At 40.3% G+C, this 72,089-nt stretch overlaps 1 protein-coding gene and 1 pseudogene across 2 annotated transcripts; one reads left to right on the plus strand and one right to left on the minus strand.

Moving 5' to 3' along the window:
- Positions 1–17,487: 17,487 nt before the first annotated feature.
- Positions 17,488–48,635, minus strand: Ca13 (carbonic anhydrase 13). Of its 2 annotated transcripts, XM_028766313.1 has the most exons (7): positions 48,527–48,629; positions 44,904–45,101; positions 40,395–40,513; positions 36,073–36,168; positions 34,504–34,566; positions 33,685–33,840; positions 17,488–18,792 (listed from the first exon to the last, which is right to left on the minus strand). In XM_028766313.1, the coding sequence occupies exons 1-7, from the start codon at positions 48,561–48,563 to the stop codon at positions 18,673–18,675; spliced, it is 789 nt and encodes a 262-aa protein (XP_028622146.1). In that variant the 5' UTR covers positions 48,564–48,629; the 3' UTR covers positions 17,488–18,672. The 2 variants fall into 2 exon arrangements, with proteins under 2 accessions (XP_028622146.1, XP_028622152.1); XM_028766319.1 differs by lacking the exon at positions 40,395–40,513 and having other exon boundaries at positions 48,527–48,635.
- A 7,878-nt stretch (positions 48,636–56,513) lies between these two features.
- LOC114620633 lies at positions 56,514–70,415 on the plus strand (annotated as a pseudogene).
- Positions 70,416–72,089: the final 1,674 nt, after the last annotated feature.

Genomic DNA, 72,089 nt, shown 5'->3' on the forward strand with positions numbered 1-72,089 from the left:
TCTAGATTTCAACTTAGTCCACATCTGCCTGAGACTTGACCTATACCTGCCCTGAGAAGATCACATGTTCTGCCAAATAATTTTGAGATGTTCTGCCAAGATCCTATGTAACTAAAATTCCTCTGAAAAATCCCCCAACCATTGGAAACCCCCACTTTGCAGTGTTTTTTTTTTTTTTGAGATATATAAACCATTCTTTCTCCTATGTCCGATGTTTTTTTAGGTTTTCCTAAACCCCACTTTAGGAAGACAGTCCTATCTGACAGAAAATAAAGCTTGCCTAATTTGACTAAAATTTCTGAATAATGCTCTTGACTCTCATTCAGTAGGATGAATACATGCAGTGGTTCTTCACGGTGAAGAAAAAGAAATGTGCTTCCTCTCCCTCACCACTGGTGGGATAGCCATATGGAAAAGAATCACCCAGGGTTCACATCTCATATTCTTGTGGCTAGTAGGCAAACAGTTCTATCCATATGCTTCTGCATAGTGACATGGCATTGACAGAGACATTCATTATAAGGAAGGAGCCCACGTAATTTGTTGTCTACCTAGGACATACAAAAGCATCTACCTTGTAGCAAATAGAAGGGCAATCTACTGGGGGTGGGGATGGAGAAGAAAGTTGGGCCTCAGGGTGCCTGAGTGACAACCAGACAGACCTACATACTGCCTGAATAAAGAAACACTATTAGGTACATATGGGGAGATCCCTTGGGACCAAGGCTGCAGGATTTTCACGGGTTTCAAAGACTTTACTAAAATGATAACCATGAAATCTGCCTACAGAACCTTTACATCTATAAATCTCCACTTAGTCACAGGCTGTGATTACTCTGGTGGTGATTTTCACAGTGGGGGCTTTTCATTTATATTCTGCCTGGCTGAGAACAGAATGCACCCACCTGAATCAGAAGCAGGTTTCCTAGAAGAAAACTCGCTTTGAAACGGAAGAGGAAACAGTGATGAATCTGCCTGCATTGAGACTTTTTATCAACCACTTTATTCTCTTTGTTATGGCTATTCTTAGTTGTCAACTTAACTACATCTAGAATTAACTGGAATCTAGAAATGGACAGCATACCAGTGAGGGTTTTTTGTTTTGTTTTGTTTTGCTTTGCTTTGCTTTGCTTTGCTTTGCTTTGCTTTGCTTTGCTTTGCTTTGCTTTGCTTTGCTTTGCTTTGCTTTGCTTTGTTTGCTTTGCTTTGTTTTGTTTCAGCTTGGTTTGAAGTGGGTGGATCCACTTCTAGTCCAGAACTTTGAGGTAGCAGTACTTATGCCTTTAATCTGGAGATTGACTTAGGAAGCCATATCTTTAATCTGGGCCACACCTTCTTCTGGAAGCCTATATAAGGACATGGAAGATGGAACCTTTGCTTTTTGCCAGCTTGCTCTCACCTAGCTAGAAAATCCTTTCCTTTACTGGCATTAGAGCTCTGCTTCTTCAGAATTCCAGTGTCTGCTTAAAACTATCTGAAGCATCCAGGCTCACTGACTGAGGAACTTCTGGATTCTTGGACTTGCCTTTCATATGCAGCTAGTGCTGCATTAGCATGACCATAGCCTGTAACACACTATAATTCAGCGGTCCTCAACCTTTTATGCTGCATCACTTTAATGCAGTTCCTTATGTTGTAGTGGCCCCAACCATGAATTTATTTTTGTTGCTACTTCATAAATGAAATTTTGTTAGTGTTATGAATTGTAATATAAATATATATGTTTTTCAGTGGTCTAAAATAGCCCCAATGAAAAGGTCATTCAGCCCTCAAAGGGGTAGCAAACCACAGGTTAAGAACCACTGATCTAATAAATTCCCCCTTGCTCTCTTTTGTTAGGCTCATTCTATATGTTTTGTTTCCCTAGAGAACCCTGACTAATGGATTTCTGTATTACACTTTGGATTATTATTTATTCGTTCAATAGACACATTAAAAAATACCAACCACTTTCAGTCCTTGTGGACCATCATGAAATTTCATGCCCCATTATACAAAATTGTAAAATCCTACATAAGAGCAAAAATGAGCTAATAATTAGACATTAATGTATATATTATGGGTAAGAGTGGAGCTAAGAAAACTCTCCATGAAATCAAAATGACCTTCCAACTGGAAAGCTTTGAGTGGACATGTTCATCTGCTCAGTTAAGGAAATGCTAACTAAAGGGAACACTGATTTTGAAAAACATCATAAATAATTAAGAAGCTTGCAGAGGTGGAAACAAGCTTCCTAAAACTGCCATTTTCTCTGGAGAGTTCTGATTTTATCAACTGACCAACACTTTATTGTCTATCTTATGTAAGCAGTCTTAATTTGTTCATTGCCAAGAAAATATTTGCCAGTTACACAAATCTGGATATCCAGAGTTTGACAGCTGTTGTTAGAAATAATGCCTCATGAAAAAAAAAGGGGAGGGGGTAGTTAGTTAGCTTCCAACTCAACATGTATTTGGGTGCACAGCAGTCCTTCACACTAATGTCACATTTGTTATACTGCAGATTAAAAAGAGAGCAGTCACAGGTTGAGATTGAAGACAATTCGGTTTTTACTACAAAAAAAAATGAGAGCAGTGAATTTATTGAGATGTACTTTAGAGAAGGAAAAATTGAGTTGATGGAGATGACAATAAGTTTACTAAAAGAGGAAATGGGTCAAATAGTGACTGCCAAGGTTCCAAAACTAAATTCTCATTGATTGTCCAAGAAATTTTAAGGCAGCTTACAGGGTTGTAAGAAGACCATGGATGGCTGGTAAATCTCTTGCGGTGTTGTGTTCTTTTCTGTACTAATGGGTTCCTACACAGAATAATCTCTTGAGAGGGAACGAGTACTGATAGATATAAGAAGCTCAGAGAAAGCTTGGAATGAGTACATACCCTCATCTTCAATCAATAAGACCAATTACTGGCCTGTATGAAGAAATGGAGAAAACAAAAGAACAGATACTTCTAAGTTTTAATTCATGAAGCTGTGAAGATTTTTGACAAAGAAAACTAATCATAATTGACCTTTGTAAAGTCATGCTTTAGTTTTGATTTGATAACTACTGTCACTGGCCCTTGGAAGCCAATTTTGACCTTTCAAAAATATATCTTGATTAATGGCTAGAAAATATAAAATAGTAAGACAACTAAAGTTTCATGGTTACTTTAAAATGTTTCGTTAAAATAGTGCATAGTGAGTTGATGCTTAGCATCATCTTGGTTATTATGATGCCCACAGAATAAACGCATCAGCTATCACTGTGAAAAGCTATCCCAGTAAAAGGAAGTTTGTCCTTTTACAGTTTGTGAATTCTGTAAGTAAAATTGCTTAGAATGCATGTTAAATAATTGCAGCATGTTGGAATTAGGGTCACTATTTCCCTTTTTCTGCAGATTTTAATTTTCCAATTCATAGACCAATAGGAGCTGTTTTTATAGTTGGTTCTTGCATAAAGTCTTTAGAAAATATTCATGAAATAGATTCTTAGCAATGATTTAGTATATATCAAGTAACTGATTATTTCTTCCAGAAAGATACAAACATTGGCTTTGGCTTAGTGCAGTGCATGTAAAGTTGTATTACAGGGCACACTGTTTGCTTCCAAGGTTTAGGTTTGGGGATCAAAGAGTTCTGAGCCTGGAAGAATTGCACTTCTTTCTTACTTACTCTGTGAAGCAAAGGTCACAGTCATAATTTATGTTCTTTATACTCTATTACAAAATAGTGATAAATCACTGTTAAATTGATAGTGTTTGTATGTGTACTTGTTTATTTATATGTATGGGTGTTTGGTCTGCTTGTATTTCTGTGCTCCACATGCATGCATGGTGTTCTCAGACTCCAGAAGATGTCTGATCCCTTGGCACTGGAATTATCAATCATTAAAAGCCATCCTTTGGTTGTTGGGAATTGGACCCAGTATCCTTTGAAAGAGCAATTAGTGCCCTGAACCCCTGACCCACCTCCCAGTCCCTGTTAAAACCTATCCATCTTAACACCTAGCTATATAACTTTGGAATGCATGAGCTAAAGTGACTTAGTTCTCATTTTAATAATGTTTCATGGTTTTTTTGTCTTTGTTTTCTTAACTAAATACAGAGTTAGAATAAATTGGAAAAAGCAATCAATGATTTACATTTTCCAGCTATACTTTATTTTCTGAAGATCTTCATAGTTATTCATTTAGAATAATGTAAATACTATCTCACTTTGGTCATGAGAGTAAACAATATATTAGATATTTATTAATAATATATAATATATTTTGAATATTTATAAATATAACATAAAAAGAACACCTGTAAACAAAATAATATACAGACATGCTGTTTGTTGCTACAGTCTCAATTTCTACTGAGAAATCAGCAGTCTTGGCCAACTTTTTTTTTTTATCAATCATTCCATTTGTTTACATCTCAAATAATATCCCACTTCCTGGTTACCCCTTCACAAGCCCCCCAGTCCACAACCTCACTCTCCTCCCTTCCCTTTGCCTCTATGAGAGTGTTGGGGGGGGGGGGGGGGGTCGGCCGGCCCCCCCCTCCAGCTGGGACATCAATCCTCCACAGGACCAAGTGCCTCCCCTCCCATTGATGTCAAACAAGGCCATCTTCTGTTACCTATGTATCTAGAGCCATGGATCCCTCCCTGTACACTCCTTGGTTGGTGGTCTAGTCCCTGAGAGCACTGGATGGTCTGGCCAACTGATGTTCTTCCTATGGGGTTGCAATTCTTCTCAGCTCCTCCAGTCCTTCCGCCAGCTCCTCCACCAGGGACCCTGAGCTCAGTCTGATGGTTGTTAGCCAACTTTATTAACCAGAAGCACACATATCAAACCAAGAACACAGCAAACAATATTTTGGCATTAGTATAAAATAATGTTGACCTCACTAACCCCCTAAATGAGTCTCAGGGTTTATCCTGGAAGTCAGCAAACAACTCAGAACTATTGGTCCATGACATTTCCTTCATTGTCCAGAGGGTGGCACTAGGTTTGACCCTGAGATAGGTGGCCTTGGCCAGAGCAATGCTCCTCAGTGATTTATCTTGGAGTAATTTCATAATCTCCAAGGTAGCATTTCTTTAGCAAGCAAATTGCTTGTGTTTTTAATGGAACAATCTGGAGCACCTGCTATTTCACTGAGGGAAAATACATAGTAAACTATGCTAGTCTTAAATGTAATGGGAGTATTTACTTTCATCCATGTGTTTATTCACTAGCATTCAACAACTACTATTCTACTTCACCTTCCTCCCTCCCTTCTCCCCTCCCTCCCCTTGTCCCTCCTTCTCTCCCTCCCTTCACTCATCCCTCCTTCCTTCCCTTCATACACTCATCCTTCCCTTCCTTCCTTTCTTTCTGCCTTAACTCCCTCTCCTCTCCTCTCCCCCTCCCCACACCCCATCTCTCCCCTTGGCTGGCTGGAAACTCCTCATGTAGACCAGGCTGTCTTCAAACATACAATGATTCTCTGCCTCTTTTTATTATCTTCTGGGATTCTTTTGGTGCTTTAGGAGTGATATATAATGACAGATTATTACAACAGTCCATGCTGTTTACTGAGTTAAGTTCAAAGGCATCTAAGAAAGAGCAAGACAAGATTCAATAAAGGGATCTCCTTCCCTGAGCTGTGTCTTTGATGTGCCCGCCTCGTCAGCAAGGATGACGCAACAACAGGATCCTTCCTCACGCACTTTATTGGGGAACACACCATTGATTGTAAAGCGAAAGACCCCAAGCCCAGAATGGGTGCTGCTTAAATAGTTATCATGACTGTGTATAAATGTCTAATTGGTGCTTCTTGCAGAACTTCATTTACATACTGCTTGGGAGGGTGAGGAGCTGCTTCTGAAAGATACGCAGGCTCACAGCAGGTGTTTACGACCCTGAATGCAGTTGTTTTCCACCTCAAACATCGGTGCCAAGCGCCATCTTCTAATGGCAGCTCCTTACATCTCCCCCTATTTTATTTTTTAAGAGCAGGCACTGGCCAATGTCCCTGTCTTAGGCTAGTTGATGTGCCTCCATAGCCAGCATCAACAGGACAAAATTCTAATAAGGAAGGGCGAGTTCTCTGTCTTAGGCTACGAGGGTTGTACCCATGCCTGGCATTCTCTGTGTAAGAGAATGTGCACCCAGGTCATAGCCACTCGTTATTCCCGTCATGGGGTTGACTCACTACCTATAATCCTAGATGATGTGCCCCTGGCTTATGGCCTCAACCTACTCCCGTCATTGGGATCAATGGCAGCTGGCCTGAGAAAAATTATGGCAGCTCGACTCATTCTCTCTTGTGCAATGGGACTGAGCCCCAAGAGGTGCAAGAACTGAAGTTCGAGGCTGCTATTCCTTCTTTTGTTTTGTTAAGATGGAGCTGACCTTGGCCTGTGTGGCGCGGTACCAATCATGACTCAAACTCAAGCCCGATCAAGCAAATTCCATCTTGGGGGAATAAGCGATCAAGGACTGATAGTTAAATACAGTCTTCCCTACCCTACCAGGTGTAATGGAAACAAGTCCTCTGGGTGCAAGGGCTAAGGGAGACAGATAGAGATGTAAACACCTGTCCCGGTGTAATGGAGTCATCTCTCAGGGGTGCAAGGGCTGTTTGCCTCAATATTCAGGTACCAGAGCTACACAGACAAGGACCAGCCAGGCTAAGATTCCTCACCGACCCAGTGCAATGGGCTGAGCCCTTGGGGTGCAATGGCTGAGGGATCTGTTTGCTGGCTATTCCTTTAACATGGATAACCAAATTTCGGGAGATGTACCTTGTTCGAGGGCTAGCAATGCTTGAGTAATTAGTACTTTGTCTCTTCGTTGACAAAATTTAAGTCTGCAAAGCAACCATAGACACAATACCAGTCCGCAACAAACTGCAGCCCCAAAGAGAACTACCCCTATCTATTCCTTAAAGTAGGAAAATGTAGAAGTTAGCCAAGAAGTGAAATCTCCCATAGTGATAGGATTGATGTGGGTTCCATTCAGTACTGTAATCTCTATCAACAGACGATTCTGCAACCGCTCCGCTTGCTGAGACCAATTGTCTTTTAAAAAATTAGACAACAGGTTACCATCTTTAAAAGCAGCATTATCATACCTCAATGGGGTAATGTACATATGTTTAGTATGACTAACACAACTTAGCTGTACAATATCTACAATCTCTTCCAATTTGTTTTGAAGAAGGTCCACTCTCTGATTAACCAGAAGAATACCAGAAGTGAGATGAGCATTCATTTGATGTTGTGTAACCAGAGCATCTGCAGCTCTTTCTACTAAAGCATCAACAGTTTGAGCTGTATTTACTTGATTGGCTATTGTTATGTCTGTAGTCACAGCGGCCGCTGCTGACACTGCTATAGCAGTCACAATTGCAGCTGTAATACCAAAATCTCTTTTTTGTCTAAATAAAGAGGCTATAGGAAAATCTTTTGGATTTGCTTCCACAGGAATTGGCACAAAAGTAGGTATATGTACTATTAAGGCCAAAGATAAAGAACCATTCCAGCATTCAGCTAAGTAGCAGGTAGTATTACTTGCACTACAATTCAGAAAACTTGTATTATTCTCAAACTCAGCCAATATAAAGAAAAATGGAGGTGAAACACATACGGGGGCAGCTGGGGCAGATGAACTCACCAGCTCGCCATTTACCTTAATCTTATCCAGATAAGGATAGCTATTATTAGAACGGGTGGCTGAGACATTTTGTATCACATGATATAGACCTTGTATAGTGACAAATGCAGAAAGGCTAGTACTGGCTCTAGATATATTTGTTAGTATCCATTGATAAAAGGGCCATATATTTCGTTTTTCTGTTCGAATACCAGTCTTGTTGATAGCAGTCCATTTTATAGGAGGTGAAAGGGCAAATCCTGAAGCAATCTCCATGTCAGGAGATTCTTTAGATTGACATAGCGTAAAAACTGGAGGAAAAGATAGGTCAGGGGGACACCAAGGTAAAACTCTCTTGTATGTAGCATTATTAGTGGGCCATTGTGATGTCTAAGGTGCGGTAACATTACTCCGAAGCAACATGGTAGTTATATTTAATAAGGCCCTGTCAGTATTAGGAATATCTCTTGAACTTTCCATCTTACCAGCTGACACTTGCTTTAGTGCTTCAACCAAAACTCCGGTACCAACCTTGCTAAATGAGACAGGATCCACCCAGTTTGTTAACGTGGTGTTCTTGAGCACGATACACGGAGTATGAGCTTTAGCCTTAGAAGTAAAGCAGAGAGTAAAATTCAATGGAAATGCAGTGGCATTGTATAAAACAGGCTCTTGTCCCATAGGCATAGCACATGGGACTTCCATAAAACACTGAGTAGAAGTAAACAATGGCAACACAGTAGAATTAGCATGAACGGGCATAGGTACGGGCCAAGATCTAACTATTGCCCATAACTGAATACTTAGCACTTCTTCATAAGTCATCATGACTAAAAGTGTCCACCACAGCTTTTTCATTCTTCTTAGAAAACGTCCTTGGTTCCGCAACAACTCTGGTTAATCTTGCTGGCACCCAGACAGGTTTTTCTTCAATCTGTGGGAAAACACAAACAGCTCCCCTGGATCTGGTAAGCACTAGATCTGGGCCTCTCCATGAGTCTGTCAATACATCTTTCCATTTCACTGTTTCTCGTGTATCTTCTACAGGATTACTATGCCTGTCAGCAGCAATCAGCCCTTTTCATCCAGTTTTAAAAAGTTAAGTGTAAATAGAGTTAGAGACAGGGCTGCTTTAGGAGCCAGTGATGATTCCATAATTCCTCCTTTTTGTTTTTGTAGATACATTTTCAAAGTTAGATTGGCTCTTTCAATGATGCCTTGACCTTGAGGATTGTATGGCAATCCAGTACGATGCTGCACTTGCATGCGCACACAAAATTGTACAAAAGTTTTAGCTGTATACGCAGGCCCATTATCTGTCTTTAGCAGACGCGGTTTACCCCACGCTGCCCAAGCTTCTAAACAGTGGGCAATAACATGAGAAACCTTTTCTCCAGCCATAGGTATAGCATGGATAATACCAGAGCAAGTATCTATAGATACATGAATATATTGTAATTTCCCAAAATGTTTAATATGTGTCACATCCATCTGCCAGACATCTAAAGGTCTAAGCCCTCTTGGGTTTACTCCAATGCATGGAGGGTGGTTAAATTCCACACATTTTTGACAGTTCAATGTAATATCTCGAGCCGCAGCTCTTGGGATACCAAATTTAAGTCTGAGAGTGGAGGCTGGAACATGAAACAGTTTATGAAATTCCTGAGCAGCTGTAAGATTAGTTTGCAAAACAGTGAACGCTTGGCGAGTAGCTGCATCAGCTAAAACATTACCTAGCACCATGGGACCTGGTAATAAGGTATGGGCTCTAATATGTTGAATAAAAAATTTTGAATTCTTAGATAAAATACACTGTTGTATTTGTTTCAAAATGGGGGCCACAGGACTGGTTGATTTTATTGTGCCTGCAACCTCTAAAATATAAATTGCATTCACCACATAGTGGGAATCAGAAATGATATTTATAGGACCAGGGAAAGCCTTGAAGACTTCTAAAACCACTTGACACTCTACCAATTGCGGAGTGTCTGGAGCAAATTTAAACTTTACTGGGCTAGCAAAATCAGCCACATAACATCCAATGTCTGACTTTGATCTATCTGTATAGATGTCTATAGCCTTTGGAATGGGGGCGTTGGCAGTTACTTTAGGAAAAATTATAGGATGTTTTGACACAAACTGTAATAACGGATGGTGCGGGTAGTGATTATCTATATGACCTGGAAAAACACATTTCAGTATAGCCCACATATCTATCGCTGTGCAAAGCACTTGAACTTGTTGGGTTGTATATGGAACTATAAGCGTATCAGGGTATTGCCCAAAGTGTGTCAAAGAAGCCTGTAATCCTTTTAATGCCAATTCTGCTACAGCTTTAGGATAATGATCTAAGGTTTTATTTGGTGATGCATGAGGATGAATCCAGAGCAATGGTCCCTGCTGTCACAACACTGTTGTAGGCAATGTGACTGTTTCAAAATACATAAGAAAATAGGTTCATTAGGCTGAACCCTCACTAATTGAGCTTGCTGTATGGCTTCTTTTACTTTCTGCAGAGCTACTATGGCAGCAGAGGTTAGCTTTCTAGGTGAGGAGATATGACTGTCTCCTTCTAATATAGCAAATAAAGGTTTTAATTCAGCTGAAGGAATTTTGAGATAGGGACGTATCCAATTAATATCTCCCAAAAGTTTTTGAAAGTCATTTAATGTTTTAAGGTGGTCCCTACGAATGGTAATTTTCTGTGGGGAAACAAATTGAGAATGTATATTAGTTCCCAAGAATGCTCCTATGTTGCCTTTCTGTACCTTTTCTGGTGCGATAAATAAACCTTTACTCTCAAATACTTTTATTAAATCAGCATAGGCAAGGCACAAGTCTTCATCCTTAGATCCACAAAGCAATACATCATCTATATAATGGCAGATTCTCAATTTAGGATACTTATCTCTAATAATTCTTAAGGCTTTTCCCACATATAACTGACATATAGTGGGACTATTAGCCATCCCTTGAGGCAAGACTTTCCAATGATATCTATAACCTGGCTCCTCATGGTTAATGGATGGCAATGTAAAAGCAAATCTTTGTCTATCTTCAACTACTAAAGGTATTGAAAAGAAACAATCTTTAATATCTACAATTATCAAGTTCCGTTCTTTAGGTAAAGCTGACAAAAGTGGTAAACCACGCTGAATGGATCCCATAACTTGTATTTGACTATTAATAGCCCTTAAATCATGTAGAAGTCTCTATTTTCCAGACTTCTTTTTAATAACAAAAATTGGAGTATTCCAAGGAGATTGAGTGGGCTCTAAATGTCCAAGGGCTAGCTGTATATCAACTAGAGCTTTAGCAGCAGTTAATTTTTCAGAGGTTAAAGGCCATTGAGGAACCCACACGTTGTCCTCTGATTTCCACGGTATGGGTATTGCATCCTCTAGGAAAAACACAGCCCTTTTGTGTGGGTCTGACCTTTGGTCTCAATATGAAACCTTCCCAGGCCAAGCCCAGGAATATATCCCATGTCTTTCATCATTTTCTGACTCTGAGCAGAGTATTCATTGGTTAGTCTTAATTCCATGCCCTTTAGGATGTCTCTTCCCCAGAGGTTCACTGGTAATGGTAAAACATAAGGCTGAAATCTACCTTTTCTTCTCTCATGATCTCTCCACACTAACTCTTTTGTACTTATGCTAGGAGTGGCTTCATACTCCAATCCTTGTAGTGAATGAGAAGCTTCATAATCCTGCTTCTACTCTTAGCTTTAGGACAGAAGCTCTGCCAGAGAGACAAGCTTAAAGATGAAAAGTTATTTAAACATTTTACCTCAGAGTAATTTTTTATTTTTTCTAAAAAAAAAGATTCAGGTTTCCATTTACCACTCTCACTTACTTCTCTGTACTGCCCTACTAGGACCCCTACCACTCTAAAGTCAGGGAGCAAAGTACCACTGCCCTGCTCACTATGAGCCAAGCTAGCATGCTAGTGTCCTTATCTGCTAAGCCCACAACTCTTTGGCAGCGCTTAGCTTTTCAGAAGAAAGTATGCTAATGACGACCTTGGCAGGCTGAGCAGGCAGAGGAGCCTGGGCAGCTTCAAGATAAGCTGGAGGAACTGAGGCCTCCCTTCTCACCTGTAGCCCTCTCCAATCTCTGCTCCTGTAACATTTCTAAGGCCATTTGTCTCTCTTCAACTACCTTACAGCATTTCTGATCTTCTAAACAGTTTCTCACTAACTTTTGCAAAGTTCCCTGTTCCTGAGCAAAGTCTCTGTCAAGCTTATCCCAGCAGGATACTGTAAGATTTCCTGATACCGCGAACCAGGGTGCAATGGTATCGCATTTATTCAAAAATGTTAACAGAGTTGAGCTTTTTATCTTAAAACTTTTTGATAAAAGCAGCTCCTGAAGAGCCAAAAAAAAATTGGGTGTGACTGAGCAGCGCCCATAACTAAATTCCTCCCAAAGATTCACTTTCGGTTCGCTACACCACGAACTTGTCTGCTCTCTCTTTATCTACAGAGAAGAGCAAAATAGCCACGTCCTGAGGACTTAATTATCCCAGTTCACCTGGGAACTTTATCTCCTCTTTTGTCGAGGACCTTGACTTTATCTAAAAGTTCAAACTCTTGTAGAGGCAGGTAGATGTTATGTTGTGCACGCTCTGCCTCCGGATCCTTATGTTTTTCTTTTTTCCTTTTTAGAGCTCTTTTCCCTTCATGCCCCTAATTTTTCCTCTATTTCATTTTGGGCATGGGCCCCTGACTCATCTCCTTTTTCTGTTTCTGACATGCTGTCTTGATGCTCAGCCAGTGCACACTGCCCTTCACATACTGCCTTCTCACAGCATTGGTCTTGAATACATGCTTTAACTAGTTTCCATAGTGGCTTTGTCCCTGCTTTTAGCTTTCTTTTTTCTGCTTCTCTCTCAATATCTCTCCCTAATTTCTCCCAACTGTCAATGGTTAGTGACCCCGTTGGAGCAAACCATGGAGCTATCCGGTCTATTTCATTAAAGAAGCCTTTTAATGTAGTTTCTGATACTTTCAGCCCTCATTCTTTCAAAAGCTCCTGTAAGGCGCAGAGTGTCCAACTCCCATGTTGCTCTTTTATCTACAAGAGATTGATACACAGGTCAGCTTGCGAGGTTGTATACCCCCGCCTTACAGCTCTGTCAGAAAGCTACTCCCAACAGATGCACTCATGCCCTGGGCGATGGCAATTCAAGCAGTAACAAATCACCTAAACGACAACGAAAACAAACAGTAGTATGACTGCAGCAGCCACTGGATGAACTCCCAGAATCAGCATATCTTTTTTCTTTGTCAGGGGCTTACCGGTACCGCCGTTCCCGTGCGATCAGTTCTGAATCCTCCCGTAGCTAAGTCCGGGGGTCTTCGCTGGTGCCTTGTGATGTAAATCTTCCCGGGTTTCGGCACCACTTGATGTGCCCGCCTCGCCAGCAAGGATGATGCAACAACAGGATCCTTCCTCACGCACTTTATTGGGGAACACACCATTGATTGTAAAGCGAAAGACCCCAAGCCCAGAATGGGTGCTGCTTAAATAGTTATCATGACTGTATAAATGTCTAATTGGTGCTTCTTGCAGAACTTCATTTACATACTGCTTGGGAGGGTGAGGAGCTGCTTCTGAAAGATACGCAGGCTCACAGCAGGTGTTTACGACCCTGATTGCGGTTGTTTTCCACCTCAAACATCGGTGCCAAGCGCCATCTTCTAATGGCGGCTCCTTACATGTCTTCCCTTGGCTATGGTGACTTGGTTACACATTGGGAAGGAGATTTGCTCTTGGCCAAGGAAAATATAAATCAGATACTTTTTAATATTTGTGAATGTAGAACCTGTCCTTTGGCACTAGTTTGGCTCACAAAAAAAAAAAAAAAAAAAAAAGAAGAAGAAGAAGAGGCCCAATCTATGCTTAAGAGAACTCTCAAGGGTGTAGATAGACTAGGTCTTGATTTTAGCCCTCTTCTTTGCCATTATAGCAGCCAGATTACTTGGTGGTTTTTTTTTTGTTTTACTTTTTAATTTAAAAGTATATTTTTATGTTTATGAATATTTTTCTTACATGTATCTGTGTACTACATGTGTGCCCTGTGCCAACAGAATTCAGAAGCACCTGAATTAGAGCTGGAATAACAGATGATGGTGAACTACCATGAAGGTGCTGGGAACTGAACTCAGGTCATCTACCTGCAAGAGCAACAAGTATTCTTAAGAACTGAGCCATCTCTCCAGCCCCACTTCTGTGTTTTATCTTTTAATTGTATGAGTCAGTAAATATCACTATTTGCCTCAGCTACTTTGGAGTTTCCATCATTCTCAAAATAATCCTGACATTTGTCCCTCCCACTTTGTACCAGTTGCAAAAACCTCTAGAGAGGAAAAGAACCTCACTAAAATGCATCACACCTGAAAAAACCTTCCTGACTACATTAATTTCTCTATCTTCTCCACGGTGCCATGCTATCCCATAAATACACCAAACTGAGAAACTTAGTATCTTATATTGGTCAACTCTGTTCTTATAGTTTGGAAGATTTGACCTGCCTAAGAGCAGGATTCACCTCTCTGTCATCTTTATATCTAGCACAGTAATTATTTCATATCCATTAAGTCATTGTTAAATTTCCAGGGAATAGATGTGTGGCAAAGGTCTTCCACAACTGGAGATTGCCAGCTTAGCTTCAAGTGACCCACATAAAGGAGGATCACCTCAATTGGTGACACTGCTGGGGAAATCTAGAATGTTCTCCATATTTCTCTGCCTCAAGCAGGATTCCAGAGAGGAGCTGGGCCTCTCAATAAATAATGATGAAGATGGTAGTGGTGGTGGTGATGATGATGATATCCAAGCCTATTCAACTTCAGCTGTGTGGCCATGGCTTGTAGACCACCACAGAGAACACTGACTCCCAATAAGGAATGAGGAAGTTTACTGATCCTATAATCTCATGGTTGTCTGCCTGTCCTGTGCTGTTTGTTTGATTGGCTGGATGATTTGGTTCTGCTTTTGCACTTTCCGTTACTTGTGGTATTAATTCCAAGCTTTTACACATTCCATTTGAAATATTGAAAAATTTGTGCCTTCCTGTTGGAAAATTGATATCATGTTATATTGTTTCACTGCTAATAGTGTGTGTGTGTGTGTGTGTGTGTGTGTGTACACATGCTCATGTGTATAGCAGAGACCCCAAGAGGCGTACTATACCTCCAGTTACTTCTATCACCAGTCTACCACAGATGACTAGAATTTCCTGCATAAAGGTAGTTATTTCCATAAGTTCCCATCAAAATAGATGCCTTCATTAAAATTTTTTATGTCACACCTCCATCAGAAACTTGGGGCTGAGTCCTTCTGATCTCAGGAAACATATACTCCCCAAGACTTTCTTCAGATTTTATGCTGTGAGCACAGCTGAGAAAAACTAACTAGAGTACCCACCCAGAATAACTTGTACTGAAAACAAACTCATTGACAGAGATGTTCATGAACCCACACACTTCCACTGGGAGGTTTGCTCTAACAGGAGCAAGGCAAAGAAATATGGGGCTCTGTCAGAAAGACTTCTCTAAATCCATGACAGACGTAGAAGATTCATTTCTGTTATAATTCCTCTTTGGAGAGTCAAACCTGAGGTTCCAGCCACCCCAGAGAAACAGAGAAATATCTTAATCCAGTGCAATTAAAAATATTTTCCACTTATCAACACTGAGAATTGTACGCTCTTCATTCACTAGGCAAAGCATGAAGACACTGCCATAAGAACATGGAAAACTACAAGGACTCAGGATGCCATCTTACTTTAAATAATTCAGGTGAAATGGCTTTGCTTTGTGTTGGGCTTGAAATGTTTTATAAGTTTGACATTATTTCCTTTTAAATGGAGCAGAATATACAATCCAATTCCACTTGTTGCATATACAAAACCTTGCTACTTACAAGTGTTTTTCTCATTTTCATTATTAGTTTGGTTTAGTCAAAATCAAATTATAATACAAAATGCTTAACAAGCATAAATTCAGTAGGTGATGTGGGAAACCATGTGATATGAAGAGTCACACGAGTAACTTACAATCCTACTTAATGAGAACACTATGACAAGTTTAAAGCACTGACCTTCTGCCTTCAAGAGATACTCATAAGCAGACAATCACCAAGGAAATCAGTGCTAGGTGAATGGGGTTGGCCCACTATGGAGACAGAGAGCTGCACTGAAACCATGAGTTACCTATTAGATGTTATTAGAGTCCCCAACTTCACACATTCCAGACTCTGAGAAAACACTCCCTTTCTGACTAGAATGCTTCCCAGCATTTGTTTTCAAACTAAAGAAATACTTTCTCACCCAACACTGATATTTTTAAAACCACTTTTTAAACTTTTTAAAATAAATACAGGACGCATTTGCTTCATTGATTTACTTATTTTTTACCTAGAAGTGAAAAGAGCTAATGAGTCTGAATTCTTTTTTTATTAAATTATTTTATTTATTTACATTCCGAATGTTTTCCTCCTTGCCAGTCCCCCCTCCAAGAGTTCTTCCCCCTACTCCCTCCCCTTTGGGTCTGAGAGAGTATTTCCCCAAACGCACACACAAACACCCATCACCCTCACCCACCCCCTTCCAACCCCCCCAGCATCTCCCTTCCCTGGGCATTAAGTCTCTACAGGATTAGGTGCATCCTTTCCCACTGAGACCAGACAAGGTAGTTCTCTATTACATATGAGCCAGGGGCCACGGACCAGTCCACGTATGCTCTTTGGTGGGTGGCTTAGTCTCTGGGTACTCTTGAGGGATCTGGGTTAGTTGATACTGTTGTTTTTCCTATGGGATTGTCATCCCCTTCAGCTCCTTCAATCTGTCCCCTAACTCTTCCATAGGGATCCCAGACTTCAATCCAATGTTTGGCTGTAAATATCTGCACCTGTCTCAGTCAGCCTTAAGTCATCAGGGAAATGTAAATCAAAACAACCCTGAGATTCCACCTTACACCAATCTGAATGGCTAAGATCAAAAACACAAGTAACAACACATGCTGATGAGGATGTGAAGAAAGAGGACCACTCCTCCATTGCTGGTAGGATTGCAAGCTAGGAAAACCACTCTGGAAATCAGTCAGGCAGTTCCTCAGAAAATTGGAAATAGTTCTACCTGAAGACCTAGCTACACCACTCCTGGGTATATACCCAAAAGATGCTCCACCATGTTCATAGCAGCCTTATTTATAATAGCCAGAAGCTGGAAACAACCCAGATGTACCACAACCAATGAAGGGATACAGAAAATGTGGTTCATTTACACAATGGAATACTATTCAGCTATTTAAAACTATTTTTAAGAACCTCTGGTTATAAAAAGGTGGATTAATAAATATTACCTTTAAAAAGCTTCCAAGAGATAGCTATCCTATTTTAATTGTTAAATTAACTTGGCTGCATTTCATCTCAGATAGATGGCAGTTATCAAGATAATTAAATAAATCCTTTAAAATAACCAATGAAGGGATACAGAAAATGTGGTTCACTTACACAATGGAATACTATTCAGCTATTAAAAAAAAACTATTTTTAAGAACCTCTGGTTATAAAAAGGTGGATTAATAAATATTACCTTTAGAAAGCTTCCAAGAGATAGCTATCCTATTTTAATTAACTTGGCTGCACTTCATCTCAGATAGATGGCAGTTATCAAGATAATTAAATAAATCCTTTAAAATTCCAGCTCATGAAATATTTATGGTATGTGGGTCTCCCTCTAAGTCTTAGGTTGGACTCTGCAGGTGAGAACACTGGATAAGGTGTTCATTTTAATATTTGGGCTCTCATCGTATGTGACAGTAGATATCTTCATACAATTTACTCAAAATAAAGTTATTCTACTAAGAAGAATATAAAGAAAATCTTCAGCAATTAACTTTACTTTTAGAAGATGAGAGAGATCTGAAACAAGTTATTAAGCTTAAGAAAACCCAGGGATACAGTCTCATAAGATAGCAAAAGTATAACAAATATTCATGTCTTAAGTGTGGTTATTGAGTTAATGATAGAAACACCTTATAATGGAAAAGCAAAAGGAATATGGCACCTGTTTTCCTTCACTAAATGCAAAAGAAAACCTCTCCATTGAATAACCTAAAGTTAGTGCCAAATGGCATCTTATAAAATCATGTAACAGCCTCACATGTACAAATGGGAAATAAGCTCTACCTAGAAAATGCACAGAATGGCTTAGGCATTTATGCAAGGCTTGGTTCATCTTTTTCACAGTGACAGAAAAAAACAGATATAGGATAGTGTCTTGCTCTGTTAAAACTCAGGGCAAGTGTGAGGACCTGTTCACCAGCTCAGGGCAGTTCTGCTGTAGTGGTATTGTGTACACTGCTGGTCTGAATCGTGTTAATACTATGAGCCACACACTATGTCAGTCATCATCTTGGTGATTACTAACATGCTTAGGTGAATATATTACATGGAATAATGCCTTTAAAAGCTGGTCTTATCCTGAGGAATTCTTCACTAAAACTGTAGGTTACGTTAATCAAAGGAGTAGCCACATTATTCTATCCTAATCCATGTGTTTTGCCTTGTGTGCTGTATTACAGTACATACAATGAGAACCTGAGAAAAATGTATTAGAGGAAATATATACTCTTGATTAATAAGAAAAATATCAAAACTGTAAGAACTGCTTGTTTAGGAATAATACCATTTCAAAGTGAATTTAAAGTTTTTATCAAACGCTATTTAAAATGGGATAGGCTCAGCCGAAGCCCACAACAAAGTTTAGTACAGTCTGAGGTTTGTAAGGCTGACATTATTGTCAGGAAGACTGAAGCAGGTATACTTTGTGATTTTAATATACATCCACTATTTAGCAATTGGATGTCCATTGGGGCAAATCTAGGAGTGATGGGCTAAGATATTTCAGACCTCTGTTTTTTTCTGTGGTGCCAAAGGTGCTGGGCAAGTGGAATCAACAAATGTGAAATTTTCGAAAAGCCATTAGTTAGAAAGTCTGTGCTCCATTTTGTTTGCTACCTCCATGTCCCTCTTGGGTTGATCCACTGGTAGCTGCTAATAGAAAGATGCTCTCACTCTGCGGCCCTTCAAGGGCTGTGGTGGACGGTGATTGCTTAAGAGAAAAGCCGCACTTTCTCCCTCAGCTGTGCACAAGAGGCTTCGGAATCTGCCCAGCTGTGGAAAATTAGAGCAGAATTAATTTATCACAGAAAGTCACACCAATCTTAATGAACTGCATGGAAAAGATAAAAGATTTATAGTCTTTACTCTTCTAGCAATTAAAAATAATGCAGTGTAAAATTTCTAAGTTATAGGTCACAGATCATAAAGAATTGTTCTGTTAGATTCTCTTTGCCACATAAATAACAATGAATCCAAAATTAAGTGTATAAACATTCTTCAGTTGAGAATCAAAGTTGTAACAGAACAAACTGAGATTTGCAGAATAATTATCTGTACATCCGCTCTCTACAACATACATCTGACATATTTTATTACAAAAATGTGCTCAAATATACTTCATGTATACCTCCTTTTTCTACATAATACATACTATAAGCATCTTTGGATATCAATAAATATAACGTTCCACACTACTTGTAATTGCTGCAAAATTCTATAAACATAGTCTGTTATAATTTTGATTTCTAAAACTCCAGTAATTTGGGGCAATTCAGTATTGCTTAATAAGATTTAGCAAAAGTCTACAATGAGAAAGGTTGGATAAATTCCCTGAAAAAAAAATATGTACTGAATATACAACAAGATTTGTTGTTTCTTTTGGTTTTGCAGTGTTTTGATGAAGACAAATTAGTAAACTGTTAGGTTGAGAGACTTTATTCTCCAGGAATTTTAAGTCAATAACCTCAGCCACATCAGTTAGGTTTCTGTCCTTCTTCATTTCTTGTACAATATCAGACAAGAGGGAGCCAGAGGAGAAAGCAGCTCTTACCCTTAATACAGTACTTTACAACCATGGCCTGTGGATGCAGAATTTGATCATTGTTTTCAAAAATGAGATTCTGTCATATCTTTTTAAAGAGCCCAGACATGAGAATGAGGAAACAAATGAACACAACTTATGAATAGTCATTTTCCTTAGAGTAGATCATTCTAGTTAAATACAGATAAGACTTATGAGAAAAATTCCTGGTGAAATCCAGCAATACAGGCTAAAGTAATGTTGGTCATAACTCCAGTCCACATGATGGTGTTAGGAATGCAGTTCAACCTCATGATAGTGATCAATGAGCCTCCCAGGACAATATGCCTCCCCAGGGATGGAGGTCACCAATTGCTCAGAAGACATCACATACAAACATGCACATGCACACACACACACACACACACACGCATACACACCATTCAAGTCTCAGAAGCTTCTCATAGATTTCTACCTCTGTATCCCTTTATCCTCACCCGTGTAGAACTGCATCTTACTGTAGATCTTTCTTCTACCAGCTTGCACATTTGCTAAGAGCCCCAAGCCTTAGTACTCTCATCATCACCTGGCCCAGCCAGGTAGGACATGCCAAGCCCTGCTGAGGTTAGTTTCTTTTGGCTTTGTGAACTACCTGGCTGGCCAGATATCTTATCCATCACGGAGGCACAAGCTCATTCAAGCAGAAAACCTGCCCCCATTTTCAACAAGGCTGACTCAGCACCCAGCCCTTCTTGGCAGGTTCATCTCAGTACAGCCTGGAGGCTGAGCAAAGTGTGACCTGCTTTGCTGGTTTCCTGGGCCCAACTAAGAACTTCATTTCCTTGAATAGCAACCCCAACAAGACAAAATCCTTTTTTGAGAAGTCCTCTAAGTAATTTTGTGTCACACTTGTCTCAGCCATCTTTAAGAACTCTCCACGGGAGCCAAAGTTGAGTAATAATAAAATAAGCTCTCTTCTGGAACACAGAGATCCAGATCCTGTGCTTAAGTACTTTATACCACATTATTTAATTTAATCCCCGAGATGACTATAATGTGCAAGTATGTGGTGGTCAGATAAGAGAGAAAGAAACGTGGAACACCTTGAGCATTATGGAGAGAGATAGAACTGGAGATGCAAGTGCAGAGAGGAGTAGCCTGTTGTGAGGGCCAGCACTGCCATTTGGGGCCATGGAGAAGTCCCAGCCTAACCTGCTACTGAGGGATATGTCTGAGTCCACTAGACTTCTAGAAGGTACATAACTACCCTGTCCCTCACTGTATGCTGTGCTCTGAAGAGCTGGCCCCATCTCTCACTGAAGGCAAAACTCAGGAAATCTGGCCCTCCACCTCACACAGGCAGTACAGTGGAACTACCCTGGAGAACAGGGTGTGAGTAGCTGGCCCCAAGGGCACAAGTGTGGAATAGCTGATCTTGCCACTATTCTGCAGTAATATGGCACAGGTAAATAGGTGATATCCCCCTACACACGTCCCCCACCTCTGGCAGTTGGCAAAGCTACCAAAGGGTTATGAGCTCAGGAGATCCAGCCCTGCCCCTCACCAGCTGCAGCACTGGGGAAAGCAGGTACTGCACAGCAGAGCTGACCCTAGCAGTGGGGGTTCAGGTGAGCCAGCCATAAGAGTGAAAGCCCACCACTAGTCCCTCATCTGCCATATGGTGGCATGGGTATAGTGATAATACCCTCCCCCCCCTTCTTGTCCCTCATCACCTGTGATAGTCAGGACAGAAGACCTGAGGACATAAGATCAGGAAAGCTAGCCCTGCCCACTATAGCATTCAGAAGAGTAGGACTGGCATCTTGACTGGGCATCACAGTAGAGCTGGCTCTGGAGGCATGGGTGCTGGTGCCCTGGTGCCAAAGGCATGAGAGCAGGAGAGCTGCCTCTTGTCAATGGCAGCATTGGGTGGCCTAGCCTTAGTAGTGATAGTGAGTTCACCCTGGTGGTTCAGATAAGGGAAAGCCTCCATACTGACCAACTCTGTTACCCCCTGGCCCAGATCCACCCCAAAATCTGTATCATCTATGAAGATTTGGGATTTGTAAAAAGTCCATGACACAAGGCAACAGCAGAATAACCAGGAGAAGCTCTGGTAAGGATCCAATATTGATGGTGTCACTGAAGCCAGAGATCTCAAACCAGACCAATGGAGGTGATAGAGAGATGAGTAAAACTGGGGTGCATGATGAGAAACTCACAATAAATTAATTTAGAAATAAAGAAAGAGAAAAGAAGGAAGGAAGAAAGGAAGGAAGGGAGGAAGGAAGGAAGGAAGGAAGGAAGGAAGGAAGGAAGGAAGAAAGAAAGGAAGGAAGGACATACTGGGGCTATGACTCAGATGGTAAAGGCACTTACCACACAACTATGATGAACGGTGTTCAATCCCTAGAACCCACACAAATAGGTAAAAGGAGAGAACCAACTCCAACAATGTTGTCCTTTGATATCCACATACACAGTGAGGCATATATACACACACCCATACATACACACACAAATATCATATACATAGAGACCCACGCAGACCTACCCCCCACACACACACACACACATTCATAGGATAATAAAAGCAAGTAAAAATTTGTACAGAATTAAATGTTTTAAAAAATTACTTTTGCTGAATAATTTTTTAAATCAACAATATAAGACGTTTTGTCTCAATATGGAAACACTGCGCGCTGGGCGGTGATGGTGCACGCCTTTAATCCCAGCACTTGGGAAGCAGAGACAGGTAGATTTCTGAGTTCAAGGTCAGCCTGGTCTACAGAGTGAGTTCAAGACAGCCAGGGCTACACAGAGAAACCCTGTCTTGAAAAACCAAAAAAGAGGACTTCCGGTCTGGGCCGGAGCATAGAGCAGGTCACAGGCGGCAGCTCCTTACCCAACCCCAGAAAACCGAGAGAAAGAGAGACTCCCAGGAGCTTTAACTCAGGCAGCATCCCAGGTAAGGAAAAAGCATCACTTGCCCCAAACTGGGAGCAACCAGGACCCACTGGGACCCAGAAACTCACTCCTGGCCCAGGGTGCGGGTTCCTTCTGGTCTGAGTCCAAGCAGATCCCAGGAGACAGCTCTGCACTCAATCTCACAGAACCCAGAGGAAGCGGGGCTCTCAGTAGCTCTAACTCAAGCAGTATCTTAGACTAGGAGGTGGCAATATTTGCCCCCAATCAGGGAGCAACCGGGACCCACTGAGACCCAGGAATCCACTCCTGACCCGGAGCCCGGGCCCCCTTCCGGTTTCCACCTGAGCATGGAGCACATCTTGAGCTTCAGCTCTAACCCCAGCAGCAAAACCCATCCCAAACAGTTCTGACACAACCTAAATAATAGGAAAGACAGGCCCCAGTCAGAGATAGCACAGATAGCACAAAGGTGATACAGATGGCAAAAGGCAACCACAAGAACACAAGCACCAGCAACCCAAGGTACTTGACATCATCAGAACCTAGTTCTCCCACATTAGAAACTCCTGAACTCCCCATATCACCAGGAAAGCAAGAACCAGATCTAAAATCACTTCTAATGATGATGCTAGAGGACTATAAGAAGGAAATAAATAACACTATCAAAAAACTAGAGGAGAACACAGGAAAACAGGATGAAGAACTTAAAGAAACACAAAAATCCTTTAAAGAATTACAAGAAAACACAAACAAACAGATGAAGGAATTGAGCAAAACCATCCAGGACATAAAAATGGAAGTAGAAACAATAAAGAAATCACAAAGGGAGACTACCCTGGAGATAGAAAACCTAAGAAAGAAATCAAGAGTCATAGACACAAGCATCACCAACAGAATACAAGAGATAGAAGAAAGAATCTCAGGTGCAGAAGATACCTTAGAAAATATTGACACAACTGTCAAAGAAAACGCAAAATGCAAAAAGTTCTTAACGCAAAATATCCAGGAAATCCAGGACACAATGAGAAGACCAAACCTAAAGATAATAGGTATAGATGACAGTGAAGATTCCCAACTTAAAGGGCCAGTAAATATCTTCAACAAAATTATTGAGGAAAATTTCCCTAACCTAAGGAATGAGATGCCCATAATCACACAAGAAGCCTACAGAGCACCAAACAGACTGGATCAAAAAAGAAATACCTCCCGTCACATAATAATCAAGACACAAAATGCACAAAACAAAGAAAGAATTTTAAAAGCAGTAAGTGAAAATGGCCAAGTAACATATAAAGGCAAACCTATCAGAATTACACCTGACTTCTCACCAGATACTATAAAAGCCAGAAGATCCTGGACACATATCATACAGACCCTAAGAGAACATAAATGCCAGCCCAAGCTACTTTACCCAGCAAAACTCTCAATTACCATAGATGGAGAAACTAAGATATTCCATGACAAAACCAAATTTACACGATATCTTCCCACAAATCCAGCTCTACAAAGGATGATAGCAGGAAAGCGCCAATACAAGGAGGGCAATCAAACCCTTGAAAGAGCAAGAAAATAATCCTTTTCCATCAAACCCAAAAGAAGATAACCACACAAATGATGTCTCCACTATTAGCAAAAATGGCAGGAAGCAACAACACCCTCTCCTTAATATCTCTTAACATCAATGGACTCAATTCCCCGATAAAAAGCATAGGCTAATGGACTGGGTATTCAAACAGGACCCAGCTTTTTGCTGCTTACAGGAAACCCACCTCAGTGACAAAGACAGACACTACCTTAGAGTAAAAGGTTGGAAAACAGTTTTTCAAGCAAATGGCCCTAAGAAACAAGTGGGAGTAGTCATTCTAATTTCGAATAAAATCGACTTTCAACTTAAAACTATCAAAAAGGATAAGGAAGGGCATTTAATACTTGTCAAAGGAAAAGTCAACCAACATGAACTCTCAATTCTGAATATCTATGCGCCAAATACAAGAGCATCGACTTTCATAAAGGCAACCTTACTAAAGCTCAAAACACACATTGCACCTCACACAATAATAGTGGGAGACTTCAACACCCCACTCTCAGCAATGGCTAGATCATGGAAACAGAAACTAAGCAGAGATACAGTGAAACTAACAGAAATTATGAACCAAATGGACTTAACAGATATCTATAGAACATTTCACCCTAAAGCAAAAGAATATACATTTTTCTCAGCACCTCATGGTACCTTCTCCAAAATAGACCATGTAATTGGGCACAAGACAGGCTTCAACAGATATAAAAAAAAATGAAATAATTCCCTGCATCCTATCAGATCACCATGGTCTAAGGCTGGTCTTCAAAAATGACAAAGACAATGGAAAGCCCACATTCACATGGAAACTGAACAACACCCTACTCCTTGATAATCAGGTAAGGAAAGAAATAAAGAAAGAAATTAAAAACTTTTTAGAATTCAATGAAAATGATGACACATCATACCAAAATCTATGGGATACAATGAAAGCAGTGCTAAGAGGAAAATTCATAGCTCTAAGTGCCTACAAAAAGAAACTGGAGGGAGCATACACTAGCAGCTTGACAATGCACCTGAAAGACCTAGAACAAAAAGAAGCTAATACAACCAAGAGGAGTAGACGGCAGGAAATAATCAAACTCAGGGCTGAGATCAACCAAATAGAAACAAAAAGAACTATACTAATAATCAATATAACCAGGAGCTGGTTCTTTGAGAAAATCAACAAGGTAGGTAATCAGCTAGACTAATCAGAGGGCAGAGAAGAGACAGTATCCAAATTAATAAAATCAGAACTGAAAAGGGTGACATAACAACAGAAACTGAGGAAATTTAAAAAAAAATCATCAGATCCTACTACAAAAGCCTATACTCAACAAAATTGTAAAATTTGGATGAAATGGACAATTTTCTAGACAAATACCTGTTACCAATGTTAAATCAGGACCAGATAAACCATCTAAACAGTCCCATAACCCCAAAAGAAATAGAAGCAGCCATTAAAAGTCTCCCTACAAAGAAAAGTCCGGGACCAGATGGTTTTAGTGCAGAATTCTATCATATCTTCAAGGAAGACCTAATTCCAATTCTTCTCAAACTATTCCACAAAATAGAAACAGAAGGTACATGACCCAATTCACTCTACGAAGCCACAATTATGCTCATACCTAAACCACACAAAGACCCAACAAAGAAAGAGAACTTCAGGCCAATCTCCCTTATGAAAGTGGATGCAAAAATACTCAATAAAATTCTAGCAAACCGAATCCAAGAACACATCAAAACAATCATCCATCACGATAAAGTAGGTTTCATCCCAGGAATGCAGGGATGGTTCAATATTTGGAAATCCATCAATGTAATCCACTATATAAACAAACTCAAAGAAAAAAAACCACATGATCATATCACTAGATGCTGAGAAAGCATTTGACAAAATTCAACACCCCTTCATGATAAAAGTCTTGGAAAGGTCAGGAATTCAAGGTCCATACCTAAACATAGTAAAAGCAATATACAGCAAACCAGTAGCCAGCGTCAAACTAAATGGAGAGAAACTTGAAGCAATCCCACTAAAATCAGGGACTAGGCAAGGCTGCCCACTCTCCCCCTACTTATTTAATATAGTATTGGAAGTCCTAGCCAGAGCAATTAGGCAACACAAGGAGGTCAAAGGGATACAAATTGGAAAGGAAGAAGTCAAAATCTCACTATTTGCAGATGATATGATAGTATACTTAAGTGACCCCAAAACTTCCACCAAAGAACTCCTAAGCCTGATAAACAACTTTAGCAAAATGACTGGATATAAAATTAACTCAAGTAAATCAGTAGCCTTCTTCTACTCAAAAGATAAACTGGCTGAGAAAGAAATTATGGAAATGACACCCTTCACAATAGTCACAGATAATATAAAATACCTTGGTGTGAACCTAACCAAGCAAGTAAAATACCTGTATGACAAGAAATTCATGTCCCTTAAGAAAGAAATCAAAGCAGATCTCAGAAGATGGAAAGATCTCCCAAGCTCATGGATTGGAAGGATTAATATAGTAAAAATGGCTATTTTGCCAAAAGCCATCTACAGATTTAATGCAATCCCCATAAAAATTCCTACTCAATTCTTCACAGAGATAGAGAGAGCAATCTTAAAGTTCATTTGGAATAACAAAAAACCCAGGATTGCGAAAACTACTCTTACTAATAAAAGAACTTCTGATGGAATCACCATCCCCAACTTCAAGCTGCACTACAAAGCAATAGTGATAAAAACTACATGGTATTGGAACAGAGACAGGCAGGAGGATCAATGGAATAGAATAGAAGACCCAGAAATGAACCCCCATACCTACGGTCACTTGATCTTTGACAAAGGAGCTAAAATCATCTAGTGGAAAAAAGATAGCATTTTCAACAAATGGTGCTGGTCCAACTGGTGGTCAGCATGTAGAAAAATGGAAATTGATCCATACTTATCTCCTTGTACAAAGCTCAATTCCAAGTGGATTAAGGACCTCCACCTAAAACCAGCCACACTGAAACTAATAGAAGAGAAAGTGGGGAAAAGCCTGGAACACATAGGCACAGGAAAAAAGTTCCTGAACAGAACACCACTGGCCTGTGCTCTAAGACCAAGAATTGACAAATGGGACCTCATAAAGCTGCAAAGCTTCTGTAAAGCAAAGGACACTGTCAGTAGGACAGAGCGGCAACCAACAGATTGGGAAAAGATCTTCACCCACCCTACATCCGTTAAAGGGCTAATATCCAAGGTATACAAAGAAATGAAGAAAGTAGACTCTAGACAATCAAAGAACCCTACTAAAAAATGGAGCACAGAGCTGAACAAAGAATTCTCAACTGAGGAAGCTCAAATGGTTGAGAAGCACCTAAGGAAGTGTTCAGCATCCCTAGTCATCAGGGAAATGCAAATGAAAACAACACTGAGATTCCACCTCACACCAGTCAGAATGGCTAAGATCAAAAACACAGGTGACAGCACATGTTGGCAAGGATGTGGAGAAAGAGGAACACTCCTCCACTGTTGGTGGGATTATAAACTGGTAAAACCACTGTAGAACACAGTCTGGTGGTATCTCAGAAAATTGAACATAGTGTTACCTGAGGACCCAGCTATACCACTCCTGGGCATACACCCAAAAGACGTTTCAACATACAACAGGGACACACGCTCCACCATGTTCATAGCAGCCTTATTTATATTAGCCAGAAGTTGGAAAGAACCCAGATACCCTTCAACAGAAGAACGGATGGAAAAAATGTGGTCCATTTATACAATGGAGTACTACTCAGCTTTTAAAAACAATGAGTTCACAAAATTCCTAGGCAAATGGATGGAGCTGGAAAATATCATCTTGAGAGAAGTGACCCAATCTCAAAAAAACATACATGGTATGCACTCACTGATAAGTGGATATTAGCCCAAAGCTCACAATTTCTAAGAAACTACGTATAGACCACATAAAACTCACATAGAAGAAGAAAGACCAAAGTGTAGATGCTTTGGTCCTTTCTAGAAGGAGTATCAAAAGTTTCAACCAGAGCTCCCAAAGTCTAAACTGCCAGCCAGAGAGCACACAGGGAGGGACTCATGCACATGTATAGGGAATTGAGGGTGACCTTGTTAGACTTCAGTGAAAGTGGAGGGCCATGGTCCCCTAAAGTTTGGATCCCCTACTGTGTGGGAATTTGAGAGCAGGGAGATGGGACTGGGAGAATGTTTGGAGCACACCCTCAAAAGATTAGGAGGAGGGGGTATGGGATAAGGGGTTTTGGGGGAGAATGGGAGAGGAGATAACATTGAAAGGTAAATACGTATAATATCCAATAAAAAAAAAACACACAGATAAAGGGTCAAAAAAAAAGAGAGGGAGAGTGTTTACTTATTTTAAATTAATTTCAAAAGTTTCTAGGAGTTGCTAATTGGCTAAGATCCTATTTTAAGCTCTCCACAAAAGAATTTAAGTCTCTGTTCAATATTCTCAAGAGAGAGGTAAACCCTAATTTTCCTCAACAATTAATTGACAAAAGAGAAGTAATCTCACAAAAAGTAGAAGAAGCTATTACTAATCGATATATTATATAGTCTGATTAGTTGTTGGCGGTGGTACAACAGTCCTTTGACAAAAGATTATTAATACAGATTTATATATCCTTAAATAGGGTCTTCATGACTCTCTGAGTGTGGAAGGAGCGACTGTTGGCGCTTCTGCCCTGATTTTACAAGAACTTTGAAAAATTGGGTTTAAAAACAAAAGAGGGGGAATGGTACCCCCTCAGAAGGAGTCCCCCTGAAATACTCTCCATCATGCCTTGTTCACTTTTATCTCTCTAAAGCTGAAAGATCATGGGAAATCTGCTGCTGACTGCCTCTGGCACCACCAAGACCAACAAAACTTTGCCACAGATATGGGGAAGGACCCTCTTACCCTTAAAGGGAATGGCCCAGACCCAGTTCCCTTATGAGGCCAAGGACTGATACGCCTGTCCGATACCACAGAAGACACAGCTAACCGGCTACCAAAAAGATTAATGAAAAAAATAGATACCCCCACAACCCAACCAGGCCAACCATAAATACGATGAATAACAATTTACATCCAGGGAAGAGAAATCTCCCTGAGAATCCCCTTCTTTTTCCTTTCCAGGTTAAAATAATTCACCTGTGATGTCTGCTGTTAGAAGTTCTAATCCAGATGCTGGCCTCCGAACTTATATTACTCAGACCTTTGAAGGGCCACTGACAAGAACATCAAACAGCTAGAGATTGACATCACTAATCTGAAGAAATCCCTCATTTTACCATCTGAAGAGACCTCCTAAAACTGCAAAGATCCTTATTGGACTTGATTTACTCTAGTACAATAGAAAAGGCTGTACACAGCTCTTGACTATGTACAACCCTCAAAGAAGAAGGTTGCCTTTACATACACAAGACAAGGAGGGTTAAAGAGAGCATGAAGTAGGTGGTGAAGGCCCTAAGAAAAATCAGAGAGAGAAAGAGACAGGTGAATGCTGGCACAAGAGTTGGTTTGCAGCCTCTCCAAGGTTGTCAACCCTATTTCCTTCCATCTTGGGACCATTATTTGGGTTCTTTTTGCTTTTTTCTGCTGGTCCCTGGCTCTCAAATAGACGGACTAACTCTGTGATACAACAGATAAATAATTTGGTAGCAAAACCTACTCAGATACATTATAATAAGTTAGCTATAGAGGACCACGAGACTCAAGATGAGGTTGTTACTTTATACAGGGTGTTTCCAAAACCCATCTCGACCCAACCTAAAAGGGGGGACTTCTGCCCATAGACCAAGCAGAGAGGGGCCACCCAGAACCCCCTCTGACAGGCGATCTGAATTCTTGCTTAGGCTGTGAGGCTAAGCACTGCAAGGGAATATCAATAAAAGATAAAAATATCTCTCTGGGTTCCCTGAGGGACAAACCTGACTGCATAGGGGTTGATGTCAAAAGTATCCCCTCTCCATGAAAAAGAAATCGGGACAGGTATGGCCCTCATGCCTCACTGGACAATGACAGGGGGACTGGAGCCATTACAAGGTCCCCTTCAAATACTGGAGGTCAGGCCTCTATCCCCGCCTTCGCAAGTTTAGAATTGCCACAGCCCTTCTATACTTAGAGAAGGGAGGAGATGTCAGGGGCAGCCCTGCTTACACACTGTAGGCCTAAAATCAGCCATAGGCCTAAAATCAGCAATAGGCCTGTCATACATGTATACTAACACCAAGTCTTGGGTCTCAGTGGAAAAACATTGAAACAGATGGCTATAAGCTAATGTCAACAGGCAGCTTTTGTGGAAATTTATAAGCCTGAGTAGTCATAGACCTTGTAAATAGGTAGCCTTGGCAGACAATACCAACTTAGATAGGACAAGCGAGTCATAGGCAGAGTCATAGTGACTTGTCCCCTGAACCTTCACCCAGCCAACACCCGGTTCTGAAGGTATCTGTATTCCCCCTGAGCACCCACACTTCAGTGTCATTGCCTTCCCCACATCCTGCCTTTCTGTGTTTATAACCCCTGTGTGAATGAATTACAATTTGAGAAAAAAAAAAAGATTTGAAAGTTTAAAGTAACTGGACTGAAAAAAAAAGAAAAAAAAAAGAAAACTAAACTTAAATTAAAACTATGATGATAAAATAAATAACAAAAAAGAGTCTATTTTACCAGAAATAAACATATTCTATATCTAGGGTGTTTATAATTAGAATTTATAAATATTAACATGTTACTATTATTTTTTAAAGTCTTAATTTTATATACATGATTTTTCCATTTTTTTCAATTTTCAAGAAATTCTGATTGAATTTCAATTTGAGTAAAGATGCAATGTGAAAGCTAAAAAAAAAGAAAAGAAAGAAAACCAAAAAAAAGAAAGAAAAAAAAAAGAATGAAAACATTGCGCAACTGAACAATTCTTTCATATTTTGCATTTTTATAAGCTTTATATTTTAGGAAAAATTTAGATTTACTTGCAAAGAGACTATAGATACTTCCCACATGAACTGACTTGACTCAGTTTTCCTATGAGTCACATCTTACATTACATGGTACACTTTCCATAACTGTTGATTCAATATCAACTTGGAAACATTAATTAAAGTTTCTGCCTAATAGTAACTTATACTTACTTTCTTCTGTTTTGCAGCATTGGGGACTGAACCCAAGGTCTTGGACACTAGACAAGTGCTCTATCACAGAGCCCAATTCCCAGCCCATCCGTTGACATTCCTTTTAAGATTTTTCAGTCTCTTTTTGTTTTCACAACCTTGACATGTTGGAAGGAATCCTAAGTATGGCCCCCAAAGGGAGCTTTGTCTTAGAGTTTTCTTTCCCCATAATTAAGTTGAATCTTTTTAAAGTATCTTTTTCTCCATTCCTTAAATCTTAATAGTGATCTGAATGGTTATTAAATATCTCTGTCAGTCTGGGTAAGATGGAACTAGCTGACAGTGTCCCAGCTGCAGTCAATTTAAGCTAATGTTTCAGAGGAAATTGCCAATCCATGGGAGCTCTGAAATTAAGCTGTTCTTTCTCATACTCATACATGAAAAGTCACATTGATAATTTTAGTTCATTGAGCTTAAATATAGCACAGTGGTGAACTCACAGTTGAGGCAGTTACAACCCCTAACTTTGCAAGGAGTTACTTTTAGTAAGGTTCATTTTACTCTTTTTAAAGAACTAAATTATATATTTTGATGATGCTCTCTTCTAAATCACCCATGGATTGGAGAAAAAAACAATAATAAAAACTGTTTTCCAAGTGTCTAAAGAATAAAGATGTTGTTAAACTATAAATGGCCATCAGCCATTTTGAATTTATAATAATTAACTAAGTTTGTGAAGTTTAATAAATTAGTCAATGTAAAAAATTATCAAGTGAAAGAAAGAAAGTCAACTATATTAATAAGCCTACTAAATCAGTAGAAGGGGTTTTATTTTCTCATTTTATGATGGACAAAATTTATAGGGCTCCTGAATTTTTAATGTTTATTCACAAATGAATTTAATGTACATGATATTTTGTCTGCACATATGTCTGTGCACCACTCACACGCCTGAATCTCATGAAGGCCAGAAGGAGGCATTGGATTCCTTGAGATAGGAATTACAGACCACTCTGAGATGCCTTTTGGGTATTGCTGCTAGTACTCTTAAATACTTAGCTACCTCTCCAGCCTCAGGAGTCCAGGATTTTATCCAAACTTTCATGAAGTGATTTAATAACTATCCACTAAGTTGTTATTTTTCTCTAATCCTAAATACAAAGGCAACAAGGGAAACCACACAAACAAGTTCTCACTCCAAGGGAAAACTTGTCCTGAGATGACCTTGGAAAAATTAACCTGATGGAGCAGAGGTGGAGGATACTCAGCCAGACATGCACAGGCCTAGAGCAGGAAGGCATACTAACTCACTGCAAAGGTAACTAGACTCCATTGCTGTGAAGACTGCTAGGCCTAATTTTATAAAGCTCAACAGATATGAGAAAAAATCTATTAAGAAGCTCAACATTCAGGAAGACATTTCTAAGGACTTAGTTCATTCTAAGAATCTAGATCCTGTGGTTTATTCTAAGGGCTCAATAATCATGTTACAGAAAAAAGAAGGCCTGTGGTGCAGCTCAGTGGCCACGTGCTTAGCATGAGCAAGACCTTGTATTTGATGCCCATCAGTTTCAAAGAAAAATTAAAATTTACAAAGAAAATGCCAGAGTAAATGGTTTACCAAGGAGGGAACAGGTTCTTAGTAATATTCCCTTGGGCAGACCCACAAACATTTTGCTAACAAAAGCCAAAAACCAATTTTCATTAGAACAGTAGAAACAAAACACTTGACAGGGTATCTACAAACTTGATGGCTTAAGTATCCAACATTTCCTCCTCTTGAAGCAATTGAGTACATGTTTCTCATAGGTCAATGTCTGACATGAATGTTCACTTCTGAATCTATGGGAACAGCAGTCTAGGGGCTGAAGAGATAGGAGAAGTTTCCCTTTATAAAGGCCCCTCTGTACTAGCTGTCCTCTGTGTACAAGCTTAGTTCTATCTCAAATAAAACAAGCAGCAAAATAAAAGACAAAAGCAAATAATCAGACCTTCCTTACACCGTTAATACAGTGCCTCATGTTGTGGTGACCGCCATCCATAAAATTATTTTTGTTGCTACTTTATAACTGTCATTTTGCTATGGATATGAATTGTAATATAAATGTCTGATATGCAGATATCTGGTGTGTCCCCTATGAGGTTGTGAATCACTTAAAGTTTACACACTCAACATTTCTGAGAAGTGAGTCAAGTAAGGACTTAAGCCGAAGGTCAATTAAGAAGGATATGGAATCCATGAGCCACCAATGGTGGTGCACACCTGTAATCCCAGCGCCTGGACGTCTAAAGCAAAAAGATCCCAATTTCAAGGCTAATCTAGGCTACATAGGAAGATCTGATAGAAAGAAAGAAGAAAGAGACAAAGGAAAGAGGGAGAGTCAAAAAGAGCGAAAGGGCATGAACCTCATCTAGTCCAACCATTCACCTAATTAATGAAAGAAAATGTCAGACTCCAAAATATCACAGAGAGAAAAATAGTGTTTTTAAAATTATTTAGAAGTTTCCTCTGAGACCGTTACAATTATCTTAGAAGAATGAACATACCTGTTGAGAACTGATACTTATAGGTTGTTTTAAAACAATCCACGTGACACTCTCAAGAAGAGGTGGAACCGTCAGAGAACCAGGGTATGTCCAGTAGTCCCAGGATGATGGAAGCAAACATAATGGGTCAAAATTTGTGAACCGTGTTTGTTTGCCCTGAAAAAACAAAGAGAATTGCTACAGATAAGATAATAAGATTAATATTATTATTATTATTATTATTATTAATAGATACCTACACACACAAATGCATGCACACATTCACTGTGTGATTATTATCATCCATTAATATTTTAGTAAAACAAATTCTGTTTTAATTCAGAAAAGAACAGATAAAGTGGTGAATTCTGTAGATTTATTTAAGAAGGACAAAAGAGTGAAATATGATGGCATATACCTATAATCCCAAGAGTCAACAGGTAGAGGCAGGGGTTCATGAGTTCAAAGGTCAGCCTGGATTCCAGAAGGAGTAACAGGCTAGTATGAAATATGGAGAGACATCTCGAGTCAAGAAAAAAAAGAATCTTATTTTACATAAGTAGTCTTTTAAGTAAGTTATAATTTAAGTCTTTTCTTTTTTAAATAAAATTATGGTATTAGTACTTAAATCTACAAAGACTTATTGGTGGTTACTTTAGATAATATCAGTCTCTTCACAAAACTGAAAAGGTAAATGACAATAAATTATTTCTGTAGTCTTGGTCTGGTAAATTGAAACTTGCTTCAAAGAATGCAGGATAAGATATGTCTACTGAGTAAGTGCTCAAAATTCAGTAAAGTAAAAATATATTTGGACATTAACAAACTAATTAATTTTACCTTTTCCTTTATGGAATCCAAAATGTCAGTGATCTTTTGCAGCTGAGGATTGGGTTCCCCAATCTAAAAGTGTAAAGTTTTAAAACAGACATAATTCAGGAGTAAACAAGCAACATGCATTTCATTTCAATCCTTAAGTTTTCATTATTTTCTAAAAGCCAGAGTCAGCTCAAAACCTACCATCAGTGTAGAACCTCTACCTGACAGGTTCATTGTGCCAGAAGAGTCTGACCAAGATAACATTATGAGAATCCTAGACTGCACTGTAGGTTGGTTCCAAAGCTGATAGTAATAGCTTCACATGTTTCAAACATGCATGTGCGTGTGTGTGCATGTGTATGAGTATCAGCCATATATATATGGAAGTTCCAGGAGACCAGACAGAAGCTCATATTCTCTGGAGCTGGAGTTACAAGCCCTGGTGAGCAATATGGCTAGTGTCTGAACTCTGGTCCCCTGGAAGAGCATCAAGCACTCTCAATTACTGAGCCATGTTTAAGATACAGGTTAACTTGAGAGAAATCCTGCTTAGGAAGGTGACTGACTATTAAACCAGCCATGAATTTCAGATACAGACTAACTGAGCTGCCCTCAAGTCTTACATGAAATCTTAGATCTCCTACTTGCAGCCTCAAGTTCCTTAAAGTCCCAAATCAAGGGATTCTACCCTGAAGGGCATATGCATTATAAATACACAAATAGATAAAATTTATGCCTTTTGTTAAGAGGAACATTTTCAACCTACCGAAAGGTTTAAGATCCGGTAAGAGTCAATCATCTTCTCCAGCCATTCCTAGATCCTGTAACTAGCACCCAAACTTCATGGATAAAATCCTGGCTGCCTCTGCTTGGCATATCATTCCTAGTCTCAGCCTTTCAGCACCACTCCAGTTCCACAAGTTGCAACATCACACAGATAAAGAGGCATGGAAATAGTGCACGCCCTGTAAGAAACTGTCCCCAGGCGTGATGGCAGAACTTGTTGTTTGCACACAAATATTAGAAGTGAAGTGTAGGCTGGGCAGTGGTGGCGCATACCTTTAATCTCAGCACTTGGGAGGCAGAGACTGGCGGATTTCTGAGTTCGAGGCCAGCCTGGTCTACAGAGTGAGTTCCAGGACAGCCAGGGCCACACAGAGAAACCCTGTCTCATAAAACAAACAAAAAAGAAGAAGAAGAAGAAGAAGAAGAAGAAGAAGAAGAAGAAGAAGAAGTAGTAGTAGTGGTGGTGTAGTACTCTTAAAAAAAAAATGGTGGTCAAGCAAGTGGCTCAAGAACCATGAAATTGAATACTTCTCTGTTCTAGAGCTCTTAATGTTAAAGTCGGGAACCAGAAGACCCTAGGTTTCTTCTTGGGATTTCAGCTGTTACTTCTGCTGCTTTCTTGCTGGCATGGAAGTTGCTACTCACATAGTCAACTGGCAATTCAAAAAAAAAAGTGTAACTCTTTCCCCAAACTATTATGGAACATTTTAGTGTTCACTTCAAAAGGAAACTGCTAGATTTAGAACTACTTTGCTATTTAAAACTAGTTGAATCGCTATTTAAAATCAAACAGTGAATTCTCACCTGTAGAAATACTCCCAGGACAGCCAGCCCATCAGACTCATGAGCTGCCTCTACAAAGCTGGGGTATTTGTCTGAATTCCAGTGGACAACATGGAGCTGAAAGAAAACACACAACCAAGTTCAAACATTTGTATAAGCATGACAAGAAATGGAAAAGCTAATCAAGTATTGATATAACTCTCTGATGCTGAATGCTCAAGTGCATAAGGAATCCTTCATCCAGACACTGACTTCATTTCCCCATAATCTTCTCTTATATAAAATGAGACTAGGAGGATTATGGGCTACTAGTTAGCTGTGAGTCAGATACCAGTTGCCCATAGAGCCCACTGAAGTGTCCTGGCTCTACGGGTGCAAGAAGTCAACTTCTACTTGAAACTGACCTGTTAGATGTTCCTGATTACAGTATCACACTTTTGTGGCTGGGGAATTTGCATTCCCTTATGATAAACTACTTTAGAGCCAGTCATATGCTTTTATTATTAGATCATTTGTTGAATGATAATTGCATACATTTGTTCGGTAGTTTTTGTTTTTATGTGCAGTTCTGATGTAGGGGTACATAATTCCCTTGGTCATATTGAGCTGACTGACATAGGCAGTTTACATTGTCTACCTTATATAAATAGACTCAGATCTTTTGCCAAGATATGATTGCTGTGGGTCAAAAAGTCAAAGGTATCCAAGCAAGAAAAAGAGGCAGCTGGTGCTAGGAAGGAGGGAGGGAAGTTTGAGAACTTGAGACTCTTGAAAAGAATCTGCCTACTTTACAACATTCTCACACAAGCAGAAATTTGCAAAACCCAAAGAAAGCCTACTCATTAGGCCACATGAACACTAGAGGATCCCAAACACAGAAGAATATGAGAGAAGGCAGAATAATCACACTGACTACCACTTCAGTCTGCTTGAAAGAAGGACAGAGAGAAGCCAAACGGCAATATGCCATGTCTAGAAGATTTAGTTCCTGTCATCAATGCTTCTGGTAGGACCATGTTGTTACAAGCAAGGACCTGAGGATACCAAGGACCACCTCAGACAAGAATCCTTGTGGATCTGCTTAGCAATTGAAGAAAGGACACTCATTCAGCCTTCATGTTCAATCAACCCTCAAAGCCTATTGTCACAGAAACAATTTAGTATATTCAAATAAATACTTTCATCTCCATCCTTCAAAATCTTACTCCACATCTTATAGGCAACTAATATGAAGAGTTTCTGGTTAGACAAGAATTATCCAAAAAAAATATATAAATATCACACATAGTCAACTATAAAGCAATAGAATAGTGCAACAACCATGTATAATCGGATACAAAGTGATATCCAAACAGAAACACACAAAGGTGGATTCTGTGTCACGTTGGTGTGAGATAGTTGGGGGAGGAAAGAACCCCGAAAACACAATGATGAAACAAGGCTCCCATGGCTCAGGAGAGATAAAGGACGTTCCACTGTGGGGATGGGCCAGGGAGAGCATTCAAGTTGTTTCAAATGGCTCTGTGCCAGCTACAACTCTTTAAATAGCTCAGTTAGTGAGAAATGGCATCAATGGGTCAGGAACACAACTGGTTATAAAATGAGTGTATAAATACAGATAAGGAAGTCTCCTGTGTAGACATACTTCTACTGGATAAGCAACAACTGTTTGAAATATGATGAGAAACCAGAACAAGAAAATACGTTTTTTAAAAAAACTTCTCTTCTCTCCCACAAAGCCTTATAATACATTTCAGGAGAAATTGGTATCACTTTTATATATTGGTGCTTTTCTTTCATTAAAAGTAAATAAATTAATAAACTCATACTTCCTAACAAGGACATTGATTTGAGATGAACGATTAGGAAGCTTGCCCTCACAATAATAAGAATAAGATTCTTCTCACCTGGTATAGTAGCACACATCTTTAATCCCAGCATTTGAGCTCCAGATTTTTTCAAAATTTAGGTCACACTTATCTATACAATGAGTCTCAGACCATCCAGAGCTACATTGTGAGACTGTTTAAGAACAAAACAAAAAACTATTTTTCTTTTTAGATGAAGTTCTTTTTAAATAATAATATTATTTAACTTTTGCATTTTTAAGCTGAATGTTTGTGATATGCAAAATATGCTGCCAAGTACTATGACAAAAATATACCACTAACGTGGAAATCTGATTTATGCTTCTCCTACATTTATGTGTTATCTTTTCATCTGTTCTGAGATAATTCACTTACAAAAAGAAATGACTCATGGTTTGAAAGTTCTCAGTATATGCCCCTGACTTTTTGCTCTCTGGCAAAGTAGCATATCACAGTTGCAGTGCCTGAAGGAGCAAAACTGATGACCTCATCACCAGGAAGTAAAAAAGTCAAATGATGGGGCAAGATCTTACTAACCCCATCAAAAGCACATGGGAATGACCTAAGGACTTCCTCTGAGGCCACTGCTTTCAGATGTTCATCAGCCTCCCAATAATACTACCTTGGGGAGGAAGTCTTTGATACATGGGCTTGTGGGGGATAGCTCAGACCCAACATACAACAATGATGGATAAACCATAACTATATACAGTTATTAGCCTAGACATTTTATTTCTATGTGTATTGGTTACTTTCTGTTGCTATGATAAAGTTTCATGAGTTCCTCTTTAAAATCCTGGTTTGTATCTACAGCTTGCTGGAGCTCGGCATCCTTGATATAGACAAGTCCTACTGGTGTGGTCCACCAAGTATGTCCTGGACCTCTCCAGTGTCTTCACAGTCTTGCCCAAATTATCATCGCTGCTCACCTCAACTCTTCCCGTAGTCATCTACTTTGTCTTCCTCCTTCAACATCTGCCCCCCACCCCCCAGTGGCCCATTCTCCAATTGGCAATCAGATAAGTTTTAGATAACAGAAAGCAGAACAGGTCTTTGCTCTACAGGACAGGGTCCACCCCTCTTTCTCTCTTCCTATGACCAGTCCTATAAAGAAAAACCTTTGTCTCTGTGAGCAAGCTGACCTCATTCCTACTGCACAGCTCTTTTCCTTGCCACTGCCCTTGCCTGGGAGGGCAATCAGGGTCTAGATTTTTCTTACAGTGCTTTCTCCTTAATCATTTGGCTCAACTTACATACCATCCTGAAGAAGCCTTTCCTAACTGCAAACCCACTCTCCAGATACCCCACAATTGCTGCTGCCGGAGAATAGACCACCGATCACTTTACCTGTCTCTCCAGAGGACAGAGCAGGCACTGCAACACAAAACACTTAGATAAAAGTGAAATAACTGGCCAAAAGGACATGTTGGATGGCAACCTCAAAGGCTAGGTACACATAAGAGTGAAAAGAAGTTCCATTTGCTGGATTTTCTGAACAACAGAGCATTCTGGGTATCTAACTTCATCTCATAAACTGTGAGAAGTTGAAGTCAATGTGTAAGGCCTGGTAATGCTCAGTCTTCTCAAAACAAACCACGAGCCAGGACTGCTTCCCTCAAAGAGTTCTCACTGAGACTTGGCTTTAATTTTTGGGCAAAGTCCAGTGCTACTTAATGATTTTAAAATGAGGTATATCACACTCTGTCTTTCAAGCAGAGAATTAGTCAGAGTATACCTAATGAATGTCACTATAACAAAAAGGAGCACCTTGCCAGCAAAAAGTAAGCATGATAATGATCATTGTTTGCGCTGTTTATCAGTGTTCTGAATGGTGCTCAGAGGTTGCATTAGAAACCTGCAAATGCAATCTGGAGTTTGTGCCCTTACAGCTTGTCCCTAAGTGCCACTGCTGTCATGTATAGAATGTGAGCTTTATTTATTTTTGATTATGTGTCTGGACCAAATATGCACAAAGCTGAACATAGTAGAAATGTTTCTCTTCTCTCTGGCCTTTCAGAAAATCCAACAGATAAAATTTAATGTCACAAGACATGAGTTGTAAATAAACTCATCATAATGTTTCCTAGCTGGATAAATAACTTACTGTTTTCTGGTCTCTGATTTCCACCCCACCCTCTCCAACAAGTACTTCTTGTTATTTTTGGTGTTATTGCCATTTGGCTTACTTTGATAAGATAGAATCGTGTCATATATCCTTGGCTGCTGGCCTAGAAGTCCTGATCCTGATGTCTCTGCCTCCCTAGTGCTGGGATCACAGGCATGTGACAGCACTAATTTTAAATGTATAATAAATAGTAAGCTCTCTGGTTTGATTTAAGACTACGAAAGGCCCTGTTTGAAGCTTTCCTTCTGGGTTAATGAAGCTGTTCCCTACACTGGGGTGCCCGAGTTGCTGAGGCTCTGCTGGGGCTATGAACGGCTTCGCATATTGATTAGGCAGTGTGTGTGGCTTACCTCTGCAGCATACCTCACTCCATCTACCACGTGCTCAGAGCCATGGTCATCTGCTGACCCCCAGTGCAAGTGGAACTGCCGCAATCTATAGCTTCCAGTGAGAGGACCTCCACGCAGAACTAAACCCAACACATTTTAAAGAGTTATGAAATAAATAAATGAATCACGTTTATACATTCCCATCAAAACCCAGAGCTTCTCCTTGAACCACTGAGGACATTCCTGTTCTTACAGATGTGCCATTCAGTTTGCCAACAGGGATACAACTTTACATATACAAAGAGTGAAAAGGAAATAGAGACCACCATTAAATACTTGGAAAATCACAGCATACCCACAGACAGCAAAGAGAAAAGATTTGAGTTCTCAAAACTGAAAATCCACTCTGTTTAACTGAGAGCAAGGCAGAGTTTCTGAGAAAGAATTTGAAATACAACAAAACAGTTCAGTGTTAGCTTGAGAGAGCCAAACAGATTGCATGATTAGATAAAGGCTCTGCAGGGTCCTCTTAGGCAAACTCTACCACAGGAGAGAGGTATGTAACCCCCTAAGACTACTGTGAAAATTGAAGAAATGTGTGCAAAACATTTGCCCTTGCCTGGGACACAACAGCACTAGAGATGTGCTACCCATTGCTATCATGGCATGGTTGTTGCTATAACCATAGAGACTGTCCTTAGACCCAATATTTGTGAGGAAGAAATTAAAGTATTTTTTAAAACTACAAGATGTCTATTAGTCACTTTGGTGAAGTAAATTTCAGTGTTTTTCCTCAGCAAATATTATCTCTAAGTTTATAGTAATAAAATTATATCACAAGTATATAGAAACACTTTAATATAAAACAGTCCTAAACTAGGCCTAGTGGCACACACCTATAATCTTGGCACCCTGGGCTATCCAGTGCTAGCTTTTGCAACAAAGTTAAGAAAAAGAAAGGAAAGGAGGAATGAAATGAGGGAAGGAAGAAAGGGAAGGGAAAGGAGGAAGGAAATGAGGGAGGGAAGAAAGGGAGGGGAAAGGAGGAGAAGGGAGAGGAAAGGAAAAGAAGAGAGGAGAGTCCTAAACTATTTCTGCCTAATTCAGGTGTCTGCTGAAGACACAGGGTTGGAAAGGAAATATTGTATGCTGGTTGAATACACCATAATCATAACTAAACTCCAGCATACAATAGAATTGTGTTAGAAAAGGGATACATGGAGTTAACAACAGATATTTAAATTACTTTTCAGAGCCTTAAATTTCAAAATGTATCTGTCCTCCTTATATAAAAGAGATTTCTTTATAATACATAATGGTGAGTAGGAGAGATGACTCAGCAGTTAAGTGTGCTCACAGCTCTTCCAGGGGACCAAGTTCAGGTCTCAGCACCCATGTCAGATGGTACACACACACACACACACACACACACACACACACAAATAAATATTTTCAAACATCATAATAGCAAAAGATGGCTATTTTCAAAGCTCTATGAACAGTGAAAAAGAAGAGACCATTATTTAGGTCAGTCTGTGAAACGGTACTTTTACTGCTTCTCCTTGTACTGGACTGCATATATGAAAGCATAGACTGAGATCCTGTTATAACCACCTCTTAGCATAGTAACTGTCAGAGGAGATGCACTAATATCTGATGAATAAGTGGATAAGATATTTGATTTGTCTTTAAACAGTTTCAGCACAATTCCCCTGAGTGACACCAGTAAATGTGCTCATTAGACAGCCCAAATAGGATGGAATGGCAGCTAAAGGAAAGTAGTCAAGGGCTCTATTGTGCTTTTCTTCTTGCTGTTGCATAACAAAATCTGAGCTGCATGAAAAGTCCTTCCCTTGCAGATAGAAAGGAGATTAGAGAGCTTGAGTAATCCATGCAGAATTGACTTTGGGAGGAGATTTAGGCATACTGGCTCTGGAAAAAGAAAGTGATACAAAAATCACACATTGTTAGGGAGGCATCCAAGAATAATGGCAGTAAAGGTCACTGTTAAAGTTAGGTTAGCAGGCTTTGTCTGGCTAAGCAGCATGGATTATTTTACAGGTTCTATATTCATTCTGCACAGGTCAGTATTTCAGTGAGTTTATAACAAGCAAATTCCTAATTGTGAAAAGAACCATTCTGTTGAATGATTCTCCCAAAAAATTAGGTGACCTTAAGATACCTAGGTTTTTAAGGAAAGCTAGACTATGGATTTCTTTTTGGTTTAGACAGACTGGCTCATGACTCCTACTTCAGCCTCATTGTCAGAACTTGCCCAACAATGGAGTCTTGAGCAAAGCCTGAAGGCTTGTGAGAAAACTCCAAGAAAACAAGACAAGAGTCTTGTGGCCTCAGTTTCTTCAAAAACACAAAACTGTTCTTGGAATCTGTTTTTGTGCTTCTCCCAGGTGTAGTGGATGGGAGTGAGTTTACTTCAAATTACTCGTTATTGCTTGATACTGTGATCCTCTATATGCCTGTATGAAAAAACACATTTGTCCAAGTGAGGTTTGCACACCACGTGTGGCTTGCCCTTCTAATCAGACTCTTTACTCACATGACTACCTTCAACATCAGAGTAAAACTTTTATGATGCTCTGAATAAAGTTGGCTGTTTCATGAGACTTTATTCTCCCTCATTTATCAGCTCCATTCTCCCAGATTGACAATTAGAGCAGTGAGTACCTCAGAAGGGAAGGGACTGCAGATGTGCTCCACAGTAGTAGGCAACAATACTTAATCTTAATGAAAATGATTCTGCGTTTTCACAGAACCAACTTTCATTTTACTTTCCATCCCAGATCAGTAAATAATAAACCATTGTCTCCATTTTATTCTTTAAAACAAGTAATGATCTCTCCAAACTCATACCTATTTTTGATTACTCTCACTTAGAATTTCCAAAGAGAAATCTCTTCCAAATAAAACACTAAGGTAAGAGGTCAAGTGATGCCACCTTGCAGTTAAAACATAGTGTGGGAAGTTGTGGAAGGAATCACCTCAGGCCTCAGAGGAACCAGGGTCAGGTGAAACTAGTGAGATGAGGCTCCAGCAGCCCCATTTTGTCTCCCCTCAGCAGCCCCTTCCATATTTAGTGAATATTCTTCTGAAGAATTTTGTGCCCATTTGTCCCCTTTCAAAGGACTATTAAAGTTCTGAAGGGCAGATTCCTGCATGTTAGCCAAGATGCACTGTTAGGCAAGGCCCAGCCAAGCAAAACCTTCAAAACCTTCAAGGACCATGACAGCTGATAAAATTCAGAGTTAATGTTTGGTCAGGAATGGCCTCGTGGAGCTGGGGAGATGGCTCAGTGGGTTAAAGCAGCACTGTTAAAACATGTGGGCCGGTCAAAACCAAAGCCAGGGCTGGGAGTGGTGCCTTCCACCTTTAATCCAGCCTGGACTTTAAGGACTTCACCTTTAATTCAGTCAGCAAGGACTTCACTGGGTAACTCTGACTCAGAACAAACAAACAAAGACAAAAACCATCTAGATGTGGCCACAAGTCCCGTTTTCTATTATGAAAGATATGACCCATGAACAAGTTAAATGTAATTTTTATTACAACTAATGAAAAATAAAAATAAGGATAGATGTTTAAATGTTTCTGTTTTTCAATGAAATATCTACATTCTTAAATGTCCATTATTATGATGATAATGTATGAATTATGATAAAAGAGTAGCTGATATATTTTCTTTATTAACAAGAGCTACACATTTTAATGAAAAATATCCATGAGATATTTTGAATAGGAAAAATGTTCAGAGTAATATAGCATCAGTCTAAATATAACTTAAGAGAAAAATGTAAAATAATATGGCGTGCATGTGTATACATGTGTGGCTACAAATTTAAATGCTGAGGAAGAATGTGCTGCTGCTAACATAATAATAAACTGCAGAGACAGCCTTAATTTTTATCCTACGTTTCTGTGTGTCTTGTTTTCTACACATACATATTATTATTGCAAGCACAAAAAGGATTTAAAAAGCAAATATCTCATCACTTTAGGTTTACAATAATTAGCAAAGTAGTTATGACTACACAGTTTCCAAACACAAGACTAGAGAAATGGCTTAGCAGTTAAGATTAAGAGAATTTTTTGTTCTTGTACAGAGGACCTAGGTTTGATTCCCAGTATCCACATTGGGGCTTACGGCCACCATAACCATAACATAACCATAACAGCCACACAGTATACATTCATACAGATAAAAATAAATGAATCTAAAAGAATTTTTAAAGTTTCCATGAAAAGATTAAAATTATTTATAAAGTACTATTAAACTTCAATATTTTCATCATTAAGCAATAATAACCTAAGACCAATTTGAAAATATCATCCAGCATACTTTTTTTTTTTACAAATTTTCTCTATTATTTCATGGTAACATTATCTTAAATTTTAAATATATAACATTTGAATTCAAATGGAAAATACGCTTCAATTTTTAAATTTACAGAATGAAAAACCAGAGAGTAAATCTAACCATCCAAAGTCTTACCAGAACAAATAAACAGAGCCTACCTGATTTGTCCTCTGTGTCGTCAAAGTCAACGTTGAAGGAATGGCCACTATTGCTGATGATTTTAGCTGAGGTAGGATCGTACTTGATACTGAGAGGTCGGAGTGAGGAGTCATATTTTACTTCTTTGGTTTTTATTTCAATTGGAGATTGCTGATCACCATCAGCAATAGGGAACAATTCATTCCAGTGAATAGGACCTGAAATTCATAGGACCAAAAGGGCTAAATAAGTTTTTCATTCCACAAATTAAAATTGGTAACAGGAGGCTGGGGCCTCAGCTTCATGGATAAAGTGCGTGCAGCACAAATGTATGACGATGAGACTTTAGATCCTCATTATCCATAATAACGCCAGGTGGGTGTGGCAGCTCACTTGTTATCCAGCATTTAGGCAGAGACTTACAGTGTCCAACATAAACTGGCTAGATAAACTAACTCCGAATCTCTGACCTCTAGGTTCATAGAGAAACCCTGTCCCAATTCATAAGGTGATAGAGATCAAAGGAGGAAGACAACCGAAGTCCATCTGGCTTCCATGCACAATAAACATTCATACACAAGAGCACAACACCCACATTTACAACCCTCTGGGAAAAAATTTAAAAATGTACAATCCTCATTCTCAAGACTCTGGTCTCATTTTATTATTTATTTATTTATTTATTCATTATTTATTTATTTATTTATTGGTTTTTTGAGACAGGGTTTCTCTGTATAGCCCTGGCTGTCCTGGAACTCACTCTGTAGACCAGGCTGGCCTCGAACTCAGAAATCTACCTGCCTCTGCCTCCCAAGTGCTGGGATTAAAGGCGTGGGCCACCACCGCCCGGCCTGGTCTTATATTTTAACCACTACTAGTGTTTTGTGGGTATACAAAGCATTTTATTTGCTTTAAATTGTTTTCAGAATTAAAAATGTGCCTTATAGATGAAAGAATATTTACATTTCATACAATACTTCTCAAGAGTTACCTACCAAACAAAAACAAAAGTACAATTCATTGTTGTAAACAAAGAAATTCCATCTCAAAACCAAGAATGTTCCCTGACTGCCACAAAGTTTACAGAGACAAAGAGATGATGTTAAGCATCAAAGAGTGCAGTCATTCTACAGATGCTGCCTGCTATTTCTGCTAGTTAGTTACAGCACTTACGGATAACCTCTGATGCCACTCAACTCAGCTCAATTACCTGTTATATACAACTGACCCAAGACACACACAAATCTTACACAGAGCAAACAAAATGGCTATGCCCTGTCAGAAAATAAAACTTTGTTGCTCACTTTGGTTTTGGAGAGAAAAAAGCCACACCATGAACAAATGACAATACATTCTGCTTAAAAGGTGTCCTGTGAATCAGGTCATAGTGATTTTCCATTAAAAATCCTCAGAAGACATTATAGAAAGGGCATTATGTTTTCTTATGAGAAGATTTTACTTGTCTTTTTGTGTGAGTACTCTTTCTGCTTACAATTTTGTTTTCTTATTTAATATAGAAAATCTTTCTGCCTTGGCCACTGCATATGAGTTACTCTAACAAGCACTAGATTTCAAACATCAATGCATTTTTACAACAGGTAAGGGGCTACTTTCTCTTCCTAATCCCTTATGTCATTCATTCCTAATGCTTCTCAACCAGGCCTACTCTTAGAGAAGTCAAACCTACCCAAAATAAACCACTTCGACCAAATAGCCAGTTTTATCTATTCACTTGTACTAGTGTGCTGCTTTAAATAGAAACACTTTTGCATGCTTTCTAGAACATTCGACTTTAAACTCACTTAAACATGGTTCTTAAGTGAAAGGTATATGGTGCTGCCTCAGTGGCTTGAGGAATTTTTCAATATCCATAGTTATATATAATGTTCAGTGATGTCACATGGCCTAAACCTGTAAAATGATCAGAGATTAGTGGAAGAAGTAACAAACTGCTTGGGAACAGGCACCTGTCCCGGAGCTCCACCTCCCGTTCCATGTTATCATTGCCAGTCTCAGCTTAAGTTCACCTTAATCTGTTCAGTCACTGGATTTTGCCAATGACTAAACAAGAAAAAAGAAAAATGTTTAGTCAAGACCCAGCTCATCCCAACCGAATTCTGAAAACATAATCTCATAATCTAACTTCAAGGTGTGTCCTCTGAAAACTACTGTTTCTGAGAGAGAAGAATGGTTCTACAACCTAGCTAGAGTGGAAACTGGGGGCTAGAGAGAAGGCTTAGCAATTAAAAGCACTTGATACTCTTGCCAAGCACCTGGGTTCAATTTCCAGGCCCACATGGAGGCTGACACCACCAGTCCTGGATGATAGCCACAGGTACCAGGCATGTATGTGCTGCACAAACATGCAGACAAGTCAAATACTCATAAACATATTTTTAAAAGAAAATGAGTAAATCTTTTTAAAAACTTAAAAAAAATGAATAAGATGTAAAACAACTCCTCATTATAATGCCCTTTCTATGTTGAATTTTTAAATTTTCTGAAGAATTTTATTGAAACCAATACTTTGTCTGCCTATTAGGGTACAATCAGTACCTACTGGCTAACACAACCTTCTCCCTGACTACAGGGAGGGTACCATTGCTGGCACCTATTAACTGCCAAATAACAACAATAAAAATGATTTTGTCAGGGACAAAAATGAAATGTGTGAAGATTGTCTTTCAAAAACACAAGCTAGAAAGTAATGAAATATAAGATTGCTATATGGCTTCCATCAAAAAGAAACTCACCTATATTATAAATATCATTCTTAAAAATCTAAACGTCATCTGATGACATTTTTAAAGTAACATTAATCAGCAAAACCCCAAGCAAGCTACAATAAAAATGAATTTTTTCCATCCAAGAGAAGAGGATGACCACAAGTTCTGCCCAATCTAAACTACAGAGTAAAGACTCGTCTCAAAACATAATAAGAGAAAAATAAAATAAAAGAAAGGAAAACTTTCTGTAAACTTTCATAAAATGTACTATAGAATATTATCCAATCATGTATATGCTAATTGAAGTTTTTGATATTATTATACGCAAACTCCATCTTGAAGACTATCAATTCTTTTCCATTTTTTTCTTTGCAATTCTTTTGAGTAATTATTTGAAGCAATCAGTTCAGTAGACACACAAGAGTATTTCTTATCCCTAATACACTTAACCAATGATGAAAAGTCCATATCTCATTGCCGTGCTTATCAATAAATACACTTAACACCACGTTATAATTTCTATAATCATTTGGTAAGCCTTGGTCTCTGAAAGGATGGGTATGGTAGGTAGGAAAGGAAGACTGAAGAACAAGCCCAAGTAAACTTCAAGTCAGTATGCAAATTACAAATTACCAAGACTGCTTCAACAGCGCCTGGAAGAGATCCTGTGACTTAGTGATTTAGTGTTCAGCGCTCATGCGGCTCCGAAGTTGTCCTTTTTTCCTTAAAAATGTGTCATCTGACTTCTGATCTCTTAAGCTTTCTCCTGATGGCGTGCGCTTTCCTGGTGTAGGTGAATGAACACTGCAGTCCACTTGGAAGAGCGTGGGCGGGGACCAGGCTCCTGGCCCCCAACCCACCACCGGGCTCAGAGTTCCCGCAGGCCCCCACTACCACGCTCTGGAGCCCGCACTCACCGTTGTGCTCGCCGTATCCCCAGCTCAGCCTCGCCATGGTCCTCGATGAAGAGCTTATGGCAGGGACACTGTGGACCTCTGGCAGGGCGCCGGCTCCAAGGAGCTAGGCGGGCCTAGGTGGAGGGCGGGGCCGCCCGCACCCCAAACCGGGAACCCGAAACCCAAGGGCACGGTCGTCACCCGCAGGGGGCGCCCGAGTGGGGAAAAGAGTCTGTGCTCAGCAGCCAGAAAGTTTTCCAATGGAGATTTCCTGACTTCTGGGAAGTCCACCCCAGAAAGGCCCTTCTGGAAATGACTCACCCAGTCAGGAGCTGCTGGCTGGAGTTGGAGATCATGTCTGGGAAATGCAGGGAATCTTGACGGAGGTGGCAGTGGTGATTACACACGCACACTCATCAGTGCTGATAGCGGTAAAAACTACCACTTAAAATAGCAACTACTAGTTACGAAGTGCTCACCTCCCGCGCCAGTCCTCCCTGCCCCCACTGCAATATGTACATTGCTGCTGCATGAAATGGGAACCCAAGTCACTAGAGAGCTGTGTGGTAATCACTGCAAAATACACTCCACTAAATAATAATCCATTTAACTGGGTGTATTGATACCCCTTCCCCATTAAATATGCCATATTGCAGCCCGTCCCTCAGAATAAAAAGCAACAAAATAGATTTTCAGTAGAGTATTAAGCGTAGTAAGCTTAGCATTCTTCCTAAATGTCAGCAAAGTACTGACTTTGGGGTTTTTGTTCTCTACTTTCTCGGAGAATTGAGTTCAGTTTTGGTAATAACTCAGTGTGAAACTTATAAGAATACAATTTAACTCACATATAAATATGAATAAATAATATATAAAATACTCACTTTTATCACAAAGAGATACATGTAGTTTGTGCAGGCCTATGAGGTAGCTCAGCAGTTGCCCTTCAAGTCTCACCACCTGAGTTCAACTTCTGAATCCACTGCATGCGCGCGCATACACATACAAAATAACAACAATAAGACATTCTTTTAAAAAATACATTAGGGCCGGAGAGATGACTTGGGGGTTATGGGCACCTTTACTCTTGCAAGGACTGGCATTCATTTCCTAGCATCCACATGGTTGCTCACAACCATCCATAACACTAGTTCCAGGGACCTGACGCCTTCTCTGGAACTTTGTGAGGACCAGGCACTTACATAGTACACATACATAGATGTAGGCAAAACATTCATACACATAAAGCCAATAAGCCTTAAAAAAATTAAAAGAACATACATATACTACTTCCTCAGTACAAATGGTACTTTTAGCAGACAGCAACACCTTATAAAGCCTTTATGTGTTCTGCACAATTAACTTTTGTATAATTTTTTTTATTTAAAGTAGGTTAAATTCACACATCTCTGAGATAAAGAGAGCTGACTGTGTATTTTATACGCTCACATACACATTATGTATGTGGATGTATTGTATGTCCTATATATATATATTTAAGATTATCATCTTGAAAAAGTAAACTTAGGTGTGTGGTGGCTAATCCTGGTTGTCAACTTGACGCATTTGGAATGATGGAACCTCAAATGAAGAATTGTCCCCATTAGATTGTTGATCTGACCATGTCTATGGTGGCATTTTCTTGATTGCTAACTGATGTAGGAGGATCTAGCTCACTATAGTAGTACCATCTCTAGATAGCTGGGTTTGAGCTGTATAAGAACTACCCTTCTGGGAAGAAGTCAGTAATTGCATTCCTACATAGTCTGCTTCAAGTGTCTGCTTTGGCTTCCTGCTTTGGCTTGGCTCCACGATGGGCTGTAACCTGTAAGCTGGAAGTTTTTTCTCAGATTGCTTTTGGTCATGGTATTTATCACAACAGTAACAACAACAGGTAAAAAATAAAGGTAAGTAGGGCATTAGGTTACTCAGCTAAATAAGTACCCCAGTTCTGCTTCAAGCCTGTGGGCACAGACTTTAATTATTGGGGCCATAACTACTCATAATATCTGTCCTAGTTTGCTTTCTATTGCTGTAATAAGCACAACTAAAAACAATTTAGAGAAGAAAAGATTTATTTAGATTACATATTCAGACCCATCCTGTCATTGAAGGCAACCAAGGCAAGATCTCAAGTCCAGAACCTGGAATCAGGAACTGAAGCAGAGACCGCAGAGGAATGCTGTTTACTGGTTTGTTCTTCATTGCTTGTTGAGCCTGCTTTCTTACACAGCTTCCTGCCCAAGGGTAGCACTGCCCCACATAGATGGAGCCCTCCCACATCTATCACTAATCAAGAATATGTACCACTTGGCATAGCCACCAATCCAGTGGAGGCATTTTCTCAGTTGAGGTTCTCTCTTCCTGTATGATGCAAGCTCGTGTCAAGCTGTTGAAAAACTAACCAGCACAGTATCTGTGCAGTGACGAAACCTCACTGTTTCAATGAAACACTTTCCCCAGTATCCTTACCTCACAACAAGTGCCCATGCTTTAATCCAGACAACTTCTCTATGAAGTAATGAATGTTTGTTAATTCAAATGATTTTACATATCACGGTAACTAATGTTCTAATAATAGTTTCTGATAACAGATAATAGTTGTCCAATGAATGGATAAAGGAGTAAACAGAAATTTTTGAAGAAGTTGGAATTGAAACGTTTTTGAATTCTTCTTTAGGTAGTCTGTTCACTTTTTCAAACCTGAAGTATGTTTAATGGGGGGGGGTCTCAAAGTACCACCCATAGGAGATGGGTTAGATATCCCAAAGATATCTGCATGGTCGTCAGCCATCCAGCTCTGAGCAATATACATAGAGCCAAACAACTCCCTGAGCAATATGGAGTGAGTCCTGAAACATACTAGCAAGGAGGGAAAAAATAGAGAAGGCAAAAGAATGTATACAACATATGTTTGATCTATGGAAAAAGAGAAATAAGGTAATATACATTAGCAATTTTTTGAAAAAATGGCTCTTAAAGATTTATTTTTATCTTAATGTATGAGTGTTTGCCTACTTGCACGTGTGTGTGTGTGTGTGTGCGTGTGCGCACGCACCCAAGTGCATGCATGCATGTGCACATGCACATCACATGCTTGCCTGGTGTCTGGGAAAGCTGGAAGAGAATGCTGGGTCCCTTGGAACTTTAGCTACAATTGTGACTTGCCATGTGGGTGCTAGGAACTGAACTCAGGTCTTCTGAAAGAGTAGTAAGTGCTGCTAAATTCTGTTCTATTTCTTCAGTCCCAACCAAATAGCTGTGGAAAGTTAAAGCCACAAATTAATACAATTGGTTTCTCATATGAAGCAGGTGTGAATAGAATGGATGTATTAGGAAAGCTTGAAACTGTCCAATATATCTTGTTGCTATTTAACTATTGTTGGGAGCCGACTCTTAGCCGAAAGTGGCTATCATCTTTACAGTCATCTCTAGCCATATACCCTGACAAGAGACTTGTTTTCAACAGCCCACAACAGCTGAGCACACTCTGATGAACATCTTGTTTTGCTGTTTAGTGCCACCAGCAGCTAGGTGCACATGGTCTCCATGCTGCTAGTCATATGATATAGTGTCTTCAGCTGTGCTTGTCCACGAGGGCAAGGCACGTGGTAAAGGGTATAAATACCCAGGATTTCTTATCAATAAGAGAGACTTGATCAGATTTTGTCTTGTCTCCATTTTTCAAGCCTCTCGCCCCTCCATCCATACTCTCTCTCTTGCTAGACTCTGACCTACAGACTGGAGCAGCAGAACGGGCCCTTACAAAGTAGCAAAACGGACCATTTCAAAGTGGCACTCAACATGCGGCAGCAAGAACGAGAGATCCAGTGAGGGACTTTACTGGAAGAAGGGTCGACTGAAAATTCAGAAGTGAAAGCCACAGGAAACTGCCCTGTGGAGACGAGTCCTCTGGTTTTAGTTCAGCCACAGAATAGCCAGAAGAGGGAGAGGTTGAGGTTTTCCCTGTATCAGAGACTAGAGATGCTCAAGGGGTTGTGTGGAGACATCACACAGGGTTTAATTTTCAAATTATTAAAGAATTAAAAAAAATTCAGTGTCACAATACGGTGCCACTGCTCCCTTTACTCTTGCAATCTTAGAATCTGTTGCAGAGGAGTGACTAACTCCTGGTGATTGGGATACTCTAGTGAGAGCAGTTCTTAGCGGTGGTGACCATCTTATTTGGAAATCAGAGTATCATGAGAACTGTAAAGAGATAGCTAGGAGAAACATTCAGGCAGGTAATGGTTGGTCCTTTGATGCCTTAGTAGGAGACGGGCAATTTGCTTCTAGTGATAACCAGATGCAATATGACCCAGGCTTATTTACTCAAATTCAGAATGTGGCCATGAAGGCTTGGTGAAAACTCCCCATAAAGGGAGACCCTGATGCATCTTTGACGTCAGTCAGACAAGGGCCTGATGAACAATTTTCTGATGTTGTTCATTGATTAATGACAACAGCAGGGAGGATTCTTGGTAATGCAGAGGTAGGTGTAGATTACATGAAACAACTTGCGTATGAACATGCCAATCCTGCATGCCAAGCAGCCATTAGACCCTATAGGAAAAAGACAGACCTTACTGGGCATATCAGACTCTGTTCTGACATAGGGTCCTCCTACCAACAGGGCTTAGCTATGGCAGCCACCATGCAAGGACAATCAGTAAGAGATTTTTTTGGCAAGTAGAGACAAAAAGGTCTGTTTTAAATGTGGCAAGCCTGGACACTTTGCAAAATATTGCAAGGCAGAAAATGAGTTAACCCAGAGACAGTCTAGAAAACAGCCTGGGCTATGCCCACGTTGCAAACGTGGAAGGCATTGGGCTAGTGAATGTAGGTCCAAGACAGATGCACAAGGAAACACCCTTTCCCATAATCAGGGAAACTGGAACAGGGGCCAGCCCCAGGCCCCGAACCAATACAAGCCAAAACAGGCTTATGGGGCAGTCAGTTTCATACCAGCAAACAACAACCCCTTTCAGAACTTAGTTGAGCAACACCAGGAAGTGCAGGACTGGACCTCAGTTCTGCCACCCACACAGTATTAACCCCAGAAATGGGATCTCAGGCCTTACCCACTGGAGTGTTTGGACCATTCTATCCAAATGTGTTTGGCCTGATAGTGGGAAGAAGTGCTACTATGCAGGGACTACAAATTTTTCTTGGAGTTATAGACAATGATTATCAAGGTGAGATTAAGGTAATGGCCAAGGCAATACAGAATATAGTCACTATCCCTACAGGAAGGAGGATAGCTCAACTATTGTTACTTCCAGTGATTCCTACTAATCATAAGTATAAGAGTCCTAAGAGAGGGGATCAAGGCTTTGGTTCCTCTGATGCATACTGGGTACAGCCTATCGTTAAACAAAAACCTATGATGACAACATTGCTCGACGGGAAGGCATTCAGAGACTTGGTTGATACAGGAGCTGATGTGACAATCATCAAACAAAGTGATTGGCCTGCCACCTGGCCTCTGACCCCAACCTTAACCAATTTAAAGGGTATTGGCCAAAGCCAAAATCCACAGCAAAGCTCTAAGGTGCTGACATAGAAAGATAAAGAAGGAAATACAGGGAATATACAACCCTATGTCATCCCAGGCCTTCCCATTAATCTCTGGGGCAGAGATCTATTATCTCTGACATAGGACTGATTATGTGCAGCCCTAATGAAATATTCACAGCTCAAATGATAAACTCTGGATTTTCCCCAGGGAAAAGATTAGGAAAAAGTGAAGATGGGATTACTCATCCTATTGAGATCCATGGTAATTCTGGAAGAAGACGCTTGGGGTATTTTTGATGGGGGGTATTGATTCAGCTGCCCCCCTAGGGCATTGTGCTGATCTCATCACCTGGAAGGAGACTCACCCATCTGGGTGGATCAGTGGTCCCTAACTACCGAAAAATAACAAGCTGCTCAATTGCTAGTGCAGGAGCAATTACAGGCAGGACATTTAGAAGAGAGTAACTCTCCCTGGAATACCCCAATATTTGTCATTAGGGAAAAGTCAGGAAAGTGGAGATTGTTGCAAGACTTGAGGGCTGTTAATGCAACCATGATTCTGATGGGAGCCTTACAACCTGGGCTGCCCACACCAGTGGCCATACCTTTAGGCTATTATAAAATAATTATAGATTTAAAAGACCGTTTCTTTACTATCCCCTTGCATCCTAATGATAGAACACTCTTTGCTTTTAGTGCTCCTGCTATAAACTTTAGAAAACCTATGAAAAGATATCAATGGAAGGTTTTGCCTCAAGGTATGGCTAACAGTCCTATCTTGTGCCAAAAGTTTGTGGCTTCTGCCATAGAGGGTGTTAGAACCATGTGGAAGCAAATCTACATGATTCATTTCATGGATGATATTTTAATAGCGGGAAAAGATGGAAAACAGGTACTCCAGTGCTTTGATGTTCTTAAAACAGCTTTACAGACTGCAGGGTTACAAATAGCACCAGAAAAGGTACAATTACAAGATCCATATACTTATTTAGGATTTCATATTAATGCTCCACGTATTATTAACAGTAAGGCCACCTTGAGGATTGATTTCCTTAAGACACTTAATGATTTTCAAAAACTATTGGGAGGCATTAATTGGCTACAACCATATTTGAAACTTACGACAGGAGAGTTGAAACCTTTGTTTGACATTCTCAAAGGAGATCCTGACCCTAAGTCTGGCAGGGCTCTAACAAAGAAGGATAGAAAAACCTTACAGAAGGTTGAGAGTGCTATTTCATCCCAATTTGTAACTCATATTAATTATTCTAAGCCTTTATATTTTCTTATTTTTAACATTAAATTAACTCCTACTGCAGTTTTTTTTTGGCAAGCTGCACCCATATTATGGGTTTATCTTCCCTCATCCCCTAAAAAGGTTTTTTATCCATACTATGCAGCTGTAGCGGATATGATTATGTTAGGCAGAGATAGCAGTCAAAAATATTTTGGAAAAGACCCTGATGTCATAATACAACCTTATACAAGACATCAGGTTAATTGGCTTATGCAGAGTTCTGAAGTTTGGCCTATAGCATGTACCTCATTTGGTGGTCAACTAGATAACCATTATCCGCCAGACAAATTAGTTCAATTTTGTAATCGTCATGCATTTGTTTTTCTTTCTTGTACTGCGTATGCACCTATAAAGGAAGTATTGCTAGTTTTCACTGATGGTTCTTCATCAGGAGCAGCTGCTTATGCCTTTAAGGACCAAGTAATTTCCTTTGCTACATCATCTGTGTCAGCTCAATTGGTTGGATTACATGCTGTTGTTGCTGTGTTTCAAGCATTTCCAAATCAAACCATTAATATTTACACAGATAGCTCACATATAGCTCTATCTATCCCTCTGCTAGAAACTACTGCACAAATAAAGCTTTCCTCAGAAGCAGCCGATTTCTTTTTACAGTGCAAACAATTAATTTTGAGGAGAAAGGATAACTTCTTTATAGGACACCTGAGAGCCCACACTGGGATACCAGGTCCTCTCTCTGAAGGAAACACCAAGGCAGAACTAGCCACTCGTGTAGTCGAAGTGACTTTATCAGATCTGCCATCTAACTTGGATCAGGCCATAAAGGCTCATGAGTTACATCACCTTAATTCTCAAACTTGAAAAGTCATGTTTAAAATTACCAGAAAACAAGCTAGACAAATTGTCAAACAATGTCAATCATGTGCTACATGTTTATCAGTTCCTCATTTAGGTGTGAATCCAAAGGGACTAATACCAAACAGTCTCTGGCAAATGGATGTTACCCATTATAATGTATTTGGAAATAAAAAATGTATACATGTATGTGTAGATACATACAGTGGTTTCATTTATGTAACATTACAAACTGGAGAAGCAAACAAACATGTGATCACTCATATGCTTGCTACAATCACTGTATTGGGTGTGCCAAAACAGATCAAGACTGACAATGGCCCAGGTTATACAAGCTCCAGTTTCCACCAATTTTGTGAAAAATTGGGAATACTACGTAAAATGGGTATTCCATATAATCCACAGGAACAAGGTATAGTAGAAAGGGCTCATCAAACCGTTAAATGTCAACTCAAAAAAATTAAAAATGGAGAATGGTACCCTACTAAGGGATCCCCCAGAAATATCCTTCATCACGCCCTCTTTATTTTAAAATTTTTAACTTTGGGTTCTGAAGGAAAATTTGCTGCAGATAGATTCTGGCATCCTGATACCAAAAAGAATTTTGCAACAGTCCTCTGGAAAGACCTATTAACTGGAACCTGGAATGGGAAAGATCTAGTACTTATCTGGGGAAGAAATTCTGTCTGCATATATTCCCAAATGGCAGATGCCACACACTGGCTGCCAGAGAGACTGATTAAACAAATAGACAACAATAACAAATCCAGGGAGGAGAAACCCCCTGAGAAGCATATTTTTTCTTGACAGGAAACATGAAGATGCTGCACTGGAGCAGACCAACGAGCATACCTGACTTGGAAAGTTCTCAATGCGGAAGAAAACATCACCACCCACACCTCCATGGTGGCTCTATTAGACTCTTGGTTCCCTTATTTATGATTTAGTGGGGTATATTGTTTAACCCCAAGAGAGAATCCATTACCACAGTTACTATAGTTGTTTTTTGGGTTTGAGATTGATTGGGGCAGGGACAGGGATTTTCTTACTTGTATTGTTAAGATCAAAGCTATGATCAGTTCTGTACTTATATAGATTTAGATTTAGAAAATAGTGTTACAGAATAGAAGAGGCTTATACTTTTTACTCCTCCAACAGAGAGAGTTATGTGCTACCCTTAAAAAGAGTGTCACTCTGAGGCAGAATGGTTTACACCAACCATTCAGGCATTGTTAAGTCTCTTGCCTGTTGGGTTCTGATGGCTTTTGTAGAACAATAGATAGGCACTATTCAAATGAAACCCATACAGGTCCATTATTACAGGCTGGAAGTAGGGGACTCTAAAACCTCTGTTATCAAGACTGACGAGGATTAACTCCTAACTTACACACTAAGCTGGATAGTCAATGACAGGTAAGAGAACACCTCAAGACCCTTGCCCCTAACTGGGAGGCCTTACCATCCTAAGACAGGAGCTCAACCAATGGCTGTTGAGTATCCAGAGACGGGAAAGGGAGGTTGTGGTCCTTTGTTCCAACCTAAGACAGGCACAGTTTCCATAAGTTTTCCCAGCTTTCCCTTTTGAAAAAAAAATTTTTAAAAAGGGGAACCTGTTGGGAGCCAACTCTTAGCTGAAAGCGGCTATCAACTTTACAGCCATCTCGAGCCATATACCCTGATAAAAGAGTTGTTTTCAACAGTCTGTAACAGCTAGGCACACTCTGATAAACATCTTGTTTTGCTGTTTAGTGTCGCCAGCAGTTAGGTGCACATGTTCTCCACGCTGCTAGGTGCATGACATAGTGTCTTCAGCTGAGCTTGTCTACAAGAGCAAGGCACGTGGTAAAGCGTATAAATACCCAAGATTTCTTTTCAATAAGAGAGACTTAAACAGACTCTGTCATGTCTCCATTTTTTGCATCTCTTGCCGCTCCATCCCCATTCTCTCTCTTGCTAGACTCTGACCTGCAGACCGGAACAGCAGAATGGGCCATTACAAAGTAGCAGAATGGGCCATTACAAACTATGTTTGCATTTTGTATATAAAAATGAATGCAATCAATGAGGAATGGTAGCACATAAGAGGGTTCTAAATTTCAAGGCATCTGGGTAAGTCAGTGAGTTCAATGCCACTGGAGATATTACAACATCTTGATCCAATAAAATAAAATAGAAATATACAGCCAGGCAGTGATGGTGCACGCCTTTAATCCCAGCACTTGGGAGGCAGAGGCAGGCAGATTTCTGAGTTCGAGGCCAGCCTGGTTTACAGAGTGAGTTCCAGGACAGCCAGGCTACACAGAGAAACCCTGTCTTGAAAAACCAAATAAATAAATAAATAAATAAATAATAAATAAACAAATAAAATAGAAACATAAAAATAAAATGAAAGCATGTAAGATATTTCAGAGGGTCAAAGTGCTTGTGCTTGCTGCCAAGCCTGATGATCTGAGTTGGATCTCCAGAACTCATATGGTTTAAGGACAGTATTGACTCCCTCAAGTTGACTTCTGCATATGTATGCCAAGACACAGACTCTGACTCTCTCTCTCTCTCTCTCTCTCTCTCTCTCTCTCTCTCTCTCACACACACACACACACATACAAATACATAAATGTAAAATACAAACTACTAAAATGAAAGAGTTTTAAAACTCTAAAATTGGATTCACAGAGAAATAATATCTATGGTATATTCAACTGATTATAAGTATACAAAAAAAAATTTAGTGTAGCTCTAGGTGTGCAAACCTTCAGTAGCAAATGCACTAAAAGCACCTGGATTAACTAGGAATAACTGGTACTACTGCTAGAATTACTACTAGAATGTTTTTAGTAGAAATATTAGTTATATAATACTGAAGGTGTTTTTGCCTCTTATTATAAGAGAGAAAATGAACAAAAATATTGATGCAGAATTGTGATGGTCATGTTGGCGCATAAAAAGTGAAGGTGTAGAGGCTAAGAAAGGATCATCTATGTTGAAAATTCTGTTCACCAGAAGACACTAAACGTGAGTCTGGGCAGGGAATATTAAAGGGACACAGGGAGGGAGAGGATCCTCTCATCCTGGAGTCTGAGTGAAGTCTCTCTGGCTGTGAAGGAAGAAGCAAGCCCAGCATAGCTAAACATTTGCTGAGATGCTTGTCTACAGAAAGACATTCCTTTCATGTGGAGATTGCTAAGAAAGTATGCTGTAATATGCTGTAATACAGTGATCCGTGCTCAAAGCCTAAAGTATGGTCACACACTGCCTTTTTAGTTTCCCCACTGTAAACCTGCCATTTTCTATGAATCTCACAAGCAATACAATTACATAAAAGCTATGAACTAATTCTTTTGAATTTTGTGTAAACAATTGAACAAGAGACCTAAAGTAAAAAGTCCTGATTTATAGGAATTTAAACTTTAATACCATTTTCCAGCTACAGTAGTTTATAAAACCCAAAATGATTAGATGTGTTTTGTGTATAGACTTGTATAGCTTAAAAGGAATAAAGCTCAACTTACATTAAGAATTTTATATTAGAAAATAAGACAGAAAGCCAACAAATGTGAAGGAGATGTAGCATGTAGGCATAACATTGATAAAAGAAAATACTTTTGGACTAGACAGCATTTTATGTGGTAAAATAGAGTTTTGTTCTACAAATGAAATATTGGCCCAGACTCAAAAGAGAGACAAGGACAAAAATCAGATGCCTAAAGTGTGTGCATTTGTAAAAGGAATAAAGGTTTGTGAAGGATGAAAGTTACAGATACCATAGATATGACTAATTGACTATTAAAATTTCTAAGCTTAAAATTAAATGCAACAGTATAAAAGTAAAACCTAATTCTATATAGAGATCAATAAGATTTTCTTAAAATGCTGATCTGTTCCTAATGACATTTATAAAAACAAAACAACAACAACATGCACTAGCTTGGAAAACAAAGATTTTATATTTTACCAAGACAATTACTTAGGTTTTCTCCTAGTTTGTCAGATTATTAACTACTTAGGAGACAGAGTGTTAACAAAGTCAAGATGTACTTTAAAGTCTTTGTTTTTCCTAAGCTTTAAGTATGCACTTTCAATATTTAAGATTAAAACTACTGTTTCTTCTTCAAGTCTAGTATAACTGACCTCACACACATTCAATATTCATTCTTGTAAGCTGAAGTCAATGCAGATAAAGAGACTAAGAGGAGAGCCAATACTGTGTCTCTTAATTCAAGTCTTCTACGTCTCAGGAAATGATGAACACCAGGCAGTTCTCTCTTCAGAGCAGTCTTAGAGACTAAGATAGACTCTAGCCATTTTGCAAAGAAAAGTCACTGCAGAAGAAAATGTCCTAAATTCTTCCATGGAAGTCATACAGTTAGCAAGACTCTGTCCTCTTCCAGTAGGTGACACAACTCATAGTGGAAAACTAAGGGAGCTAAGTGGCTTCTTCAAAGTCCTTAAAAGCAATCCCTAAAGAGATGCAGCTGGACTTAACAGAAAAAAGAAGAAAGGTAATTGCAGCTATTTACTTGGTCTAAATACACAACAGGATAGCAAAATTCAGACTGGAGTAATTAAAAGTGAAACAATGCAAAATGAGATAGAATTTCGAAAGGACTCTGGATACTATTCTAGCTGTTATGGAATCTAGTCATGGAATGATCATGTAGCTTACATTTTATGCTATCTCTAGGGCTTCATTTGCCATATTAAAACTCTTACTAAATATTCTAAAAATACTTAATTTAAATGATTCAGCCTAGGGAATTTTACTTAAGTCTGAAGAAAGAAAAAAAAATGGAGCAGAGGCTTTAAATATCCCTGCTTTGTACTATTAGTAAGATGGAAAGTTGCATGTATGTTCTAGATAAAGTCACTAATGTCTCATCTGCTTTATACAATCTACAAAATGGTAAGAGAATTGTCCCCTAATTAATTGAGTGGCTAATAAAAACAACAAGAAGCTAATAGCTGGGTGAAAAAGAAGAGGCAGGCTCCCAGGTCTGAGAGAGGAACAGGGAACACAGGAGGAAGAAACAGACTTTTGTCGAGGCAGGAGCAAAAGGAGGCAAGATGTAGATCAGGAACTGTTAGACCTAGTGGCTGCTTCCACCACTTGAAAATTTCCAATATAGACATAGAATAGTTGAGGTTAGGACAGTAGATTCTGCCCCCATAGGTTGTGTCATCTGTTAATTTTAAACTAAGGTTGTCTGGTGGGACTGGTTAAACCTGGTTGGCTCAGGTGGGCCTGAGCAAAAGAACGTAGCCAGGGTGAAGTTCAGCCAGGATTTGAAATGAGACGATTGGGCAAAGGACCGAACTCCAGGGGAGAGATAACCACAGCTGAGCACAGACTGGTGAGAGCAGTCACACAGCTGGCCTCAAGGACTGAGAGAGCAATCTTAGAGCTCTAGAGAGGCAGAGATAGCATTTGTGGGAGAGCCATTGTCTAGGAAGAACACATGGTCTAAGTCTCACACTATGCCCTATGTGTGCATAGCCACCTGTAGTGTGGACCATTTTTTTAAAACTGCACACTACACAAAGCCAGATTCAACCCTGTTGGGTTTAGACAGAATGGGTTGGCTCAAAAAGACACTGAGATAGATTTTTCCACTGTCTAAGCATTTTACTGGAAGAGTTATTAATGTTGTAGGCAGACAGAAGAGGAACAACAGCACAGGAGGGCCCTTCCTCCAGAGAGAGAAAGTATGACAGTCTATGAAGAGAGTCAGAATGCACATGGCAGAGGAGGGAATATCTTTTCAGACATTTTAATGATGAAGGAGTTTCAGAGTAAGAGAATACAGCCAGGCTTTCTCACTTTCCACATGAGATATCATGGTTCTGAGAAGTCAGCCAAGTCACGACTGACACCATGCCTGTCAGTATCTAAGAGTAGGTCTCAAAAGAAACTGAATGCTAACAGTACATTCTTACAATTTCCACCAGGCACTACTATTTTTTTTTAATATTAGAATTAGGTCTTCATATGTCCATATGCAAATGTCTTGGCCCTTTTGTAATCTTAGCAGTGATTCTATTAGTCTTTGAACTTGCGTGCTTACCAGCTGTTCTGATTTTATCTCCTCTCATTTATATTCCATCTACCTTCAATTTCACATACCTGGGTCCCTTCACTTGTTCTCTGAGTTCTAAAAGTCAGCAAAAGTGAAACTCTATGTCCCATTTCAACAGTAAGTATTCAGAACAACCCAGGACCCCTCTCAGAAATTTTTTAGGGACTCATTTCTTTAAGAAAGATCATTTGATAGCATTAATCCTGCAATTCACCAGGAAAAGAAATCAACTCAATCTTTTGGATCAAATTTAAAGCAAGCATTTATTAAATATTAAACACTGATCAAGGGATGGACTTTAGTCAGAACTATTCCCTGAAAATTCCAGGCTGGAATGGTCTCATGCCACATGTTGCAGGTGCTTATGAGGACAAGCCTATAGGCCTCAGTATTTTCCCATGAGGCTTTGTTATTTCCCAAGAACTACAATTCCCAGCATTCCAGGAAGTTACCCGGTTCCTGAGCAGGTAGTACTTATAGGTTAATTTTGGGGAATTACAGTATCAAATTAGATATTAGCAGGCTGGGAGCTTATCTGGGACTCTCCTTCATAATAAAGAGCTTATAAAACTGAGGACTGTTGTAGGGCCGTGAAAGGGGTCTTGGTTTTTGGTAGAAGCGCTGGCTGGAAGGATCATGGAGACCCTGCAAGGGACTTGCATTTATTCTGCCAGGCTCCCAGAATCCAGGCTCCTAACACGTGGTGTGGAACTCCATTGACCTGCACTGTTCAGTCACATATGGCAATGCAGTTCCTTCCAAAGAGCACAGATAGAGGGCGTGAATACAGGCCCCAGGCCCTAGAGAGATTTACATAATAATGAAGGCCAGAGGGTGGAGCCAATTAAGCATTCTTCCCCAGACCCTTCCCCCTTTCTCCCTCCCTATTTAATTCAGGTCTGCCCTGAGTTTCACAGGGGGTACTGCAAGATCCATTACATCTGCCATGAAAACAAACCCTTTTGGAACCATGGACTTTTTCGCATCTCTGGGGCCCGCTGTGGGGAAAATGTGGAGAAGGCCTCTAATGCCGAGCTGATGCACCTAACTTCCCGCCTGGAGGACCACTGTGTGTTCCAGACACGCGGACCTGCATCTTCAAGCAGGCTAGCTGGGCTGCTGAGTCTGCTAAGCAAGTACAGTAACAAAGTCTCTCCCGAAGGGTGTTACTGGGGCCTCTTTCTTCTCTCCCCCCATCTAATTTCTCTTGGCTGTGGGTTGGCCATTCACTTGCCCACAGGCCCCCAGTCTTGGTCCTTCTGAGGCCTCTCAACAGCATCTGAGAGCCCAAGGGCTCGAGACCAGTTGGTTCCTGGTCACCTCCTGGCCCAGGAATCCCCAGTCCAAGAGCCCTGCACCCCCTTGGAACTTTAGACTGAGTGAGAACTCCCCCACGCCGGGTGAGGCCCCATAGTGCCCCCCCAGTAACGTACACTCCAGTCTTTTTGGAATTGTGGGAATCACAACAGCCCAACAAAATTCAAGAACCCATGCCACGTCCACACGTGAGCTAATCATTCCCCGCAGATAATGATTCTAACTACTAATCAGAAAAATAGATACTGAGTCTTATCTCTGGCTCCAAGGTGGTGGGGGCATCCTCATTTCTCTGAAGATCAATATTAGATAACAACTATCCAAACCTGGCTTTAGGAGAATCTCATTGATATTATTTCTGTGTAGTGGGTCATTTTCTGGTAATTTGATAGCATGACTCCTGGCTATCAAATCAAACAAGCTTGTTGACCACCTGGATAGGGCACATCTGTCAGGAAGACATCCTTGTTCTAAGACTGGAACTAAGAATAAGCCTGCCTAAATTGAAGATTAGAAGAATGGTCCCTTTGTCAATTGTCCAGTTGTTCTTGCTTGCTTTTTATTGCTGTGGTAGAAGACCACAACCAAAGTCAACTTAGGGAGGAAAGGGTTTATTTTGCCTTATACCATTATAGTCCAGCATGAACGAACATGAAGGACTATAGCTTTATTGTCTAGCAGGGACTCAAGGTTAAAATCTGGAGGCAGGAACTAAAGCAGAGATCATGGAGGAACGCTGTTTACCACTTTGCTTTCCATGGCTTGGTCAGCTTGCTTTTTTGTATAACAGAGAACTGCTTTTCCTGGAATTGAAACACCACAGTGTTTTGGCCTCTCCCACATCAGTCTTTAGTCAAGACAATTCCTCCACTGGCTTGCCTACCGGCCAATCTAATGAAGCGTTTTCTCAGTTGAAGTTCTTTTTTTTTTTTTTTCAGAAGACCACAGTTTATGTCAAGCCAGTCAAAAAACTAACACACAATACTTACTCTTCTACAAATAATGTTTCAAACCAGGGACAAATATTTATGAGTGACTCCAAAAGAAGGGTCCCCTTGGGCCATTGTGATTCTCATCTCTTAAAAGTTCCCTAAATAAAGGGACAAAGAGGTGGCTTGGTAGTTAGAAAGCACTTGCTGCTCTTGCAGATGACTGGATTCAATCCCCAGACTTCAAATGACTGCTAACAACCATTTCCAACATTCCAGAGGATCCAGTATACTCTCCTGGGTGTTACATGCATGTCTCTCTATGGATACTTCATGCATGTAGTGCACAGACATCTATTTAGGCAAAACACCCATCCTTGTAACATAAAAACAAAACAAGAATCTTCTCCTTAAAGATTCGTTCTTAATAAACTCTGCCTATCATCTACAGTATATCCTTTTGTTTTTCATCTGAATTCTGTTAAGCAGATCACAAGAAACAAAGATCAGAGGGGAGTCTAGACCAAGACCCTGGTAACACAAGATACTCTTCAAATTATGCCTTGCTGTCTTCATTAAGTCCAGTGATTTGTGCAATTGGGACTGATTAACCATAGAATTATCTTATCTTATAGTTTATTTTATGGCATCTATATTGTGCAGAGTTCAATTTCTTTAATTTTCCATTTCTAAAACTATTCTAACAATAGGATTGCAAAATTTAAGTCCCCTTGGGAAGACTTAATTCTTCCAAAGTTGCTTGGTCCCACAGGCCCTCAGTGCTGTGCTCCAATGGAGAAAGAGGCAGGAGGCACCTGAGTCTGTTGGCACAGCTCAAAGGGCCGATGACATCCACAGAGGCTGGGTCCTCCTGTAGGAAGCCGCTACCGCTGCAGTGCCGGCGACGAGACCAATCATCATTACAAGATGGCGCTGACATCTGCTGCCCATCCCGATAAACAAGCTGTTGCGCATGTGCGGGAAGTGAGCGCGCGCCAAGTCACAGCCCATTCCGGGGCGTTTTGGCGGGTAACGAGTAAGCAGCCAATCAGAAATGAACACACCGCTCCAAGGGTATTTAAACAGTGCCTTTTCGGGGCCCAGGGTCTTCCTCCTTTTATTAACAATAAACGTTTGCTGCGGAAGGATCCTGGTGTCCGTGTGCGTCTTGCTGGTGAGATGATTGTGCGCTGCACAGCTGGTGCCGAAACCCAGGAAATTCACCATCGCCAGCGCTGAGGAGACCCTCTGCTCACAGAGAGGATTCAGAACTGCAGGACAAAGGTAAGCTCTGAGAGGCATGTTTGGCCTTGATCTATCTCGTCTCCCTCCCCAGTTGGCAGGAACTCTAGAAGCTCTTGCTATTGTGCTAGCGGCGTTCGTTCTCTTCCTTCTGATTTTGCAGGATGAGAAATGCCACTCGACTGTAGCGGCGGGCCAGGGAGTGCTAGAGGAGTTGCAAGACAACATGTCAGAAACAGAGCGGGATAAGCGCTTAGGAGCTCCAAAAGAAAAGGGAGCTCAGAAAGAAAAAAGGAAAGGCATGCCTAAGAAAAAAGACCCTTCCAAGGACACTCAATCCGAGGGAGTAAGAGATAAGGGAGGAGGGACCTCCCTGGGAGAGGAACGTACGAAGGGAGAAGAGGCCTCAGAAAGAAAATCTCTTTATCCGGTAAAGGAGCTGGAGGCCTCGGGACTTGGTGGCTCTGAGTCGGAGGAGCTAACTTCCTCTGAGGGGGAGGACTTAGACGAAGGGACAGCCCGCTATGAGGAGGAAAGATACCATCCAGATGAGCGGCTGCCGCCGTGAAATCAAAAGCCGGGCGGTGGTGGCCCACGCCTTTAATCCCAGCACTTGGGAGGCAGAGGCAGGCAGATTCCTGAGTTCGAGATCATTTACATACCTTAAATGACTTTCAAAAGTTATTAGGTGATATGAATTGGTTAAGACCATTTTTGAAAATTCCCTCTGCTGAACTGAAACCTTTGTTTGACATTTTGGAAGGAGACTCTCATATTTCCTCGCCAAGAGCACTAACACCGGCTGCAAGCCGTGCCCTGCGAATGGTAGAGGATGCCTTGCAAGAGGCCCAGCTAAAACGCATTGATGAGACCAAAACTTTTAATTTGTGTGTCTTTAAAACCAGACATTTACCAACTGCTGTGTTATGGCAGGACGGGCCCTTATTATGGATCCATCCTAAGGCATCTCCTGTAAAGACTATTGAATGGTATCCAGATGCAGTCACTCAGCTTGCCCTTCGTGGGTTAAAAGCAGCTATTACCCATTTTGGAAGGGAACCTAAGGTTTTAATAGTGCCATATACTGCACATCAGGTTCAAATATTAACTGCTACCTCTGATGTTTGGGCCGTGTTGGTCACCTCCTTTAATGGTCAAATAGATAATCACTATCCTAAACATCCCATTCTACAATTTGCCTTAACTCAAGCTATTGTATTTCCGCACATCATATCTCAGAAGCCGCCCCCAGATGGAGTGGTTGTTTACACAGATGGGTCAAAAACAGGTGTGGGTGCCTATGTAGTTGATAATAAAGTCACTGCCAAACAATACCATGAGACCTCACCTCAAGTTGTGGAATGTTTGGTAGTATTAGAGGTTCTTGAAACCTTTCCAGGCCCTTTAAATATTGTTTCAGATTCCTTTTATGTAGTAAATGCAGTTAAAGTCTTAGAAGTGGCTGGGCTAATTAGACCATCTAGTAGACTTGTGGAAGTTTTTCAAAAGATTCAATTTGCTTTAGTTAATAGGAGATATCCTGTTTTTATTACACATATTAGAGCTCACTCAGGTCTACCAGGTCCAATGTCTCATGGGAATGACCTAGCAGATCGAGCCACAAAGTTGGTTGCTATTGCCCTGTCCCCAAAATTGAATTTGGCTAAAGATTTTCATAAAAAAAATTTCATGTGACAGCAGAGACGTTGCGTCGTCGATTTGATATAACTAGAAAAGAAGCTAGAGATATAGTTACTCAATGTCAGAATTGCTGTCAGTTTTTACCAGTGCCTCATGTAGGAATTAATCCACGAGGAATTCGGCCACTTCAGATTTGGCAAATGGATGTTACTCACATCCCATCCTTTGGCAAATTGCAATATTTACATGCTTCCATTGATACTTGTTCCCGAATTATATTTGCTTCTCCATTGGCCAGAGAATAGGCGGCCCATGTTATCCAACATTGCCTTGAGGCATGGAGTGCCTGGGGGAAGCCTAAAATTCTCAAGACTGATAATGGACCAGCTTACACTTCTCAAAAGTTTGGACAATTTTGTCGCCAAATGGATGTGACCCATCTGACGGGTCTCCCTTATAACCCTCAAGGACAAGGCATTATAGAACGGGCTCATCATACTCTTAAGTCTTATCTAATAAAACAAAAAGGGAGAGTCGAGGAGGCTCTACCCTCAGTGCCACGAGTCACCATTTCTATAGCACTTTTTACCCTTAATTTTTAAAATCTGGACAGTCAAGGCCACACGGCAGCTGACCGTCACTGTTTAGAGCCTGACAGGCCAAAAGAGATGGTCAAATGGAAGGATGTCTTGACCAGACAATAGAAAGGCTCGGATCCTATTTTAATAAGATCCAGGGGAGCAGTTTGTGTTTTTCTGCAGGAATAAGACAATCCATTTTGGCAACCAGAGCGACTGACGCGACGACTGGTGGCATCTGAAGATGACCCCCAAAAAGAATCAAATGCAGATCCTTATTTGGATCCTCCAGCTTTGGGTTCCTAGTATTTTTGTTTATTTTATCAAATTCCACCTTTAAGAATTGTACCAATGAAACCTGCTGGATGTCCCAGTGTTGGAGTTCTGAAAGATTCACTCGCGCTATGGTTGCCAGAGTCCCGCGATGGGTTCCTGTCCCCATGGAGACTCCTTCCACTTTGTCATTATTTAGGCAAAAAAGAGATTTTGGTATAACTGCAGCCATAGTGACGGCGATATCAGTTAATGCCATTGCTGCCACTGCCACTGGGATTGCTATGTCAACTTCTGTTCAGACGGGCACTGCCCTCAACCAATTGTCAGCCACGGTGGTGGAGACTGTTAACCTTCAAACCTCCACCAGCGCCCAACTAAAAGGCGGGCTAATGATCCTTAATCAATGCCTTGATTTAGTGGGAGAGAGATTGGATATCCTCTTTCAATTAGCCCAATTGGGATGTGAGAGAAAACTGGGTGTACTTCGCATCACCAGTGTACAGTATGAAAAGTTTACCTGAGCTGCTAACTTGTCCAGATGTTTGTCTCTCTACCTTGCAGGAAATTGGTCAGAAGGATTTGAGGAGACGCTCGAGGCACTGAGGACAGCAGTAGTAGCTATCAACTTGACACGAGTGGATCTATCACTGACTGAAGGACTCTCCTCCTGGATTTCTTCAGCCTTTTCCTCCTTTAAAGAGTGGGTGGGGTTAGGCCTGTTTGGTACAGCCCTATGTTTTGGATCAGTGTTCATGTTATGGTTGGTCTGCAAACTCAAAGCTCAACACAGACGTGACAAGGTGGCAATCACTCAAGCATTTGGAGCAGTAGAACAAGGCTCATCTCCCGAGATTTGGTTATCCATGTTGCGTAAATTATGACACTTGGGTTCTCGGCCGCTGTACCCCAAGGGCTTTTGGTGAAGACACCCTATGAAGCCTCAAACATATCTGTACACAGTTCCTGCCCACTAAGGTGTTCGTTCCACGGATAGTAGGTCTGGTAAGTCAATGACGGAGCAGACGGATAAGCCTCGGCCACCTAAGACAGGGCAGCCCCGGGTGGGGAGGCTGACCCAGTGACGGGTAAGAGTTTGAGCACCGCCCTCCAAAGAGGCTCAAACCCGCCGTGAGACCCCCAAATACGGGAGTTATGAAACCTTCCTAGGGATCTCAACTACCACCCTCTGCAATAAAACAAAAAGGGGGAGGTATAGGAAGCCGCTACCGCCGTAGTGCCGGTGGCGAGACCAATCGCCATTACAAGTTGGCACTGACATCCGCTGCCCATCCCGATAAACAAGCTGTTGCGCATGTGCAGGAAGTGAGCACGCACCAAGTCACAGCCCATCCCGGGGCGTTTTGGCAGGTAATGAGTAAGCAGCCAATCAGAAATGAACACGCCGCTCCAAGGGTATATAAACAGTGCCTTTTCGGGGCCCGGGGTCTTCCTCCTTTCATTAACAATAAACATTTGCTGTGGAAGGATCCTGGTGTCCGCATGCGTCTTGCTGGCGAGACGATTGTGCGGTGCACATCCTCCGATCACAGGACCCAACTTTCTTCACCATAGGTATGTGGTCCATCAGTGTGAGAAACATGGGTGCTGCTGCTTTGACACTGCTCCTAGGCAACAGAGACATGTTTCTGTCCAAGCCCCAGAAAGTGACATCGGAATATTTGGAAGACATAGGCCTGAAAACACTGGAGAAATAATCAAGGATATTTATTCAATGCAAAGTAGCTATGGGAAAAGAATGGGGCTATGATTATGGCTGTGCGAAGTCCAGGCTGCTTCCTCTGTTGAGCAGAGGCAGCAGACCTGTATCCTTGAAGCCCAAGTTGGATGATTGAAGTGTTCCTCCCTATGCTGTGGTGAAGGTGCCAGTGAAGAGAGTAGTGAAAGACTTCCAACCTTATTCAAAAGGGGAAATCTTCTTGGAGGAAAAGAAAAAAAATCCTATGGTCCAGAGAGGCAGAATACGATGTTCATGGGCCTCATCCATTTAGATGTGTGGTACAACTCCTTCTGGGCCTGGACTGGAGGTATCTCTGGAAACCTGGAAGGTGAAGGCTTCATCCTCAGGAGTTTTTGTGATAAGATCTGGAAATCAGGACATTATTCTTGAGCAAAGAGAAAAAGAATTTGGAGACAGAGTGAATCCACTCTCTGTTCTGGAAGCTGTAAAGAAGATCAAGCCATAGAACTCTGGCTTCAGAGAAAAGATGATCATGTACATCTGCTGGTTGGGGAAGAATGAGGCCTGTGCAGAGTTCACCAAATGAACTATGCTTTCATCATGGTCCCCAAGAGCTAGGAAGCCATTGCACCATATTTACTAGGAGTTGGCAATGTGTTTCAACACTGTCTTCTGTTTAGGCCCAGTAGGGCAAATAGGTCCCAGAAAGAACTGAGTAAAATCTAACAATCCAGTGAGAGTTATTTGAGGGAAGATTTAGAAAATTCATGGCTTACTGTTTACTGCTGCACCTTCTTTCAAAGAAATATGTCCTGAGTGCTCGTATATGAAGCACATTTTATTTTCTTGCCTAATTAAAAAATAAATCTGGCTGGGCAGTGGTGGCGCATGCCTTTAATCCCACCACTTGGCAGAGGCAGGCAGATTTCTGAGTTTGAGGCCAGCCTGGTCTACAGAGTGAGTTCCAAGACAGCCAGGGCTACACAGAGAAACCCTGTCTCGAAAAACCAATAAATAAGTAAGTAAATAAATAAATAAATAAATAAATCTGACAAAAGTGGAGAAGAAACAGGTGAGTGGTAGAACATTTACCTAACATGCACAAGGCCCTGGGTCTCACACACACACACACACACACACACACACACACACACACACACCCAGACACCCAGACACACACACAGACACACACACAAGAAAAGCTTGTGATTGCCTTGATAGTTAGAGAACATATACCTTTTGTTTGATGTGTTTTCTGTTACCACATAAAGCCATAGCTATGTTGTGTTCTTGGATAGTTTGATTAAGGTAAATAACAAACTGAGGTTTCTTGTGGTCTTCCATATGGAAGAGGAAATTTGTTTCACTGGAAAAAGCTGTCACCCCCAGCTCTAAATAAAAATATGCATGAGTAAAAACCCTCCCAAAGTTTAAAGGCTTGTTCAAGTGACTTAGGTGCTGTGCCAAGATGAGGGTTCTCATGCCAAAATTTAAGTGTTTCATCAAATAACACAACTTTCTCATAGAAACATATCCATATCCTGTTCTATAATAGAAGTAGGTAAAATATAAATGACAAAAGACAAAGCTAAGAGTATCTTAAATGAAAATTAATTCATATAAACATCAAATCAAGGTTGAAAGGCAAAGGTAAATCAGGACAAAATGATTAGCTTCAAAAAATAGGTAATAGTTTCTTGAATTGAATAAGGTAATTCAGTTTTACTCTATCAATTCTTTTAACTATGACCAGAGATGAAATAAAGCATTCTCTCATCAACACATATAATATTATCTACTTGTTTCTCTCTGCTAGGACAGGGCAAGCTGTTCTCTGGAGGAAGGGGGTATTATCTTCATTCCAAGAGGCTTGCCTTCTAAATATGACCCTCCTAATCCTGAAGGCTTGCTGTACTAGCCCTAGACACCTAACAAAGCTCCCCAGTTCACACCAATATACCTATAAATTTTGTGTATCCTATATCACCAGCTCATGCCCTAGGTACAACCATTCCCATTAGTGTATGCCATGTTCTATGTTTTTATCTTTAGGGGAGTAATCACTTTCTCGAAATATACACATCTCTCATTTGCTAACCACCCATTTCCATAGCTCTTCTAGGGTTAATCCCTTGATATTCATTTGTATTTGTTGAAGTTCTCTAAAGAAATATAGTGTGTAAGAAAGGAGACAAGAGAAGGGA

Source organism: Grammomys surdaster, unplaced genomic scaffold, assembly GCF_004785775.1.
Source record: "Grammomys surdaster isolate TR1022 unplaced genomic scaffold, NIH_TR_1.0 63, whole genome shotgun sequence".
Lineage (NCBI taxonomy): Eukaryota > Metazoa > Chordata > Mammalia > Rodentia > Muridae > Grammomys > Grammomys surdaster.

Coding starts and splice junctions, on each gene's coding strand:
- Ca13 (XM_028766313.1), bottom strand. CDS start 48,563: ATGGCGAGGCTGAGCTGGGGATACGGCGAGCACAACG. Junction 34,567..36,072: donor TCCTGGGAGTATTTCTACAG/GTGAGAATTCAC, acceptor TTACACTTTTAG/ATTGGGGAACCCAATCCTCA. Junction 33,841..34,503: donor TGGATTCCATAAAGGAAAAG/GTAAAATTAATT, acceptor TTGTTTTTTCAG/GGCAAACAAACACGGTTCAC.